General features: G+C 45.1%; 1 protein-coding gene and 1 pseudogene across 1 annotated transcript; both read left to right on the top strand.

Moving 5' to 3' along the window:
• Positions 1–37,984: 37,984 nt before the first annotated feature.
• On the top strand, positions 37,985–38,137 carry LOC144829815 (5.8S ribosomal RNA; annotated as a pseudogene).
• Positions 38,138–48,582: 10,445 nt separating this feature from the next.
• On the top strand, positions 48,583–52,589 carry ID4 (inhibitor of DNA binding 4). Its single transcript, XM_078687938.1, has 3 exons — positions 48,583–49,168; positions 50,336–50,394; positions 51,280–52,589. Exons 1-2 carry the CDS (start codon positions 48,776–48,778, stop codon positions 50,381–50,383), a joined length of 441 nt encoding a protein of 146 aa, XP_078544064.1. The 5' UTR covers positions 48,583–48,775; the 3' UTR covers positions 50,384–50,394; positions 51,280–52,589.
• The last annotated feature ends 19,500 nt before the right edge of the window (positions 52,590–72,089 follow it).

The following is a 72,089-nucleotide window of genomic DNA, read 5'->3' as shown; positions in this document are numbered from 1 at the left end:
CGTCGGTAGCACATTTCGGTCTAATCTGTGGACCGGTTCGTCTTGTGGTGTGTGGAACCATTGATTAATGATTGTCAGGTGTGCTGCCCAGTAATATAATCGAACACTAGGTAAGGCTATCCCCCAGTCATACCAGCTACTTATCAATTTAGATTGGGCTATGCGCGCTGGTTTCCCATCCCACAGCAAGGAGGTAATTTCTGCTTCAATGGCCTTGAAGTAGGAAGTCGGGACCGGGAAGGGGGTATTCTGGAGTGCATATAGGAACCTAGGAAGTGCAAGCCTTTTAAAAAGAGCTGCTCCTCCCGGGAGCGTCAACGGGAGGGCTCTCCAGTGGGTAACGTCGGATTTTAGTCGCTTTAGGGGTTTCAGCAGATTTTCTTCCAAAAACACATTAGCTTGCGGGGTAATATAGATTCCTAAGTATTTAAACCCTCTAGTCACTATTTGTAGGGGAGTGGGCACTAGGCCGTGTAGCAAATACACCAACGATTTTGTCCAATTTATGGTGTATCTGGACATTTGCCCATATGTCGTGAGGATGTCTAGCAGGGCCATTAAGGACTCTGTCGGGGACGTTAGATATATCAGCACGTCGTCCGCATAAAGGGAGATCCGATCCTCCCAGTCTGCGTCCCATGTTATTCCTCGGAGTAACGGCGTTGTGCGTATCCACGCTGCCATGGGTTCTAATATTAACACAAAAAGGAGCAGGGACAGCGGGCTTCCCTGCCGCGTTTCCCGTCCCAATGCGATTTCTCTTGATATATGCCCATTTGCTACTACGTGTGCCAGTGGCGCCGTGTATAATAATTTGACCCATCCGCAAAATTTGGGGCCAAAACCCAGCCTGCGAAGTACTGCGAAGAGGAACGGCCACTCCACCAAGTCAAACGCCATTGTGGCATCTAAGGAGAGGATGGCTGCATCCTCCCGCAGCACCGGAGCACGGGCCAGTACACCGTTGAGGCGTCGCAAGTTGAGGGAGGTGTTCCGTCCAGGCATAAAGCCCGATTGGTCGGGGTGGACCAATGTCACAAGGTGCGGCTGTAGTCGGAGCGCCAGACCCTTCGCTAATATCTTTGCTTCAGCGTTCATTAGGGATATCGGCCGATAGGATGAGGATTGGTCCGGGGGTTTACCTGGCTTATGGATTGCCACAATAGTGGCCAACCGTTGATCTTTAGGGAGTATGCCTTGCGCTAAACAATCAGTGTACATATTAAGTAAGTGGGGAGTGATCTTATTTGATACCCTTTTATAAAGCTCCACCGGTAAGCCATTATAGGTCCCATTGCCTTTCCCGTATGTAGTGCCGCTATCGCTTTCCTAACCTCATCTGGTGTCAAATCCACCTCAAGTGTATGCATGTCCTCTAGGGGGAGAGTAGTCAGTGGTATATCCTGTAAGAATCCCATGCATTCCCCTACCGTCGCTGTTACTTGCGGTGTGTATACCCTTTCATAATGGGTTGCCAGTTCCTCCACTATTAGATAGGGATCTGTTGTGTGTGTACCATCTCCTAGTGTTAGTTGTGCGATCCATTTGTCCGCCCTTTCCTTCCTTTCCAGCCACGCGAGCATTTTCCCCGTCTTATCCCCTAGCTCGTATATCCTGTGTAGCGTGTCTGTGTGCCGAGACTTCGCCATGTCCTCCGCATAAGCCCGGTATTCTTGAGCTGTTAGTGTCATGGTTCGTGCTGTGGTAGCGTTGGGAGTCATGGCATGTGCTGTTTCTGCCTGCTGTGCGCCTGCTTCAAGGGAGTCGAGGGCCTGCCTGCGTTCACGCTTATGTTGGGTAATGGTAGAGATGGCCTGTCCCCTAATTACGGATTTATATGCCTCCCAGAGAATGGACGGGGAGTCCACTGTCGATGTATTCTCGGCAAAATACTGTTCTGTAGTGGTCACTAATGTCTTGGCAATCTTGCGGTTCTTTAGGTAGCCAGGGTACAGTGGGTAGATTCTCTGTTTCCGGGGGAGCTGCGTAGTGTAGGTAAATCGTACCGGGGAGTGGTCTGAGATCCCCCGTGGTAAATGTTCAATTACCGTGACCTGCTATGGAGCCATCGCTAATGTCAATATGTAGTCTATCCTGGATAGACTGTTGTGAGCTCCCGAGTGAAAGGTGTATTGGTATTCGGTTGGGTGCTTAAGCCTCCACATATCCGTCAGTCCCATGGCATCTATGAATTCCCTATGGGTCTGATTGGATCTGGCGTCTCCTCGGGGTGGCTTACGGTCTAGTGTTGCGTCGACCACTGTGTTAAGATCTCCCCCTATGATTAGTTCTCCCTCGGGTAAGTCAAGTAACAGTTTCCCAAGGTCATGGAAGGCTGCCTGGTGAAGTGTCGGAGGAATATATGCACTGATCATATTGTATACGTGTCCCTCCCATTAGCAAGTTATCGCTGCGAACCATCCCTGGTCATCTGTCCCAGTTTTTTGAATTTCCAGCGGTGAGCTTTTATGTATGAGGATACTCACCCCACGGGATCCGGTGGTGAACTCAGCATGTGCAGCCATTTTAAACCCCCAGCGGTTTAGTGCTTTGCAGGCCATACCAGTCAGGTGCGTTTCTTGTACTAGTACTACTGTGGTGGCTTTCCTCTTCAGGTATTGCAGGACTAGGCCCCTTTTAATCTTGTGACCCAGCCCGTTTATGTTCCAGGAGATTATATGTAATGAGGGGGTGATCATTCGCTGTGCCTGGGAGTCAGTGTCCTGTGTGTCGCTTCCTACCATTGTGTGTGTGGTGTGGTGTGAGTCGTTCGAATGTGATTCCCTCCCGAATCAATATCAGGGGCGAAACATGCGTAGCCATGACCCTTACTGTTATGCGACATCGTGCGTGTTTGGACATCACTGGCCCGTTCAGTATAATCAACATCCTTAGGAGAGATTGTGAAACTTTAACATTTAAACATAACCAAATAAACAGTGTGATACTGTACCCCTGTACCCCCCACCCTGCCTCCCTGCCCGGTGGATCTGAAACCGTCCACCTCCCCAACTGAGCAGAGCGCTTACTCTCTCTCGTAACTTGCATAACTTGTGAGGGCGAGTCCCCGGCGACCATTATGATCCCTTCCCCCGAAGATTGTTACGACAGTGCTGCATTGGTTCGATAGCTCCTACCTGTTGGAGTCCTCAGTTCTCGCCGGCAGTGTCAGCCGTGTATTACAGTAGTCCCCATTTCCAACATTGCACCCCTCCCCCCTCGGCGGTCCCATAGCGTATGTCCCAGTCTAATAAACAGTACAAGTCTTCAAAAAAAGTCTGTCAGACCCTTCATTCCGCCCGTCTGCTTCTCGGATTAACCCCGACGCTCTGTCTGGCAAGTCAGTTATCCCTGTGTCGTTCCTCTCTCCCCGGATCGTTGTGCGGTGGACCTCTGTTCTTCGGACCACGAGCCGGTCGCCATCCCTCCAGCCAGTCTCTTGCTTCCCCGAAGATTCAAAAAACTACGTCTTTCCCTCAGATTCTACGCGCAGTCTGGCAGGAAAAATCATGGAGTATTTGATTTCTCTGATGCGGAGTTCCTTCTTCACCTCCGTGAAGCTTCGTCGCTGTTGTGCCACCGCCGCCGTGTAGTCAGGGTAGAATGCGACCTCTGAATTTTCAATTTTGATCGGTGGGGCAATGCGTGCCGCCTGCAAAATGGAGTTGCGGCCGCGGAAATAAAAAATACGCGCTAGGACCGGTCGTGGTGGATTCTCTGGGCGTGGCTTGCCGCCAGGTACACGGTGGGCACGTTCTACTGAGAAGTATTTGGAAAGTCCTCTTGGTTGGAGTTGATTTTGAATGAGGTCCTCCACGAAGAGGTCAAGTGATGGACCCCCGTCCGTCTCCGGTATTCCAACTAGGCGTACATTATTGCGCCGGGATCTACCTTCCTGCTTGTCCAGCTTGGTCTTCAACAGGATGTTATCTTCCTCCAGTTTGCGCACTTTGGTTTTCAATTCTGCCGTGTCAGCCGTTAGTCCTGCCGTCGTTTTTTCCACATCCCCCACATGGTCTGACATTTTGGCAAGGTCTGCGCGGATGAGGGAGACGTCCGTGGAGATCGTGCCCATGGAGGATTGCATAGTTTTTAATGCTGCCATGACATCATGGAGTGTGATCTCCTCCGAAGCGCCGGGGTTGTCCATTGAGCGGGCAGCAGGGTGTGTCCCGCTACCTTTGGTGGTGTCTGCGCCATCTTTATTGTACGCAAACTTATCAAGCTGTGGTATTTGCTGCCCTCTGGAACCCCTTCCACTCATTGTTTCCTTTATCTGTGGTAGCGACCTCAGGTCTGTGTGGGTCACCGGTACAATAGTGTGAGGGTGGGGGTCTCAAACCGGCTGTATTGCGATATTTTCCACCCCGGCCGAGGCCCAAGGTGAACTCTCAGTGTCCCAGCGTCCGGTGTGTGCCCCCTGTGTCGTCGTCCGGATATCGTAGACTGTAAAGTTTATGGGCACCACTCGCCTATGCACGTACCCGTTATATTGAAGGGTCCAGCACCGGCCGATTGCGTGGTGGCCCCTGCACTTCCGAGGGTCAGCTAGCTGTGTGGGTTAGTGGACTGATCACTGCCAGGCTTATAAAGGCATATATCAACAAGGAGAGAGGTAGGGAAATTCAAAGACACTCTCTTAGTCCCCGGTTAAATGTCAAACAACAAAAAAAGAGAGAGGTCTCGTCTGGTCAAGTACACGACTACCAGAAATGTGGAGCAAAAGGATAAGTGGATAGTATTGATCACAGTCACTCTAGTTGAGTGGGATCACAGTCACTCTATTTGAGTATGAAAGCCCTCACACACCGACCTAGTCAGTGTCATGCTTCATCATCGGGCCCCACCGAAGAGACCGAGTGTCTCTTCGGTGTGCTACGACGCCAGAAAGACTGCGGAGCTGGTTGTGTGGGGAGGAAGTGTTGTGAAGATTCTCAAATTAAAAGTGACTAACAGGGTATCAAAAAAACTTTAATGAGTGATCCCTAAGACACGTGTGAGTGGTATATGTGTCTGAATTTAAAAGCCAAGGTTATTAGGATTTTGTTTAAATTCAGCTAAATACCACAAATTTATTAAAATTAATCAGTCAACATGTTTCTGCCTTCAGTGTGGTATATATTCACCATGGCATTCTTCAGGACTATAACCCCGGCGGTATGGACACTCTAATAGTCCACCCTAACCTGGGGGCGTGAAAGTGAAAAGGAAAAGTGAAAAAAGTGCTTAAAAATTGGGAGAGCAATTTGCTCAATCCAAAAAACCCAAATTAGGGGTGTATCAGCACCTGTAAGAAAAGACATACAGACAAACAGATATAGACATACATACAATTAGTATATGCCAGCGTAGACTTATCATAGTGCTCCTAAGATGGTGGCAAACCTATGTGTGCACACAATAACAGATAACTTATGCACCATCCAAGTAGCCCTTAGGGATATAAGTACTTGCTAGGAGGTGAAGTGCTAGAGGTGGTTAAAAACTACTGTTTGTAGTGAAGGAGATAAAAACGCGATGTGAACTCTCCATGAGAAGGGATCAATTTGACCAAATGGTCGGTGACCCCCACAAGATGGTGAAATATGGAGAACATCTCACTTTAAAATTGGGCGCTACTTGCACCATGGGTCTCGGGAGGGGGGCTGGAGCGCGCTTGGCACATCCTAAGAAAAAACGGAATAAAAATGTCAGCATAACCCATACAACACACAGGCACTTAGCTTTTGTTAATCGTAGTAATCGTTCCGCTGTGGGTGCAGACTCACGCCCTCAGCGCTCACAGCCCGCTTGGCAACCTGTTAGAACCCTCTAGACCGGACCCCGACGATGGAGAGCGGGGCCGGTGAATGCGTTTAAGAGCGCTTTGTTTACGCGCTCGATTCCGGGTTGGGCGTGCCTCGTTGGGTTCGGGTTGGGCGTGTCACGCTGGAAACGAGGCTTGGGGCGCACACGCCCACTTGGGCGGAGCGCGTTTGTAATCAGACCGAGGCTTGGATTGAAAAGCCTATCCCTGCGCTAAGCCTGAGGGAGGTGTTTACACGCTAATGGTTGTTATGAGAACCATGGGTAATTGTTGTTTGTCGGAAAATAGAACGAGGGATTTGCTCGTTTTTCCTTTACTTTCAGGAAATTGGTACTGCTATGAACCAATGGGTAAAAAAATTTTTTTGCAGAGGGACAGAGCGAAAAAAACACATACTTTTAAAACACATACTTTCAAAAGGATTGGGATTTTATACATGGATTGATCTGTGGACAAGATGTTAAAGTGCACAGAGTTTTTTATGAAAAACATGTTGAATGTTGCATGTTTAAAACAGATCAGTTCTGTGTGATGTCTAACAGCCTACTGGAGTTATGGAGTTCATGTTAGGACTGTGTTCCAGGGGATATCGTCGTTGAGCCCATTGGTATTTGTCCCCAGACGGTACACCCAACGCTGTTCTTTTTCGAACAGTCTATTTTGTATATTCCTTGCACCATCAATGGTTTCAATGACAGTCCACTTCATGTCATTAGTGGTATGATTCTTTTCAAGGAAATGGCGGCTCAGCTTTGTTGTTACTTTCTTGCACCTTATATTACTCCGGTGCTCGCAGATCCGTTGTTTCACTTTTCTAGTGGTCATGCCCACGTACCGAAGATTGCAGGAACATGTGATCAGATAGACCACATTGCATGAGTTGCAATTAGTATGATCACGTTGCGTCCACACTTTCCCTTCTTCCAATGCCAAGGTTTTTGTAGGTTGTGTTAAATGGCAAACACTACAGTCCGAGCAGGGGTAATGCCCGGTGATTTTAGGGAGTCCCCACGACGTTGTCACTGATGGTGTCATATTCAGTGGATTCTCTTTTGGGCGTGTGTGGACCAGCGTATCTCTTAGACTGCGTCCCTTTTTAAAGGAAAAGAGGGGTTTTTCCCAATCCTTTTTAAAGGTTCTCACAATACTCCAGTGTTTGTTTATACTCTTTTTCATGATGTTGGAGAGGCTGCTGTATGTCGTGACACAGGTGAGTGGAATCTGATCTGAATTATTAGTTTTTTCTTCAAGAAGAGCTTCCCTTGGTTGATTTTTAGCTCTTTTGAATCCTTTGTTTAGGGTGGAGTTAGGATAGCCTCTATTTTTCAATTTTTCGGTCAGATTAGCTGATTGATTTTTGAAGTCTATGGTTGTGCTGCAATTTCTCCGCAGCCTCAGATATTGTCCGTAAGGGAGATTTTCTTTTAGCGGACGCGGGTGGAAGCTGTTAAATTGCAGGAGATTATTTTTTGCAGTAGGTTTGTTGTGGGTTTTTGTGGCCAGTGTCGTTCCACTGATTGAGATGACCACATCTAAGAACACGATTTCTTTTTTGCTTGTGGTGTTAGTAAATCTTAGATTAGGGTCTAAGGTATTGATCCATGAAAGGAAATCTTTCAAGTCATTATCACTACCATTCCAAATGAGTAGGATGTCGTCAATGTAGCGTTTCCACAAAAGCATTGACGAAAAAAAGGTGGCAGTTGGTGGTAGGATATGTTTAGCCTCAAAATCTGCCACATACAGCCCCGCCACGCTCGGCGCGAAGGTGCTGCCCATGGATGTCCCAGAGCATTGAAGGTACAATTTGTTTTTGAATGAAAAAAAGTTTTCTTTTAGTGCTATAGTGGCACAGTCGATGATGAATTTTTTTGGGGTTTGGAATTCCCAGTTGGTTGAGTCTAGGGCCTTTTTAAGGACCTCGATTGTGTCATCCTGCGGAATGCTAGTATAGAGGCTTTCCACGTCTAATGTTACAAGGGTGATAGAGTTTTCAGGAAAGTTGATTTCTGTCAAAAGTCGTAACAGGCTCTTGGTGTCCTTCAGGTAAGTCGGTGTCGACTGGACTAATGGTTTTAAAAAATGATCACAAAATTGTGATAGTGGTTCCAGAAGTGACCCAATTCCTGAGACGATTGGGCGTCCAGGTGGGGGGAGTTTGTTCTTATGCATTTTCGGCAAAGTGTAGAAGTAGGGTATTATCCTACTTGTATTATTCAAAAATGCAGCTTCATTCTTGGAAATCTGGTCTTGGTCCTCTGCTTGTTTTACCATGGAGCTAATTCTTTTTGTGAGGTCTGGGGTTGGGTCCAAAACCAGTGGCGTGTAATTTCTAACGTCACTGAGTAGATCTTTGCAGGTGGTCTCATATGCAGTAGTGTCTTGGATGACGATCCCTCCGCCCTTGTCCGCGGGTTTTATGGTTATGGAGGTGTCGTTTTTTATGTGTTGCAATGCCTCGAATTCAGCAGTACTGAAATTCCCGAATGTTCGCGGGTTTTGGCAATGTTCTAGGTCCTTAAATACCGCTTGCTCAAAGGCAGTTATGGCTGCTGGTATTGTGTGTGAGGGCGGGATGAAGGTGGAGTTAGGTCTTAAGCCTGTGTCACCTTTCCTGACTGATTCCAGTGGGTCTGTTTTTCCATCAAAAAAAGCTTTCAGTTTCAATTTGCGAAAAAACCCTGCTAATTCGCAGTGCATTTTGAATTTATCGGGTTTGGCTGTGGGGACAAAACCCAGCCCCTTCTCCAATACTTTGATCTCCACAGGAGTAAGTATTCTGGTGGATAGATTTGTCACTAGACTTAGACTCCGCTCGGACCCGGCTGCTGGTTGCTCCGGGGTGTGGTTCGCTACTGAGTCGTCTTCCTGCCAGGTTACTCTGGTGTTCCCTCTCCTCTTGCCTCGGCCTCTCCGGCCGCTCTCTAAAAAAGGCTGTCTATACTGTTGTTGGTAGTTGGCCGGAGGCAAGAAGCCTGGGTTCCAGCCCATAAAAGGGTAAGGTGGCTGTTGAAAAGCATAAGGGTGGGTGCCCATCCCCATTTGTGGGGGGTACCACTGTTGGTGGTTGCCTTGGTTTCCGTGTCCACTTCTGTTCGTTCTATTGCCACGGTTACCCCTTCTTTTAGTTTGTTTAAATGAGTTGTTACTAGAACCGCTGCTATTCGATGAGTCATCATCTGAGTAGTCTGGGTTGTTGGCATTACGTGCTGGTGGAGTGAATGAAGCCGCAGAGTAGGGATATACTTTCTCAAACTCAAATTTCTTTTGGTCCTTTTGAAGTTTTGTCACCTTTGATTGCATTAGGTTGTCTCTGTATTCGTTCATCTCCTTGTTAAGTTCATCTAGTCGTTTTTTGTAGCCGGTGATAGTGGCTTTGAAGTGAGTCTCTGTTTCCCTAATTTCTATCATAATGGATTCCGAGAGTCTTAAGGCTGTTTTGATTATTAGGACCATCCAATCGCGTGTGCAGTGCCATGCGATTGCAGCCCAATCTTTACGGAAGGCAGCATCATTCAAAAAGATGCGTGGGGCATTGGTCACCAGAAGGCCTTTCGGTGCTGTGTTGGTTGTTAAATAGCCCTTCATGATAGTACCATGAAGGACAGTACGTATGTGCTCTTTCTTTTTTTCTGACAGACTGTCCCATTCAGCCGTGTTGGCTATTGCCTGTGATATGTGAGGGTCTGCAAAAACTGCAGCATCTGACATCAACTCCTGCCAGTAACCTGGCAGGAAGACGACTCAGTAGCGAACCACACCCGGAGCAACCAGCAGCCGGGTCCGAGCGGAGTCTAAGTCTAGTGACAAATCTATCCACCAGAATACTTACTCCTGTGGAGATCAAAGTATTGGAGAAGGGGCTGGGTTTTGTTCCCCACAGCCAAACCCGATAAATTCAAAATGCACTGCGAATTAGCAGGGTTTTTTCGCAAATTGAAACTGAAAGCTTTTTTTGATGGAAAAACAGACCCACTGGAATCAGTCAGGAAAGGTGACACAGGCTTAAGACCTAACTACACCTTCAGCCCGCCCTCACACACAATACCAGCAGCCATAACTGCCTTTGAGCAAGCGGTATTTAAGGACCTAGAACATTGCCAAAACCCGCGAACATTCGGGAATTTCAGTACTGCTGAATTCGAGGCATTGCAACACATAAAAAACGACACCTCCATAACCATAAAACCCGCGGACAAGGGCGGAGGGATCGTCATCCAAGACACTACTGCATATGAGACCACCTGCAAAGATCTACTCAGTGACGTTAGAAATTACACGCCACTGGTTTTGGACCCAACCCCAGACCTCACAAAAAGAATTAGCTCCATGGTAAAACAAGCAGAGGACCAAGACCAGATTTCCAAGAATGAAGCTGCATTTTTGAATAATACAAGTAGGATAATACCCTACTTCTACACTTTGCCGAAAATGCATAAGAACAAACTCCCCCCACCTGGACGCCCAATCGTCTCAGGAATTGGGTCACTTCTGGAACCACTATCACAATTTTGTGATCATTTTTTAAAACCATTAGTCCAGTCGACACCGACTTACCTGAAGGACACCAAGAGCCTGTTACGACTTTTGACAGAAATCAACTTTCCTGAAAACTCTATCACCCTTGTAACATTAGACGTGGAAAGCCTCTATACTAGCATTCCGCAGGATGACACAATCGAGGTCCTTAAAAAGGCCCTAGACTCAACCAACTGGGAATTCCAAACCCCAAAAAAATTCATCATCGACTGTGCCACTATAGCACTAAAAGAAAACTTTTTTTCATTCAAAAACAAATTGTACCTTCAATGCTCTGGGACATCCATGGGCAGCACCTTCGCGCCGAGCGTGGCGGGGCTGTATGTGGCAGATTTTGAGGCTAAACATATCCTACCACCAACTGCCACCTTTTTTTCGTCAATGCTTTTGTGGAAACGCTACATTGACGACATCCTACTCATTTGGAATGGTAGTGATAATGACTTGAAAGATTTCCTTTCATGGATCAATACCTTAGACCCTAATCTAAGATTTACTAACACCACAAGCAAAAAAGAAATCGTGTTCTTAGATGTGGTCATCTCAATCAGTGGAACGACACTGGCCACAAAAACCCACAACAAACCTACTGCAAAAAATAATCTCCTGCAATTTAACAGCTTCCACCCGCGTCCGCTAAAAGAAAATCTCCCTTACGGACAATATCTGAGGCTGCGGAGAAATTGCAGCACAACCATAGACTTCAAAAATCAATCAGCTAATCTGACCGAAAAATTGAAAAATAGAGGCTATCCTAACTCCACCCTAAACAAAGGATTCAAAAGAGCTAAAAATCAACCAAGGGAAGCTCTTCTTGAAGAAAAAACTAATAATTCAGATCAGATTCCACTCACCTGTGTCACGACATACAGCAGCCTCTCCAACATCATGAAAAAGAGTATAAACAAACACTGGAGTATTGTGAGAACCTTTAAAAAGGATTGGGAAAAACCCCTCTTTTCCTTTAAAAAGGGACGCAGTCTAAGAGATACGCTGGTCCACACACGCCCAAAAGAGAATCCACTGAATATGACACCATCAGTGACAACGTCGTGGGGACTCCCTAAAATCACCGGGCATTACCCCTGCTCGGACTGTAGTGTTTGCCATTTAACACAACCTACAAAAACCTTGGCATTGGAAGAAGGGAAAGTGTGGACGCAACGTGATCATACTAATTGCAACTCATGCAATGTGGTCTATCTGATCACATGTTCCTGCAATCTTCGGTACGTGGGCATGACCACTAGAAAAGTGAAACAACGGATCTGCGAGCACCGGAGTAATATAAGGTGCAAGAAAGTAACAACAAAGCTGAGCCGCCATTTCCTTGAAAAGAATCATACCACTAATGACATGAAGTGGACTGTCATTGAAACCATTGATGGTGCAAGGAATATACAAAATAGACTGTTCGAAAAAGAACAGCGTTGGGTGTACCGTCTGGGGACAAATACCAATGGGCTCAACGACGATATCCCCTGGAACACAGTCCTAACATGAACTCCATAACTCCAGTAGGCTGTTAGACATCACACAGAACTGATCTGTTTTAAACATGCAACATTCAACATGTTTTTCATAAAAACTCTGTGCACTTTAACATCTTGTCCACAGATCAATCCATGTATAAAATCCCAATCCTTTTGAAAGTATGTGTTTTAAAAGTATGTGTTTTTTTCGCTCTGTCCCTCTGCAAAAAAAATGTTTTACCCATTGGTTCATAGCAGTACCAATTTCCTGAAAGTAAAGGAAAAACGAGCAAATCCCTCGTTCTATTTTCCGACAAACAACAATTACCCATGGTTCTCATAACAACCATTAGCGTGTAAACACCTCCCTCAGGCTTAGCGCAGGGATAGGCTTTTCAATCCAAGCCTCGGTCTGATTACAAACGCGCTCCGCCCAAGTGGGCGTGTGCGCCCCAAGCCTCGTTTCCAGCGTGACACGCCCAACCCGAACCCAACGAGGCACGCCCAACCCGGAATCGAGCGCGTAAACAAAGCGCTCTTAAACGCATTCACCGGCCCCGCTCTCCATCGTCGGGGTCCGGTCTAGAGGGTTCTAACAGGTTGCCAAGCGGGCTGTGAGCGCTGAGGGCGTGAGTCTGCACCCACAGCGGAACGATTACTACGATTAACAAAAGCTAAGTGCCTGTGTGTTGTATGGGTTATGCTGACATTTTTATTCCGTTTTTTCTTAGGATGTGCCAAGCGCGCTCCAACCCCCCTCCCGAGACCCATGGTGCAAGTAGCGCCCAATTTTAAAGTGAGATGTTCTCCATATTTCACCATCTTGTGGGGGTCACCGACCATTTGGTCAAATTGATCCCTTCTCATGGAGAGTTCACATCGCGTTTTTATCTCCTTCACTACAAACAGTAGTTTTTAACCACCTCTAGCACTTCACCTCCTAGCAAGTACTTATATCCCTAAGGGCTACTTGGATGGTGCATAAGTTATCTGTTATTGTGTGCACACATAGGTTTGCCACCATCTTAGGAGCACTATGATAAGTCTACGCTGGCATATACTAATTGTATGTATGTCTATATCTGTTTGTCTGTATGTCTTTTCTTACAGGTGCTGATACACCCCTAATTTGGGTTTTTTGGATTGAGCAAATTGCTCTCCCAATTTTTAAGCACTTTTTTCACTTTTCCTTTTCACTTTCACGCCCCCAGGTTAGGGTGGACTATTAGAGTGTCCATACCGCCGGGGTTATAGTCCTGAAGAATGCCATATATACCACACTGAAGGCAGAAACATGTTGACTGATTAATTTTAATAAATTTGTGGTATTTAGCTGAATTTAAACAAAATCCTAATAACCTTGGCTTTTAAATTCAGACACATATACCACTCACACGTGTCTTAGGGATCACTCATTAAAGTTTTTTTGATACCCTGTTAGTCACTTTTAATTTGAGAATCTTCACAACACTTCCTCCCCACACAACCAGCTCCGCAGTCTTTCTGGCGTCGTAGCACACCGAAGAGACACTCGGTCTCTTCGGTGGGGCCCGATGATGAAGCATGACACTGACTAGGTCGGTGTGTGAGGGCTTTCATACTCAAATAGAGTGACTGTGATCCCACTCAACTAGAGTGACTGTGATCAATACTATCCACTTATCCTTTTGCTCCACATTTCTGGTAGTCGTGTACTTGACCAGACGAGACCTCTCTCTTTTTTTGTTGTTTGAGGCTTATAAAGGCACCACATTGATGCAGGGCCCAGTGTCACTATGGGCCTCAGATTCCCCCACACCGTGCAGTCTCGCCTTTTCGTCCCGCTGCTGCTGCCGGCGTCGGGTGAGTCGTCCCGTGCTGTTAGTGGTCTCTGGCCGCCCAGGCCCTGCTCTACCAGCAACGCCACACCTGCCATCTTGTTTCCGGGCCTCGTTGCCACTCCAGGCCCCGGCGTCTGCAGGCGTTCTTAGGCCGCGATGTTCAGAGCGGCGCCGCAGCGCAGCTGACGGGAGTTCGCGGGTGCGGGTAGGCGCGTTGTGGAGCGGAGATGCTCCGGTTCCAATTTCCAGACAGCAGCGCTGTCGTAGATCAGGATTAGTGTGGCGGATGATTAGGGAGAGCTCGTTTGGCCGCGGAGCTCGGTTAGGTCGCGGCCATCTTTGTTGGTCGCTGGCCACGCCCCCCCGAATTACATCATTCTTGATGTGCATGACTGAAGCCTACATTAATTACCAGTGGTTGAGATTAACTCAAGCAGTCCACCCATCATTTGGGTTTGCCCAGATGTGGGCCCCACATGTGGGTCGCATGGCGTTCAAATCAAAGGGCCCCAACTAAGACTGTTTGGAGCTGTTAAGGCTACGTTAGGACCAGGAGCCAGAAGCTTTGTTTTTCTTCCACCGGGTCAACCACCCAACTAATCTTAGAGCAGTGGTAAAACTCAAGGTATTTTATACTACTTACTACTGTATTTCGCTATATTAGTAGGTTCATTACCTTTTTTTTCTTCCGGAGTTTTACATAGCACAAACTTGACCCGAAGATATCCGGTATGCGAGCACTTTACATGAGCACCAGTTGCATTACATAGGCACGGGGAGATTAAGTTATTTGCCCAGAACCACAGGATGTTGAGTGTCCTTGGCGAAACTCGAACCCGGCTCCCCAGATCGTTGATCGCCATAGCTGTTAGGCCACATATGATTTTGATATTTCCTGATTCTCTGCAGTTTATAAAATAGTCATATATGACCTAAAACATGCTTCTAAACCCTGCAACTTTAGACTAAAACCACAAAACTGAAAAAAGCAAATGTGACCTCCCTAAAAATCAAAACGCAAGCAGAATAATGTAAGCTATTTCAGAGTTTTTGTGCTTGTACTCTTCTTGTAACCCAGCCCAAGCCCTACTTGTATAATCAATGGTGCTTCACACAAATCGCTGTTTTCTTTCTACGTACGTATTTATTTCTTGATGTCTGTATGCATACTCTATGTTTGGCACTCCAGGCTACATTCTAGGTTCTATTCTGCTTATATATAATATCATTCAAACTGCTAAATGGGATCCGCTATGTCATGTTGACTAGTAAAGGCACAACTGCATGTTATTCATTAGCTTTGCAAGCCTCTGTAATTCTAAACATTTGCGCTCTCACCAATCTTATGCACCACTGCCCATCCTACATACCATTGTACGTAAATCCTCTGTTTCTCAAACACCCTTTTCTAAGTATTATCCCCAGTGAACACATGGTTGACTTCAGCCTGGTGTTTTCCGACTAACCATAGGTAGAGTGCTCTGAAACCCTGCTGGGTTAAGTCTGTGCCATATAAAACAAAAAAAGAGGTTTTAGAGTACATATAGCCATAGGTCGATTTTGTGTGGGCCGTATGTAATCGATTATTACCTCTCAGGTACTGATCACTTTAAATCCTAAATGTTCATCCCAGCTACCCCACTTAAACAAAATTGTGTGATCTTGGTGGAATCATCTCACCTCCCTCTGTCTCAGTTTGATCTGATAATGTAACATTGTATTGGTTTGTGCTTAATCCATTGGTCATTAGTTATTTTTGGTTGTTGGGATTATTCCTCTCGAGGAAATGATTTCATGAATTTTCATCAGTTTCTTTATAGCAGATGTGGGTGGATCTGTGAGATGCTGAATGTGCTGCTCCAGTTTAACTGGGATCCGCCAAATCATTGATTAGTGAATTTCAGGGTAGAGTTCATGTGGAAAGCCCGAGAATATTTGAGATGGATTCTGAAAAAAATCTAACAAATTGCTGTGCCCTACGCTTTTACCTGATCCTGGCTATGCTGTCATCCCCAGACTTCAGTATATGCAGACTCATCCTTTGCTACAAATGTGACCTCGGTGCTGCAACTGTTTACATAGTGAAGAAACGTGTTTGTAAGCAGGAACACACTGCTCTTGTACTTTATGAACCCTCACATTCCTCCCCCTGTAGCGCAGGATGTCTCTCTACACAAACTACCCCTAAGCGATAGTCCTCCTACTTGAGAGGAAGGAATCAGAAACCCAGGCCAACACGCTACAATTTAAGTGCGCACTCAAGGGTGCAAACTATTGTGCAATTCTGTAAAGTGAAGTAGCTTGTAAAAGAATAAACTCTAAATTGCAATTGCAAAGTTTACAAAGTGTTGGCTAAGTGGCAGAGCATTACCTCCTGGACCACCAAAAATACAACAATTAAGATTCAATATATATTTTATTCGAAGTTGGATATGTGAATTACTCCGATATCTTAGATCTTGTTGGTGTGCACATACAACATCTAGGATCTACATGCCAGATCACTTTTTGAGATAGAATACATAGACGGAAATGGTGGATCAATTATGCACACATATTATGGATTACATCAAATTCACTCGTGCAATTTTACACTGACCGTTTGACATCTGGAAGCCCACTTTCTGTAAAATGTTTTTGCAAAGGTTACTTGGAGCAAATGGCAGTACAACATTACACCTACTCCAGGGCAAAGTGCTTGGACATGGTGAGGAGCAGTGGCCACAGGCCAAATAACCATATAAGAAAAGGCTTTTGGGGGGTCTTATTTACGAACACATAATACAGCACGCAAGATTCAAGTTACAGAATATTTTAGAACAGCTATTTTTAACATTTTCTGTTTTGTAAGTATAGGACGACGATTATTGGTATAGATCTGGTAGCCTGAACCTGAATAATTTACTGAACCCCAATATTTTGATCACTCCAAATTGCCTCTGGAAATATGACTCCAGCACCCTTGATCTAGCTATAAGAGACGCCACATTCCTCGACATCAGTCCCAACAAATGAACAGAATTAAACAAAAATAGTGACTGGAACCATTTATTACAAAAAGAAATTAGAATAGGCAATACAAAGTAAAATCAGTACAAGGCATGGGTACATACTACAAAGTCACAAACCATTTAAAGTACCTATAATTGTCAGGTTCATCTAGAACATTACATAATTTCTAATAAGGGAAGTAGTCATTCATTAATTAGACTGAGTTGTGAGAAAATGAAAGTCTTGCCCAAACGGACAGAGTTCCATGTGAAAAAATAAAGACACCACCACCCACATAAAACCAGTGATTTCCATATGCATAAACAATAAGGGGAAACTGCAGATTCAGCGTAGAATGATTATGGGCAGCACATAGTAGACAAATCATAAAATGGATTGTCACAACAAAATTTATAACACTACCCACTTCTAAAAATAATCAAAAATCTTCCATGACCTTCTGCAGCTACATAATCCGGAGTTCAAAAACACAATACGAAACATCCTATAACAAAGACCAATGCAGTATTGTGCTAGCAAGCCTGTATCGAAATTTCCAGAAGACGTGTCCTTCAAAATGTTACATCAGGAACACTATGGAAGTTTTAACTCACACTAAATGCTCAATAAAGAAACAATCAGTTATGTCACATTGCACTGTGCTCTGTGGAAAACTGTAGGGAGAGAAGACTCGCAGGGGGGCATTGATTGGGAGGGGGAATGAGCAGGAGCAGGATGAACAATAACACCAGAAACTGGATCCATTTTAATAACATGGTGTCTAAAAGACAATGAAGCATTACTAAAGTACATTATTAATCACACTTATAAACATTTCTATTATTTCTTTTACAGTGCAAGATAATTATTAATAAGTTATGGCTATATTAATCACAAAGTTATTAATTCACCCACATTGTTATTAAAAATTGGAGAGTCTTAGTATCGCCCGGACTGTTCAACACCACCGTCACTTTTCACTCTAAAGGATAAGCCCACCTTTTCTACTCCACAGCCTAATACCACACCTAGGACGTGGCGTTTAACTCTCTGTTTCTAGGCACGATCCTTGGTGGCCTCTACGACCTTAACACCAGTTGAAATACCTGCATACCCCCTCTAAGTACATGGTTTCGAGCCCATACTCTCCCTTTCTTCGATAGTCTGTCCTTTTTAGGGCTCGCCTGCTGATGCGCATGCGCATAGCTGGCGAAGCTCTATAGTGGCTTATCCAGAGTTTAACCACTGGCGATTCCATTCAGTGCATGTGCTTTTTAGGTCATTGCAGAAGCGCAAGCCCTAAAAAGCATGTGCACAATGCTACCAGCCGCCTGCCTGCCTGCCTCGCAATACCACATCAAAGGCAGCCCTCCCAGCGCATTTCTCACCCCCTAATTATTCACGGCCGGCTGGCCGTACTTTCAGTTTCACGCCGTCACCTTTTATGCTCTCTGATGCCGTTTCTCGCGTTTCTCCTCCCCCCAGTGTACTTTTTTAAAAACTTGTTTTATTTCACCCTAGTCAGTCGTTGCTTGCAGTCATTGATGTAACAGAGTGCCTACATATTGGCTTTAGCTTCTGATTGTCGCTATATTCATTTTGTTTTGCTTGCACCTCTTCTCTCTCTGTTGTTCATGTTTTTTAATTGATCTCGCGTTTCTCCTCCCCCAGTGTACTTTTTTTAAACTTGTTTCATTTGTCCCTCCCCACCCCTCTTCCAAGATCGCTGTTTATTTTTTAATAATTAAATAACACAGTCCACGCAGAGGCTCAAACCTTGTACTCCAGCTCCAACATCAAAAGCTTCAGCAGCTGCGCAGCCTGTCAAAAGATAAGCGCACCTTTAAATCGTGGCTTTGTGGTACAATCAGTTCTGCCCATGCTTCTTGTTGTTCACCTACTCTTTACGGGACATGCGCTTTTTCAAAACTGCACATATTATGTAACGCATTTTTGCTGATTTAATCTTACTCTTTCTATGCCTATATTTTATTAATCCAGCATGCGGTATGTACAAGCTCAGAGCAGCCTCAGAATGGAGGTGAGATTTGACATTTCTTTTCATACAGCTTGGGGCTGCCAGACACTGGCTCGGATTTCGCCACTCTCATCCTGATATTTCAAACTGGACGAGCAATGCGCTTGCTGGTTTCGAACAAAGCTTAGCACAAGATGGTGCGTCGAATTCACCCTCCCCCATACAGAGAGCGTTGGAGCTGCAATGGATGGAGATATCAGCAGTTTCTCTGCGTCCCTTTGTCCGATAAAAAGTTGTTTGCCAACTTACTACGTGGCCTTTTTGTTTCAATTCCTCACTGACTTCTAGATGGTTTGATAAATCGTCGTGACAATGCCCTTTTTCGCTTGCACGTGCCTCTGCTGTTACAGGATCCTATGTAAACGCGAGCCGTGTCTCTTGGGGTTCTAGAAGTTTTGTGTGCTTTGTTAGTGATACTTGGTTTCCACGTCCATTACTGACATTCCATTCCGTCTATTTGAGCATTCCATACTAATAGCGCCAAAACTTAGACCCTGTTTACACAAGTTCAAGGCCATGCACGTCGGCATGGCTCGCTGTATTAATCGGGAAGTAGACATTCCAAAAATCTGACAACTGCACATGGTTTATTTTTCTTTGTTATGTGAATTATTTGAAGCCAGTAAGAGCGCAGTACAGTCAGTTGTCTCTTTTACTTGTTCTCCTGTTTCCACCTCGACTCTTTCCATTTTTCCTTCGTCTTTATTCATTTGACAGGCTTCCTATGTTTCCCTCCCTCATATTAAACAATCCACACCTTCCATGCTCTTTTTTGCAAACCCTCCTTCTTCCCTTCTGACCATTAGATGTCCCAGTCTCCATCCCTTCCAGTCTGCCCTTCTGTGCGTCTGTCCATTTGTTGTGCACACTACCTTCAGTGTGAGAGCCTACTACCTTCAGTGTGAGAGCCTAATGACAACTTTACAAAATATCTTGATGTCCAGCTTTTGAAGGGACCTGAGAGACATTGGTCTGTTTTTACGGAGTACAAACATCAGAGACAACTGTAGTCATGGACAGAAGGAATTCTTAGCGAATGTACATGTACTAGACGAACACGGACACATTTACATTCACTATACAGTTTCAACGTACACGTTGCTTTATTGCTTTTAATGTAAATCGCAGCGAGCTGGAGGTTGCAATCAGGCAGCCGCTTTTTGAACGCCTTGGCACCCTCCTTTCTGCCGTCAGGGTCCCAGATCAGTGACACCCGATGCGCCTTGATTCTCAAAGGTATTTCTTCACAGCACTGCCCATCCCCCTGCGTCTGCAGCGTAAACTGACTTCAGCAATTCGGGCACACTGGCCTCTTGACATGCTAATGGCCCTTTTGTTCTGCGCAAGTGTGTATTTGCATGGGGGTATCTGCCCATCCCGAAGCCTCTCGAACAGCAGACCAAGGGAAGGGCTTCGTGTACATGATGGAGCGCAAAAAACGGCTTGCATGCTTTAACTACCTTGCAAACGGAATGTGAAGAATATTTCCTCCTTTAGTCAGAAAATTCTGCATTTCATAGTGATATGTTTTCACGCGTATTTTACATGAATTATTCTAAGAATTTCTTTACAGACTCATCGAAAATTGGTAATTCATTCAAGGGGGCACTCATATTTGAAAATAATACCTCACATATCAAATCTTTTTTTTAAAGATTCACGGCTTCCGTGTCAATGTACCTCCTACATTATCACTCAGCACCACCACAGCATCACTCAGCGCTACCCCAGCATCACTCAGCACCACTCACCATCACCACATCATCAGTCAGCATCACCCCAGCATCACTCAGCACCACCACATCACCACTCAGCATCACCACATCATCACTCAGCGCTACCCCAGCACCACCACATTATCACTCAGCACCACCACATTATCACTCAGCGCCACCCCAGCATCACTCAGCGCAACCACAGCATCACTCAGCGCAGCCACAGCATCACTCAACGCAACCACACCATCACTCAGCGCAACAACAGCATCACTCAGCGCAACAACAGCACCACTCAGCACCACCACAGCATCACTGGTTCAAATATGTTCTTTCAATGTTTCAAGCTGTTTTCAAGCTTTCACGCTTTATTACAAATCACAAAAAGATGTTAATATTTCACTTCTGTTCTTGGATTTTCGTCACAATAAAAAACACTGAACATAATCTTCACAAAAGTTATTTACAAAAATGTAAGCTATTGTCATTACAAATTAAATAAATTATTTAAGTATTAATTATTTAAAAAAATTAAAAGCATTGTGATTTGTAATATCAATACATCTAAGTCACGTAAATACAAAACATGTTGCATTACAAATGCTATAGGTGTCACATTTGCGAAAGTTATAACTATTGCCATTATAAATGACAAAGCTATTTAACTATTTGAAAAAATAACACATAAAAAAAACATTTATAAGACCAATAGCTCAAACTCTCCTAATGCGAGCCCTATTGCTTTTCCAATGCTTGTTTATCCTGCTTTTCCCACTTCTCCAGCCTCTACCCCTCCAGACCCTTACATTCCCTTTTCCACGCCCCTCCACTTTCCCAGGCACCATCCCTATATTGCTCTCTGATCCCCAACCCTTCCTTATTCCAACTCCCCCCTCAGTACATTAGGTGGTATTGATACCCTTATTCCAACCTGCCTCATCACTATACAACTTCGTATATTAGGTGGTATCAATACCATCATTCCAACCTACCTTATCACTATATACCTACAATCTCCCATTATGAACTGTTCATACCTAAAACATGCATAATATAAAGATATTATCTCTTACTGTGAAGGAATTGAACCACCCCACTAAATTCCAGATAATTCTAGACTACCTCCATAAGATTATGGGTGACCTAAACCTCCTACAAGAAACAAAAGCAGCTACGAAAGAAACCATCTTTTTACGTAAACATTGGGTGAATGATTTATCTTGTGCTCCGGCCATAAAAAAGAAATACTGACTCTTTACCCTTACCTCTACTTCCTCGGATCTCCAGATCACATCCAGTGAAGCAGATCGAGAAAGAAGATGACTAATTACAAATCTCCAAAAGGATGACTACACATTTATTTTGGTAAATATCTACGCTCCTGAGGGGAGCGGAGCTTGCCTGGCTTAAAGATGGCCTCAGCTTAGCGTAGCTCCGAGAGCCCACTAGCACATCCTTAATCATCCTGCTTCCCTAAGCGATAATTACCCTCCTTTGCCCCCGGTCTGGAAGTGCAGATTGCCCGTGGTGACAATTGCAGCCGAAAACCTGAGCAAAAGCAGTGGTGGGAGAGCGGAGAACGAAGGCACATATCCTGGCCTGAAGGGCGGCTTATGCACGAGAGAATTGCGAGGCGTGATCGTACTCTGGAGCGGCCCTGAAGGAGAATCTACCATGGGCTGCGGCTGGCCCCATTGAGTATCGACCACCCATGAAGATCTGCATGGAGGCTTCCCCCTGAGACAAAGCTGCTGGTGTCCCTGAAGTCCGGCGAGAAACCAGGACGCTGCGTTGGGAATATGCCGAGCCGGAGACTCTGAGACAAAATGACATTGCAAGGTAGGGGGGATGCCCGGGAGGGCGGGGGCGAGCGGTGGACCTTTTCCAGTGACCTGGGGGACCGCATGCCGCACTGCGACACTTCACACCACAGCACCCGACGCCTCCCAATGCCATCGCTCCTGACTCCATCAGAGAGGAGCTCGACCTGCAACGCGAGTGACTTCAAGGGCCCCAACGCCCTCCATTTCTCACAGGTACTGTTTGTGGGTCTTACTGACATCGAAGCTGGCCCGCGACCAGCCAGAACTGTTGGATTCGTTGTTCACGACACCGTGATAGCCCCGGACGGAGCTATTGGCATCGAAGGAACTTTATTTGAACCTTATTTTTGAAGCTGCAGGATCTAAATATAGTATTGTGGATTTTTGTCGTATTTGGTCTTGTCTTAACGTATATAAAAATAATAGCTATTTTTCTAAACTGGTGTTGTGTCCTTTTGTAGTGCGTACACTATATTACTGTTAGTTATGTGAAAATGCTTTACACACTGCCTCTAGGATAAGCCTCGCTGCTTGTGCCATGCTACCAAGGGGGTACCAACAGGACTATGCCCATATTCAAAATATATAGGAACAGGACAGTTCTTTACACTTCATGTCACGGATGAGGGCTAGAATCACTAATAAGCCCAAAATAAATTCTCAAAATGGCTATGCAGATTGGTTGAAGATGTGGTGACTGCGTTGGAAGAGGGGTAGTCTTATACGACGAGTATAGCACAAACCCTATATTTTAACAAGAAAAGTAGGGGGGTCGTCTTATACGCCCAGTTGTCTTATACGCCGGAAAATACGGTAGGGAGAAGAGTTCTTTAGTGGGTTTAACCACCGAGTCAATTTTCGGGGCTGAGAACTCTTTGCACGAACTTCCAAAGAGCTTGTGTTACCGTTTCAGCGCTAGTTGCAATGAGAGTGACTGATCGGACTGTAATCTATCTGCCAATCTCGTTTGAGGCATTTGCAGTGTTACTTAGCTGCTGCTAACTGTTCCTTACACCATGGTGCAGAAGAGAACATTCTAGGATTGTGACTGGAGGACAAGGGAGCTATACCATCAAGAGCCACGGTTAGCCAAGAGTAAAGAATGTGAGCCGCTAGGTCTAAGTTAATGTTCTCATTCATTTTTGGATAGGAAGCAGCCAAGGCAGTTGTAAAGCTCTCAAAATTGGCTTTGGCCCATTTCTGGAGAGGAAGGTCTGACCATTGTAAGCACCGAGAGATGGTTTAGTCAAAGGAAAAAAGAAGATGATCAAATAGTGACCCGACCAGGGCAGACTGATGGGGGGATCCAATAAGAGAGATGTAACATTGAAGAAAATGGGATCTAGCGTATGCCCTTTTGTGTGCATGGGTTTTGGATACTAGTTGGAGCAGGTGCAGGGTTTTGAGATCTCTAATTAAAGTAGTCGCTGCCGGGCAATCGTTAGCTTCGAAATGAAGATTAAGATCACCTAGCACCTAACAGTGCAGGATACTAGCCTCCTATTTTAGACAAAATTACAGTCGTCCCAGGATAACCTCTATTACTAATGCATACAGCACACCCTCCACAAAGGAAGAGGATATACTTGCCCCTTTTGAATCCTTTTACCACAACCTTTACACTAAATCCAATCACACTCCATACGAAACTTGCCTACAAGACCTTAATGCGATCCCCATCTCAAAAATAGACAACAAAACTAAATCCCAGTTTGAAAAACCTAATAACCAAAGAAAGATCACAGGTACAATCAAACTACTCAAAGCTGGGAAAGCACCATGGCCGGACGGCTTCCCGGCTACTTCGACCCAACCTGGGGTTCCTCCCTAATCACAACCCTGGAAGACCTCTTCTCTCACTTCTCATCAACGTTCACAGGAACTGCGGCGAAAGCCACAATAATAGTCAACCCCAAAGAAAGTAAAGACCCCTCTATTCCGAAGAACTAACCCTCAAACTCACTAATAAACATTTACTGCAAAATATACGCCAAAATCCTTGCCCTTAGAATATAACCCATTCTCCGTACAATATTACACCCGTCATAGTATGGATTTATTAAGTGTAGTTTCAGCAATGATAATATCAGACTCTTCAGTCATATCGTCGAGAAAACTCAACTACTCAACCAACCAGCCTGCGTGATTGCTCTAGATGCAGAAAAGGCCTTCGATAAGTTCTTGTTGTCTTTCTACCAAGCTAGCCGTACCGCATTCAATCTCGGTCACAATCTATCTAAAATGATTCTAGCACTATACAAGGATCCTAAAACCTGAATTAACTTCACCCAAAACCTGTCAAACGGCTTCAGCCTGGAACAAGGCACTACACAGGATGCCCCCTCTTGTTTTTCTACTCACATTGGAACCACACCTCATAAAAATAAGCACGATTTTTCTATATCCCCTGCATCCCATTTCAAACTGGTCGACAAAAAGTGGCAGCATATGCAGATGGCATCCTCAGATTCACATCTCAAGCTGATTCCTCCATTCCCAACATTATGTTCACTATCATGGACTATGCATTAGTCTCAGGTAACACACTTAATACTAACAAAACGGACGTTCTACCATTGAACGTCCTCTGCAACAGCTCTATTATCAGAGGCCACGGCCTCAAATGGGCTCTAAACAAAATAAAATACGTAGGCATTGGGTTCAATCAAAACCTCAGAGAATCCTTTGGCCATAATGAGAAAGTCACCCTTTTCAACATAAAAGATCTACTAGATAAATGGTTGACCAGATTCATCAGCTGGTGGGGTAGTACTGAAGCCATCAAAATGATGATTTCACATCTTATCAACTTTCTAATCAGCATGTCACCGATTCAGTTGTTAGACAACTTCTTTACAAAGATAGATCTTATATTCAACGACTTTCTGTGGCACACCAAAAGACCGAGAATAGCTATAAAAAACTTTACCTTACAAGGAAACTCAAAGGCCTAAACCTCCCAGACTATTGTAGATTCTAAATGGCATACCTAGCAAGACAGGGGCTTTTCTAGTTTCCCTACCCATAAGCACTCTCCCCATTTGGCTTAACATTGAGCGCAATCTAGCCCGACCACTCTCTCATTTCCCTTATAACCACTAAGAAAATAAGAATTAAACTCTTCACTTACAATCTTTCCCATACAGAACAGGCCCTATGGAAAATCGACAATAAACTCCCAAACAAAATACGCTATTCCACACTTGCATCACTATTGCATAACAATAACCTCAAAACACAGGGCAAAACTGTCTTCTTGGGAAAATGGGCACCCAGGGTCATTATTTTAGTAGGAGACCTGGGCTACCCCTCGGATCCCATTCCCTTATCACTCCTGAAATTCAAATTTCAACTTGACAAAATTGACTTCTAGCAATTTCTAAAGCTATTATTGCCAGACTTAAACCCCCAAGAACACCTGACCTTCCATCCATGCTGGAGAACATAGCCAAGGGAGGTCACAGAGCTTCCAGGTTTTACTCCTTACTGACTCCCACAAATTCCTCCCTCACTAAACCGCTAAAAGCTAAATGGGAATCTATTCTGAACAATATGAATATCATACAGAACTCAGTCTTAAACTGAACATCTTTTTGGTCCAACCTAAAAACCAAAAAAATCACACCCCCAGAAGCCCAATGCAGAATATGAACCACATACATAGCCCACTGTACCCCTGCCAAACTATATAAGATAGGCCTCTCAGGCTCAGATACCTGTTGGAGCGGCAGTAATGCAACGAGAGGCTTACCCCATATGCTACTTGAATGCACCTACACTAAAAACTTCTGGGCTGAACTTCAGCCTATCATCTTGAAGATCCTTAAGACAAATTGGATCTCTGACCTTGCCTCTATAGCACTTGGTATTCTCCCCCTGACATATCACTTTGCATAGACTGTGAAGGTTGTATATTTTGGGACATATTGTAACTGTAACCCGAGGTGTTGGGTAAAGGACCTAGTCAATGGTTAGGGATAGGGCAATCAGTAGGATCTGGAATGCCGCCAGGAAAGAAAAATTTCCTTCTTGAGTCCCCTCTCTCACCAGGGTTTCCCCACAGTGACATGCTTCATCATAGCTCTCTACGAACTGGGGGGTGCTGCGACTTGCGACATTTACGTAGGAGCACTTAAGTGGAAGACTGATTGGATGCCCTATCCCTAACCATTGACTAGGTCCTTTACCCAACACCTCGGGTTACAGTTACAATACAATAAAGGAGGGCGGATCTAGCTCATAGAGACCCCTACCTCCCCATTAATGTTGTTTTTATTATGGGACATACCAATCTCAATTGGATTAAAAGCTATTCTGGCCGAACGGAAATACTCTCTACCCACACTAAGCAGGAATGGGTCCAACTCACCAGGGGGGCTAACAGCTCCTTAAACACCTTCCTAAAAACTCCCTTAAAAAAAGAAATGGGTGAGACCATCTCCAGTACAACATCTCCTCATAGATATCACACTTCCCTCCCCTCCCCATCCCCCAATCACCTTCCCACTCCATTCCCCCACTCCCTCCAATCTATCTTCCAGCCTCCATCCTACACTTCCTCTCCTTCTTTCTGTAACCCATTGTGCCTATGTATCTCTTCTATCCTTTGTCACCTCTGTTTCTCCATTCACTACCTCCATACCATAATACTATTTTGAGGCATTTTCAAAACACAATACTTTTAATAAAACCTCATAACTCCCCAATTACCTATAGTACTCATGTACTATGAAACTACTGCATGCACTTCAGTATTTGTCTATGCTTCCTCGATACCACATCTCTTTTTACAAAGTGTACCATACCCTTTCTCATTTATTATACCCCACTATGAGATGATTTGATTGTTTCCTTCGTGTGCTGTTTACTTCATAAGTTGTCAATAACAATTGTTTGAAATAAAGAAAAGACTACTAGAGTCTGAGAGTAAGATGAAAAGAATGCAGCTGCCTAATGGCAATGGAAACATCAAAGTCTTTCATTTTTTCCTACTTACGTTTGTTTTTTTCCTGTCTCAGGATAAAAGGAAGCCTATTACAAGCTCTTCAAGAGCTAATACTGAAAAGGAACTACCTCCTCTCAAGACAAGTCTAAGCTTTGGTATGTTAGGGAGGTGTGCATTTGTTGATCTGTGGGTAAAGTAATGACTAACTCTCCAGTTCAGATACTTAGGGTCAGTCTCACGGAAAGCTCTGAAAACTGTAATCAGGGCTTTAAAAAGAATAGGGCCATGCACAGAAAGCCAGTGCAGTTGCCTCAAGTGGTCAGAGACAGAGCTCTGGCATGGGAGCTCGAATACCATTCTTGCAGCTGCATTCTGAACCACCTGCAGCCTGTTATTTAAGTCTTAGGTAAACCTAAATTGAGACTGTTGCCGTAGCCCATCCTTGATGTTATGGGTGCATGTACCACAATTTTGCAGGCCTATAATGGTAGAAAGTTGAAGAGCTTCTTCAATTACTTTATAAGGAGGGAAATATTCCTGTCACAGAAACTTGTGGGCAAATTGACAAGTCTTTGGGAAATCAGACATGGATTGCGTGATCGAAGATGAAAGATGGCTTAATCATTTCAAACAAATCTATGAAAGTGAAGTTTCATTCCCGTCAGATAGTGTCCCTTCGTGGAATATTATGACCATGGATTTTAACATCTGTGAGGTTGAAAAGGCCATTAAAGACACAAGTAAACATAAGGCACCGGGACCTGATGGGGTACCTGCTGATCTCTACATGCAGTATCCCCAATTCTGGTCCAAAATATTGACCAATGTTTTTAATGCGATACCTTCGGCAGGCTTTCCCTCTTCTTGGTCCACCTCTATAATTGTTCCGATTTTTAAGAAGGGGAACAGGGGGGACCCGGCTTGCTACAGGCCAATCTCCTTGCTTGACTCTGCTGTTAAAATCTTAGGCAGAGTCATTCTACAAAGACTCGGGGATTGGCTGGAAGGGAGTGGGGTCCTCTCTGACCTTCAGTATGGTTTTAGGGCTCACAGGGGGACCATGAACCAATGCTTAAACCTCCACCTCATAATTAGTAAATACACCGTGGTGAAGGAGGGGCATTTATATCTAGGGTTTATGGACTTATCCTCCGCTTTTGATTTGGTTAATCGCTCTAAACTTTGGCTTATTTTGCGGGATTTGGGTTTGGACACTACTTTGGTGAATTTTTTACATGACCTCCACCAGAATTTGTTTGCCTCCGTTAGGGTTACAAGGGAAGGTAGATGTACTGAAAAATTTAGATCAGGGAGAGGGGTCAGACAGGGTTGCATCCTGGCCCCTCTCCTATTCACACTCTACATTAACTCCCTGGGTAAATCACTCAATCTAGCCACCATGGACGTCCCGCGTATGGGAGGATCCCCTATCCCGGTCCTCCTGTACGCGGATGACGCCGTCCTAATAGCCCGTACAGGCATTGGTCTGCAAAAATTGTTAGACCATTTCGGATCATTCATGGAATCTTTAGATTTAAAGATCAATACACTAAAATCCCATGTCATGGTCACGGGCACACGTAGGAAAAGCCTGAAGATTAAAACTTTTAGTTGCAACGGATTACAAATCTCTAGGGTACCTTTTTTTTGTTATCTAGGCGTCACTTTTGACGAAAAAGGATCCTGGGGACCTCAACTAAAATTGAAGGCCAACGTAGTTGCAAGATCTACTACAGGTCTCATGAGCTTTTCTAAAAAATTAGGTTCTAGGCCCATGGAGGCCATGATCCGTATCTACAAATCAAAGTGCCTGGCTATTGCATCCTATGGGGCTGACATCTGGGGCTATGTTCCCTCTCAAGGCATTCAAATTGTAGAAAATAATTTTATTCGAACTTTGTTGTCACTCCCAAAGTCATCGCCTACATATTCCATCCATAGTGAAGTCGGCCTGGGCCACATTACTGACCTTCTAAAAATGGCCCCCCTGCTATGCTGGGTGAAAACCTGGACAAACGAGGAGATCACGTTGAACCATCTCATACTCAAAGACTGCTTGGCCCTGGACAAGGCGGGCAGTATTCCCTGGCTAGCGTATGTTAGAGCGGCATGCGTGAAGCTAGGGCGCCCGGATATGTACTCTTCTCCACAGGGTCTCAAGAAAGAAGATGTAGGGTGGGTTAAGTTGCATCTCCGGAATTTGCTGGAGTTAGATAGGGAACAGGTTGAACTCAACAAACCCATGGTGAGAACCATATATCGAATTTCTACCTCCTCTGCCATGGAACCTTATCTAACATTTGTGACAAAACCATACCATCGTTTTCTTTTATTGAGATTTAGGTTCAATCTTATCCATCTAGTGCTGGGTTCCAACATAAAGTGGGGGACCCTTGAAATTACCCCACCTTGCACTTGTGATAGCTTCTCAAATCAGGACACAGTCCACTTTGTGATGTTTTGCGAACACTATCTGGAGCCCCGGAAAAAGTTTTTATATCCCATTTTGAAGGAACTTAATTTTGTCCAAGTAAGGCCTGCACTTTTACACCTGCAAATGTTGAACACTGTGCAGGTCACATATGGTGTAGCCAGTTTCTTGGTGGCGGCTGCCCGATTGAATAAGGCAAGACTTACCCAGACAAATATACATCCTGGTTGACATTTTATCAACTTTATTCTGGGACACCGGATAAGGATCATTGGGACATGGAGGCGCTTGTCTTTTTCTGGTCCTTTTCTTATAGTGAACCTGTTTTGTATTCATATTTTTTAATAACAAAAAAACTTCTTTTAAAAAAAACCTCTTTTAATGAATCATTTTAGGAACTGCAACATGTGTATAGTTTGTTTAATTGCTAATTTTAATCTATTTGTATAGTTCTTATTTTTAAAAAATGAATTGTGTATTGCTTTTATGATTTTAATTAACCGAATAAAGATATTTGACTGACTGACTGACTGACTGACAAGTCTTTGTCAAATCTCACACCCAAGATCCTTGCTGCCAAGGCTGGTGGAGGAGGTTCAGCAAGTCCCTCAGGCCACCAATCCAACACCTTGAGCATATTGTCTTTTCCAATGAGTAAACTTTCCAGTCTATTGGTGTTATATTTCGAATTGTTGAATTCCATCCAATCTATGACTTGGTGTAAAAATACTTTGGAATTTTGCTCTGAATCCACAGAATTTTTATCCAGAGATAGAATCAATTGCATATCATCAGCATAAGAGATAACTGTGATCCCAGAAGGTTCTATGAGGGAGGCTAACAGGGTAATGCATATATTAAATAAAGCCAGGCTCAAAGATGACCCTTGAGGGATCCCGTACTTGAGCAGCTTGTCTCCTGAACTAAAAGAGGAAGCAGTTACTACTTGTTTTCTGTTGACCTTTATCTAGGACAATTCTGATGGAATTCGAGAAGAGCTGCCTCTGTACAATGATGCGCTCAAAACATGTTGAGAGATATTAAGAAGCCTAAACTGTTTCAAATACTCTAACAGCTGTGAATTAATGAGTGTCCCAATATTATAAAGAGGACAGGAAAGAGTAGAACAGGTCTAAAATTTGAAAAAATCTTCAGGTAAGCCCGGGTTTAACCTTTGCCTGTCTCCAAAATGTGTCTCCAAGCTTTCAACTTCCCACCACTTCCAGACCAGTAGAATGCCTCCTTCCAAAAAGACGTCTTGCAAGTGGCAATCAAGAGTAGAAATGGTGGTTCAAACTAATGAAGATAAAACTTCTCCGCTAAATATCAGCTGATTAAAGAGCAATTTAAAAAGTCAATTTTAAGTCAAAAACACAAACATTTAAAGCGACCCCACAACTAAATGTCCCCAAAAAGGATTGAGTGCAAAGAAATAGTCATAAAGTATTTTTCCTAGAAGCTGCACGTCCACTCTGCAGGTCTCCTAAAATGTGTCTCCCTGCCCTGCATTCACCGTAATTCCCGGATCACTAAAGCGCCTCCTCCCAAAATGGCGTAATGAAAGTGGCAATCAAGAGGAGAAATGGTGGTTCAAACTAATAAAGATAAAAGCTCTCTGCCAAAAATAAGCACACCAGTGAGCAATTTAAAAAGGCATTTTTAAGGAGAAAAAAAATACAACAAACATTTAAAATGACCGCATAACTAAATGCCCCCAAAAGTGATTGATTGTAAAGAAATAGTCAGACAATACTTTTGCTAGGAGCTGCATATCCACCCCGCAGGTCTCCTTATACATGTCTCTCTGCCCTACACTCCCCGTAACTCCCGGACCACTAAAGCGTATCCTCCAAAAATGGTTTCTTGAAAGTGGCAATCAAGAGTAGAAATGGTGGTTTAAACCAATAAAGATCAAAGATCTTTCCGCAAAAATCAGCACACCAGCGACAACATTTTAAAAAGCCATTTTAAAGTAAAAAACAAACAAAAGAGTGGGTGAACAAACTTCTCTAGGGTGTTCAAAGCCTGGTGCACATGTGCTGCAGACCATAAGCAACCCTGCGAAAACCTCCCTATGTCTGCAAGCGGGTAAGCCCTATATGGAAACTGAGCCTTGGCATCTGCTGCCAGGCCATGTGCCAAATTGTAGATGGCGGAAGAAGCTGGAATGTTTTGCAGAAGCGTGGTCACTGCAATGCTCACCCTTCCAATACTGGGGAACTCGCTTTCCCAATCTGTGCAAACCAGAAATTACAGTGCAGAATTGCATTTGTCCTAGTCATGTAATCTGGCCTGGCGAGGCAGCCTTCATCTCTGCCTATGCATTGCATGTTATGTTAAAGCGGACACGTTGCAACTGAATATACAATGAGTGAAATATGCAAATTTTAAGAAACAAATGAGTGAGTGAAACAAATGAGTGTTTTATTGAAGCAGTTCCAAGTGTGGAATTATATAAAGCATGTCTCTTGGTGGCGAGTGGTGAACACTGGGAAACCTGAGAGGGCTGGCATTGTCACCTATTAATAATGCAGTCTTAAGAGTCTAATAAAGCGTGTGTGTGCCGACTGTATGGGGATGTAAGCTCGAGAATGAAGGAATTTCTTGCATCTAATTATGCCATTGAATGTTATGCCGAGCACCAATAGACTAAATCAAGTTACAGGCATGAATTTTACATGGGACGGATAAATATTACATGCCATTGTGGAATTTTAAATAAACTTCCGACATTAATGATTCATCTTTGGGTGTTCAAAGGCCTTGCTCTGTTGCAAATGCTTGTAATTCTTCCATTCCCAGATCTCTCGGGTGCAAAAGAGAGAATAGCGGAAAACAGTGTGCTTTGGGGAAAAAACGTATAGAAAAACTGATACTAGTAAGGATAACTCATGTCTACTCCTATGCAGCACACTTTACACAGTGACTTGTCCTGAGTCACTAGCTCAGTGCAGCAAGAACATTTTGATGGGGGCTAGCTAACGGAGCTAGCTAACACGGTACCAGAAATAAAGAATGAACATTGATAGTCATTTGGCAATCAATTTTTGCACATTGCTGTAGTTTTTGTCCCCCTGTCTCAAGAATAAAACACAATTCCTGCTATTTTTGGGACAGTGGGTACATAGCACGGGCTTCTTTGTCTACTCTAGCCACCTGTGGAAAGTATTTTATTCACCATGTAATATCTGTGATCGGGCAAAAGATTTCTGCCTTGACTAGGCTCTAAAAGTGATAAAGAGTGGTTTGGGGTTAGGTGATATGGCCATTCTAAAGAGCATGCAAGCCTGATGCTTGTGTATGAAGAGTTGTCTAGCAGAATCTTGAAAACCGGCTTGCCTTAAGTTCATTTATTTATTTTTTATTTATTTAGTGTTTTCTATAGCGCGAACATTACCCAGTCGTGGGTGTCAGAGCGATTTACAACTCAACAGCAATCAGTTTCGTTCACAGTTTACAAATTAACAAATAATATACATATTAAGTCTTACTAGGCGACCACTCGGTTTAGTACAAGTCATGCCATACTTGCATATAAAATGTAATATGATTCCTAAAGAAAAACGTGGAGTCAGAACTTGATACACAGTTACAAGACTAGATTAAAATCCATGTGGCTAGAATAGAGATACCTTTGTTAGCCATCGTTCCTGAATCATGCCTATGGACTTGGGTATCCAAACAGGTCTGACTGAGGTCCATAGGTGAGACTCGATGAAAGCTATTCCTGGAGTCATTACTCTATTATCAGTAAAATCATCCTGTTTATCTTCAGCTATTAGTACATCTGAAAATAGTTGCTTCAGGAATGACTAAAGGTCTTAAGGGAGCCGTGAGAGGACCATAGTTAGTTAAGGGAGGAATTTACTCATGAGAACGGACTCAGCCTTTGTTTTTGAATCGCGAGACGGAGGTGATTTCTCTGATATGCGGTGGATGCGCATTTCAAATTCTTGGCGCAGCTCCCGAGTATGCTATATTGTATGTTCTCTTCTTAGGGAAAATTGCTGGTTTTAGTAGGAAATAAGATGCCCCCCTCGAAGATCTAGTTAGGTGTGTCTTGGAGTAGATGCACAAAGAAGTCACAAAAGATGCATTTTGAGATTTTATTTCGGTCTCAGTAGACATGGTCAACTTGAGTACATGCCAAGGTCAGTCTCCATGGACTACAAAGAGAATCTTGCCTAAAAGTTAATAAAGAGGTTTGCACCTGGGCACAGTCTGTTTCAATCAAGTGCCACGGAGGGTGTCTCTCTTCTGTTGTAGAGGGAGCATTAAGTGCTTTGGTGCCAAGGCTGCGTGCAACAGATAGCATTTGAAATATGCTTTCGTAGCTTAGCATGCTCTGCTGATTTAGAAAATTCACTTTGTTCAGTCTATAAAAACATGTGCCATCATTCTGACACATTTTCTCCTCTATTATATGCATCATGAATTGATGAGCCAAAAAAATTAACATAAAATCTTTTATTTTACAGAAATAACGAGGTTGCGCAGCATTCCGTCGCGGTCTCTTTGTATGCCCTGCAACATCCTCTCCCTTTTGTCATGAAGCAATATAAACTGTCTTCATCATGTTGAATAACACTAAGAGTTGTTGTCCTTTCCATGATTATATTTATTGAATACATTCTATGCTATGCTGCTGCTGGGTTTGGAAGAGAGCCAGTCAACTGCATCAAGTGTGTCTTGCCGTACACCCTCAAATGACCACCTTCTGGCTACAGTGCTACAGCACCATTAAAATATATACTTGATTTGACAACACTTAGTGTCAATAAATGTCAACTCTGCAATAGTGGAAGTCAGGATATGAATCTTGTCTTTTATGGCTCGTCATTTGTTGAACCTCAAAAGCAGTTTCTAACACCCTTTTATTGATGAGTTTTTGCACTTCCTAATATCTGCTCCTAATGAATATGTGTGTTTTCATCTGTTTACTTTTTTTAAAAAATTAAAGATATTTTAACATAAATACTATAATTTTTGTATTTTTACTTTGTGCAGTTTTATGGTTAGATTGCTGATCCCTGCTGGTGACTAAATCAATCTTGAATAAACTTGACAACACTTGGTTTGCTTATTCAATAGGAAAACAGCATGTCGTCTACCACTGGTGTGAAATCTTAGGCCAGTCTTACTGGGCGGTCCACTGCTCTGATGTGCAGAGCTGCCAACTTATTCACTGTGACTTATTAAATCAAACGCTCTTCCTCATGAAGAGATGTGAATAGCAAAGGGCTTTTAACCCCTTCCTTGCAGGGGTCGGAGCGATTCCATCCTCCCCCATGGTGGGAGTGTGCGGAGGAACGAACCGTTTCGTTATCTACACACACCCAGGAAATCCCTCTGTTGTCCACAGTAGAGGGATTTCCTTTTTTATTTATTAGCCTTGGGAGCAGGGGATGAGCTTCCCCTGACTCCCGAGGCATTTTTTCAAATTTAAATAATGACGATCATGCCCATGACCTGCTGACGTCATACATTGCAAGGGAAAGGGAAATAAGCCAATTGGCTCGTTGGAAAAAAGGGTCAGTTTTCGGTGGAAAAATGTGATACGTCCATGTTTTGGGCCATTTACTGTCATGGGCACTATGTTTACACACACAAGGAAGGTACCATTTATCTTGGGAGACTTGGGGGAATGCCAAGTGGAAGAAAGCTTGTGGCTCCCTGGAAATTCCAGAACTTTCCATCACAGAAATATTAGGAAATGTGTTTTTTTGTCAAAGTGTGAGCTTTGTAAGGGATTCTGGGTAATAAAACAAGGTGAAAGCCACACAAGTCAGCCCACCCTGGATAGCCCACAAGTGTCTAGTTTTAAAAAATGTACAGGTTGGCTAGGTTTCCCTAGGTGCCAGCTGAGCTAGGGCCCAAAATCTAAGGGAACACAGAATAGTAGAACATATATTATTACCAATAGTCTTTCAATGCATTTGCACCTTCCAAATTTCTGACTGTGTGTAATAAAGAAGTCATTTTGAGAAATGTCCTCTAATTCACATGCTAGTATGGGTACCCACAAATTCAGAGATATGCAAATAACCTCTGTTCTCTAATTGTGTGATCATTGTCAACACACCAGAAAGCTCGAGTAGGCCCTAAATATAGTTCAACCAGACAAAATCTGACTCCCCATAGTGAGTGGGTGATTAGATTTTTCGAGGCCTGGTTCCAGCACTGCGAAGGGCCCAGGACAGAGGCTGGGGGTCCATTGAGTCCGAGGACTCTTCCCTTGCTTGGTTGTGTTTAAAAGCTCTGACCAGGCCCCCTCAGTGGGCTCTGGGGTGGGAGCCCTCGTCCTGGGATTCGTCCTCCAGTCCGCCACATGGCCATGTCCCCTGGACTGGGTCCAGCAGAGGCTTCCCCTCCATGGCTCAGTTCAGAAGTTCCAACCGGGCCTGCTGGAACATTATGCGGGCGGCCCCACCCTGGGCTCAGTCCTCTATCCGTCCGCACTGCGAAAGGACCAGGATGGGCGGTCCATCTGGCCTGGGGAGGCTTACCCTGCTTGGCCTGGTTCAAAAGCTATGACCGGGCCCCCGGATGTGCCCCAGGGTGGTAGCCCCCGTCCTGGGCTGTGTCCTACGGACCGCCGTGTGGCAAAGCACCTGGGACTGGATTCCACGGGTCTGAAGAGGCCTCTCCTGCGTGGCAGGGTTCAAAAGCTCTGGCCGGGCCCCAGGCCCTGTCGGGCTCTGTGGTGGACGTTACTGCCCTGCGCTCTGTCCTACAGCCTGCCGCACAGCGAATGGCCCGGAACTTGGGGTCCAACAGGCCCGGGAAGGCTTCCCCTGCTTGGCTTGGTTTAGAAGCTCTGATCAAGCCCCCGGTGGGCCCTGCAGTGGGAGCCTCCATCCTGGCCTCCATCTTTGGGCCGCTGCTGGCAAAGCACCCGAAACGGGGGCCCAGGGAGGCCTCCTGTGTGTGGCCTGCTGCAGGAGCTCCGACCGGGCTCGGGCGGGCACTCACAACTTGGGCTCCCCCAGCCAGCCTTGTGCCTGAGACCCAGCTGGGGTTCCTAGCACCCGGGCATCCCCATCAAGGAAAAACAGAAGCTCTTTCTGTAAGGTACAGCACGACCAGACGGCAATCATTCGGACTGAGCCATCTGGGCCTTCTTGCGCTATGCTTTCCAATGGGGCAATCAGATGGCTGGGCAGTCCTGGAATTCCAGATGATGGTTCATTTGCTATCCTGAGTCCAGTCAGGGCTCCAGGAGGTCAGGTACGTTCGCACCTTTGGTCCCCTCTGTCACTCTGTGCGCACGAATTACAAGAAAGGGGGATAGCCTTTCTCTGGATTATCAGGGACAGGGTACTCCAGACCCCCTTGCAGTCCAGCAGTTCTAAGCTGGGTGCCTTCAGGGCCTGGACTGGCCACTGGGGCCCGCATAGGCCCAGATCCATGCCTGCCTCCCAGCCCTACCTGATAGGCGTTTCCTCCAAGTCTGCTTTTTTTTAGAGCAGACCGGGACTTGGAGCCTACCTCCCAGCGCAGAGCAGCCTATGATTAAGAGGGACAGCCTGGGGAGGTGAAATTCTTGCACCAGCGCAGGACGAATCACAGTGAAAGCATTTGCAAAGAGTATTTTCATTAATCAAGAATGAAAGTCGGAGGCTCAAAGACGATCAGATACCACTGAAGTTCGGACCATAAACAATGACAGCTAGGGATCTGATGGCGTAATTCCCATGACTGGTGAGCAGCTTCCGGGAAAGCAAAGTCTTTGGATTTCGGTGGGAGTATGGTTGCAAAGCTGAAACTTACAGGAATTGATGGAAGAGTGTCCCAGGAGTGGAATCTGCTGCTTAATTTGACTCAATGCGGGATACCTAACCCGGCCCGGACCCAGGAAGGATTGACAGACTGATAGCTCTGTCTCAATTCTGTGGGTGGTGGTGTATGGCCATTCTTAGTTGGTGGAGCGATTTGTCTGGTTAATTCCGATAATGAATGAGACTCCTCCATGCTAACTAGTTACACGACCTCCAGCGGTCAGCGTTTAACGTCTTGGAGGGACAAGTGGCGTTCAACCACACAAGAACGAGCAATAAACGGTCTGTATTTTCCTATGTTAGGGGCTGCAAGCCCGTTACACTAGCAGATTAGCGTGTGTCTACCCTTCACCGACAGGTATGGGTAACCCACTGTACACCGTTATTTTATAGGGATTGGGGATTGCAATTATTTCCCATGTACGAAGAATTCTTAGTGCGGGTATGGGGGCTCCCGGGCCGAGCGATTGGAAATGCTCTTTGAATCATGGAAACTCACTCCCAGAGGGGAAGCCTTGATGAGATGCCGGTCTGTCTTGCCATGTGGGCAGACACGTGGACAGTGCCGCCTTTCTCGCGCCTCTACTGTGCCTACAGGTGGGTGAACATTGTGAAAAGTCACTGGTGACTCTTGGCAGTGGATCACTGACATGTGTGTCGATGAAGAATGCAGCTAGCTGCGAGAATTAGTGTGAATTGCAGGTCACAATGATTATCAACACTTTAAACGCACCTTGAGGCCCTGGGTTCCTCCTAGGGCTTTGCCTGTTTGAGGGTTGCTCAATCGTCAATCACCCAAGCCCAGGGGCACGGCTGGGTCCGTCGCAGGGTAGCTCCGCTCTGTTCGTCCTCCCACAAGGTCAGACCCCAATTGTCTGTTGCAAGATTCCCCCCCCAGTCCTGTCATGCTGATAGGTGGCCGGCGTGGCTAGCCTTCCCTCTGACTTTGGCAGGTTGCAGGCTGGTGACCAATTAGCCCCGGGCACATTCCAGGGCACCTGGCTGCATGCCGCACATGGCTGTCTCTGGTGTTCTTAGCTGCCCACCTCTGTGGCCAGGCTCTGGGGTGGGGACTCCCGCCGGGCCCGCAGGTGCTCATCTGCCCCGCAAGCCTCGGCCTCCGAGCTGGGAAAAGGGGTGCTCTACTGCTACCTTGGCCCCTGCAGCCCAGGGCCTGGTATCCCCGGCTCCCCCACGCTTCGCATTCCAACTACAACCTCAGCTCAGACAGGGCTGCCCGCTGAATTTAAGCATATTACTGAGTGGAGGAAAAGAAACTAACCAGGATTCTCTAAGTAATGGCGAGTAAAGAGGGAAGAGCGCAGCGCTGAATCCCCACCCGGAGGTGGGTGCTGGAAATGTGGCATGCAGGAAACTGACGCCCCCACGTCGTTCAGGGGGCTCAAGTCCTTTTGATCAAGGCTATCTCTGTGAATTAGACTGAGAGGACCGAAGTCGGTCCTCTCAGAGTCAGGTTGCTTAAGAGTGCAGCCCAAAGCGGGTGCTAAACTCCATCTATGCCTAAATACGGGCTCAAGACAGATAGCCAAGAAGTACCATAAGGTAAAGTTTGAAAGAACATTGAAAAGAGAGCTTAAGAGGGCGAGAACCCGTCAAGAGGTAAATGGGTGGGGTCCGTGCAGCCTGCCCAGAGAATTTAAGACGGTGGGAAGGTCGATCGCCCAGGAGGGTGGACCACCTCTGCGGGACTGCCGCCCGGGCGCTTCCAGCCCTTGAGCATTTCCTCCACAACTGTGCACCGCGACTGGCTCTGGGTCAGCTGGGAATGCTTCAGGGTGGCAGGTGGCTCTCCAGTGGGGGCTGTTACAGCACCCCAGGCAGCAGCTTAACTGTGTTCGGGGGCCTGAGGCAGATTCAAATGCCTTCTCACACTCCCCTGGGAACTGCTCCCGGGCCCTCTATGGGTGCGCCAGGCCGGGGAAGGGGCCTCCAGCTCCTGGTGCAACTGCCAACTGGGGCAAACTGTGCTGTGTGCCCCGACCGCATAGCAATGCCAGATGGGGAGACCCATGCCGGGCGCCAGAGGTCTGTGACAATGTTGGTCACCCACTAGACCAGTCTTGAAACAAGGACCAAGGAATCTAACACATGCGCAAGTTGGAGGGCCGAGCGAAACCCTGTGGCGCAATGAATGTGATGGGTGGTGCGTGACAGCTGAGGCAGGATCCGACAACGAAGCCAGTAGCGGCTACACCGCTGGCCCATTTCGCCCACTCTGTTGGGGAGGTGGAGCATGAGCGAGCATGAAAAGAAGCAAAAAATGATGAAGTATGCCTGGGCAGGGCGAAGTCAGAGGAAACTCTGGTGGAGGTCTTGACATGCAAAGTGGTCATCTGTGCTGGGTATATGGGCGAAAGACTAATTGTAGGAAAGTAGGATCTGCTTCTTATGGTTACCCCCACTTTTTGCTAGATGTAATGTTGTTTTTGCCTAGTCTGACTGGGATCCTGCCCTGCTAATCAGGACCCCAGTCCATCTGCTTTCTCCCTAACCTGTTATGCTATGTACTTACACCCCAGATTGGATACTGGGGTACCCTTGTCAGTACCTAGTATATGGTGCCCATGTACCCAGGGCATAGGTACCCCAGACGTCTCCAATGGGCTGCAGCATGTATTGTGCCACCCAAGAGAGACCATTCAAAATGGATCTACAGTCCTGCTGTTGCAGCCGGTGTAAGTTGGTGCATGCACCACTTATGTAAGATATAGGCTTACTATTTCTAAGGGTCACTGGACATAAAAAATATAAGTCACCCCTCTAGCAGGCCTTTGCAATCCTGAGGGGAAAGGCTTGATTCTAAGTGAGAGGGTGCCCCTACATGAGCAGGACACCCCTGCAGCCTACGGAATCCATTCTCCCAGGTTGTCAGTGAAGCAGCCATATACTACTATATAGAGGCATTACATGACCGTGCGATAACCATCTCGAAAACGGCTGCACCGAACCTTATCGTGTTTGGTGTCAAACATGTTGGAATCATACCTCCCACACTGTTGTGGTTGGTATGATTCCACCCACTGGGAGAGCCCTCCATTAGGCTCTCGTTCATCCCGGTACCAGCCTTCTAGCCGTGGACAGCACAAAATGGTTTCTGCCCTCCTGCTGCTGAGCCAAGCTCAAGCAGGAGAAGGCAGGACAATAGGCATCCTGTCAAAGGGAGGTGTGACCACCTCCCAGGCAGGATTTAGGGCCAGATGTAGGTAATTCTAATTTACCGATTCATAAATACCGAATTTTACCGATTCGGTATTTATGAATCGGTAAATTAGAAGGTGGGAGATGTAGGTAAATTTTAATTTTCAATTACCGAATCGGTAACATTCGGTATTTACCGATTCGGTAAATACCGAATCTGTACTGCCCATTGATTCCTATGGGCCTTGAAGCCCATAGGAATCAATAGGCAATACCGTAAATACCGAATCCTGAAAGGGTGCAGGGGGTGTCACTTTGACACCCTCTAGCACCCCGAATACAGGCACGTGTAACATGTGGCACACATGCATGCCCTAAGGGCATGTCTGTGTGTCACATGGCACAGGTGTGCATGCACAGATGTGCATGCACACCTGAATTCGGTATTTTACCACCCAATTGGATTGGGTGGTAAAATACCGACTCTTAAGGGCCTGTGGCACTCTTAGGAGTGTCACCTACATATGGATTTACCGAATCGGTAAAATTACCGATTCGGTATTTTACAGAATCGGTAAATGTACCGATTCTGTAAAATGATGGCCCCTACATGTCAAACACCAAATACTGGTCGGTAACGGCCGAATTTGGCCGTCACCGACCAGTATTTGCTCTCCTACATGTGGCCCTTAGTGTATTAGGGCTGGGTGGGTATGCTTGTGAGCACCTGGAAGTCTGCATGAGGGGCACATTTGATGTACCTATGCATAGTCCAGTTCAAGCCAGTCATCGGAGCTGTTGGCCCCCACTCTGGAGCCAAACTGGACATGGGAATAACCTCCCCACTGTCCAGACCCTAGAGGGTCCCCTGAATTCCCCACCCCATTCCATAGGGTACTTAAGGGCTTACCTGGGTATAGGTCCCTAGATTTGTTGTGGACAAGATTCAGATCTGAAACCACTGCACTTCGACCGTCTGGGCACCCTGGACTTCGCTGGACTTTGTTTGGGCCTGACTTCATCTACCTCTCAGTCTGCTGCCTCTTCTGTGCCTGTGCACCATACAGGATCCGTGTAGGGCCTGTGTAGCATCCACGACACCTGAAGATTGTCTCCCTTGGAGTGAAGGAGTCATTCCCCTGCATTTGCAGGCACTGCAACAGGATCACTGAAATAATATCGAGGGACAGAATATCGACCAACAAAAATATCGTTGACAAAATATCGAGAGACAAAATATCGAGTTTCTATCTACAAACAGGTAAGTACAAAAATATCGAGTTAAAAATATCGTTTACAAAAATATTGTTGTAAAAAATATCGACTTTAATAAAAACAATGTTTAATTACATTAATATAAAAAATTAATTACTAAAATATACTTAACAATACTTAAAATAACTTTTAATAATTACATAATTAATGAAAGTAAAAAAATAATTTTTTTTAATCATATTTCTTAAAACATATATATATATAGTAACAAAATTTAATTAAATAATAGCCAATATTATTAACGTACAAATACAATAGAGTAAAAATTACTATTCCCACTCCAGTGGGTGCAACAGTAGGGAAAGCGTTGGATAGCGTAGGGGTTAAAATTACTATTCCCACTCCAAGGAGTGCAACAGTGGATATATGACGTTACAACGCAAGTTTTACAACGCACTACCATTACAACGTAAGTATTGGTAAGTATATAATAATTTTTATAATTTAAATTATTTAAAATTAATTTAATATAATTTAATTTAATTTAATTTCATTAAATTAAATTAATGTAAATTTAATTTTACTTTATTTTTACACTGTACCTCTGTACCCCAAAAACCCAAAACTGACCCTGAACCCTAAAAAAAACCCTTTACCCAAAACCCCAAAACTGACCCTGAACCCTAAAAATACCCCTTTACCCAAAAACTAAAAACTGACCCTGAACCCTAAAAATACCCCTTTACCCAAAAACCCAAAACTGACCCTGAACCCTAAAAATACCCCTTAACACAAAAACTAAAAACTGACCCTGAACCCTAAAAATACCCCTTTACCCAAAAACTAAAAACTGACCCTGAACCCTAAAAATACCCCTTTACCCAAAAACTAAAAACTGACCCTGAACCCTAAAAATACCCCTTTACCCAAAAACTAAAAACTGACCCTGAACCCTAAAAATACCCCTTTACCCAAAAACTAAAAATTGACCCTGAACCCTAAAAATACCCCTTTACCCAAAAACTAAAAACTGACCCTGAACCCAAAAAATACCCCTTTACCCAAAAATTAAAAACTGACCCTGAACCCTAAAAATACCCCTTTACCCAAAAACCAAAAACTGACCCTGAACCCTAAAAATACCCCTTTAATTTAACATAATTAGCAATTAATCAATTAAATTAAATTAATTACCAATTACATTTTAAATAATTAACAAATATTATTTAATTACCAATTAATTAAATATTACTACCAATTAATACATTTACATATTTAATTAATTATAATTAAATTACTTCCCACCCTATTCCCCTATAAACCCACAACCCGCTACAGGAAATAAATTATTTTAATTTACATAATTAGCAATTAATCAATTAAATTAAATTAATTACCAATTAAATTTTAAATAATTAACAAATATTATTTAATTACCAATTAATTAATTATTACTACCAATCAATAAATTTACATATTTAATTAATTATAATTAAATTACTTCCCACCCTATTCCCCTATAAACCCACAACCCGCTACAGAATAAAATTACACAATAATTACAAAAAAATCATTAATTAAAAATAATTATAACATAAAATGACACTTTTCACACATATTATAACATAAAAACACTATAAATAATTAAATATTATTTAAAAAACGATATTTTTTACTATCTAGATTATATACTTGGATATTTTCACTTTCTATATTATTTACAGTCGATATTACTTCACTTACCTTAAAAACGATATTTTGACTGTCGATATTCTGTCCTGTCGATATTTTGTCCAAACGATATTTAAAACTCGATATTCTGTCCAAACGATATTTTGGAGTCGATATTATGTCTGTGCACCACTGCAACACTGCTGACTGGTCTGCTGATCCCAAGCTCCTACGGACTCCGAATGGTTCAACACAGGAGGTGGGTTTCCACATCCACTGAGGCCCGAGCTGCCCTATGACTCAGTTTGAGGTCAGAATCCCTGTGGGGACTGCAATACCTGAACCCCTGTGCACTGCGTACTTTTGCAAGTACAATGCTTGTTGGCAATTCTGCAGCAAGTGCATTGGGCTCCAAGAAGCCCCAACCTCTGCAAAGATCTTCAACCACATCGCACCGTGGGCTCCGTGGCCTGTCGTTTTGTAAAGCTGCCCGAGGTCCTCCGCGACTTCTGTGTCTGCGCCCTGTGGGTCCTGCAGAGGATCAGCTATGACTTCTTTGGGCTCCCCAGATTGCTCTGAGCTTGCCCTGACTCCCCCGGTTGTGGTGAGTCTCCTGGACCTTGCTGGTCCTCTTCCTGCAACTTCCTGTCTTCCTGCATGGGTTGCTTTTGCCAAGGCTTGTTGGTGCTCCCGCCAGACACTGACCACTAAGTACTCGACATCCTGTGTGGGACAGCTAGTATCCGGCTCCAGGTTGTCCTCAGCATCGCCTGGTCCCCACAGCTGCGAGTCAAGGTCATCGATATCTATCCTGAAGCACCCGACATTGGTGCGCATTCGTCTACCGACCCCCTGGTCACTGTCAAGTGACCCAGACTCTGTCCCCTCTGCTTTCAGGTACTCTTCATCGAAAATCCAAGTTTGAATTCCCATGGACACTTTCTTCTCTTCCAGCAGCTGCACTTTCCTGAAGTCCTTCATTTGGTCTGACGGCGGTTTCTGACGCCACTTCACACCTATGCACCCGGCTTCCCTGGGATAGGTAACTTGGGTACCAAGGTGGGGTGGCTCTCCAACCTTCTGTCTTCCACGGGGTGTCTTCACGGTCCACTGGGAAGGGTCCTTAAACATCGAACCGCGACTTGCACTTAGACTTGTATGGAGCACGCAGCCTTGTACTCAAACTGCACATGCTCTCCGTGAGGTCCCTATCTACTCACCTTGGGTGGTTTGTTGGGGTCCCAGCAATTCTATGTCCTCTCGACATTGTCCTGACTTGAGTTGTGGTTCTTATACCACTTTTTTAGTATATGGTTCGGTCCCCCCTGGGGCCCGCTGTGTATTAGTGCTATTTACTGTGATTTCTTTGCTATAATATTGTGTGCTATGTGTATATCTCCAAGTGGAAGATACTGAAACATACTAGAGAGGATTATATAATAAATACATATTATTCACCTTGTATGGTTCTCTTTCATTTAATCTATACTATAAGATTAAATTCTGGTAAAACAAGCTGCTTTACACTCCTTCAAGACTAAGCCTGAAGGCTGCTCTCCACAGCTACCACTTGGATAGCTTTCTAAGGTTGTCTGAGACCTCTTAAATCACCATAAGGGTTGTCTGGACTGGTGCAAAGTTCCCACTTACAAGTAGACATCATATACCAGGACAGCTTCTCACACAAATCAAACAGTCTAGTAGCTGGTTCGCTCTGAAGTTTCCCTCAGGATAGCTGGCGCTTAGAACCGTACGTTTTATCTGGTAAAGCAAATGATTGGTGGTCTTGGGGTTGAAGCGATCCCAACCTAGTCTCAAACTTTAAATGGGTAAGAAGCCCGGCTCGCTGGCGTGGAGCAGAGGATGGAATGCAAATGTCTAGTGGGCCACTTTTGGTATGCGTAACTGGTGCTGTGGGATGAACCGAACGCCGGGTTATGGTGCCCAACGCCCATCAGACCCCAGAAAATGTGTTAGTTGATATAGACAAGAGGACATGGCCATAGAAGTCAGAATCCACTAAGGAGTGAGAAACAAATCACCTGCCAAAACAACTAGCCATGAAAATGGATGGCGCTGGTGCATTGGGCCCATGCCCGGCTGTCGCAGGTGCTGAGAGCTGCGGGGGCTAAGCTGCGATGTAGGAGAGCCGCCGTGGTGTGCACAGAAGCCCGGGATAAGGGCCCAAGTGGAGCAGCCGCAGGTGCAGATCTTGGTGGTAGCAAAAAATATTCAAACAAGAATTTTGAAAGCTGAGTTCCGGGGCCCACCATATGTTCAAGTGCCCGGGACAGGGTCCCACGGGCAAATGGGGTCCCCCCTGCATGGTCGGGTTCAGAAGCTCCGGCTGGGCCCTGGGGCTGGGCGCTCCCGCCCTGGGCTCCTTTCTCCACATGCCTTCAAAAATCATAAAAATGTTACTAGACTTGCAGGTTGAGTAACTTGAATAAACTTCATATCTTTTGCCTATTTTAGAAATACATAGGTTTCCTTGATACCTATTTTTCACATTTTAAATTTTACCAAATGATTTATTATATACACGGTACAAAAAGAAAAACCATTTCAAGGTGCATTCCTCAGGTTCTTGGAGAACGTACAAGCCCTATATATTCCTGCAAGCAAAAGAGTCCAGCGGACGTATTGGTAAATCGCTTTTGAAAATCTGCCATAGTTAGAAGTTTCAGATGAAAACAAAGACACAAATAGCAGAGTTTTTTTTTTTTACCCCATTTCAATAGTGGTTTATTTCATCTGGTACTTTTTATAGGAAAACTTGAAGGATGTTCACATATGACCCCTTGCTGAATTCAGAATTGTGTCTACTTTTCAGGAAAGTATAGCGTTCTGGGATCCACTATGGGTTTCACACCCAATTGTACCACTAACTGGAACGAGGTTGAAAGCACAAAAATTAGGAAAAATTCACTATTTCCCAGTAAAATGTAAAAACAGTGTTGAAAAATGTGGGCTTCTGATTCAAGTCTGCCAGTTCCTGAAAGTTGGGAAGATGATGATTTTATCACCACAAACCCTAGGTTGATGCCATTAGCAGAATAAAATGACACTTTCTTCTGCAGCGCTTCTTTCCCAACAACCCCACAATTTAGCTGTATTTTGGCTATTTTCTCTGTCCCCTCCAGGGGAATCTACAAACCCTGGGTATCTTTATAATCACCAGGATGTAGGAGAAAAAGGACGCAAATGTGTTATGGATACCTTATGTGGACAAAAGGTTATGGGGGCCTAAGCGCGAACTACCCCTAAATCACCAAAAAAGGCTTATCACAGGGGGAAAAGGCCTAGCAACGAAGGGGTTAAAAGCCATCTGTAAGCACCTGTTCTGATGACAGCAGGCGCTGCTTTGTATATAATGCTGGAATTTGCTTGAGTACACTGGTTGCATTGGGTATTTGCAAAGCCACTGCAATTGTGTAATTCTGCAGCTCTGGCATTTTCACACAAGTATGGATTTGTCACATGTGCTGCACAATTGCCTTTTGTTGTATAATTTGCTAATTTCAACATAAATTTGTTTTATAGCTCAAACAGATCAAAAGTTGCTATAAAAACACGTGGTGCCACACTCTGGCAGATTCTTTGCAAGGACTAACTGGTCACTCTCAGTTGCTGATTGTCATATTCCGGTGTTACATTGGTAAAATGTGGCACTTACCCAGTCAGCATTAATCCGTTAAAATTTCGAAATAATACTGACACAGATGTGCCAAGTCATTTGTCTTTTCTTGCTGCATAACTTAGTGTTAAATCGGGTTGCCTGGTCTTAAAACCATTCCAAACTTCCCCTGATCTTTCCAACCTAAAATATTGTACCTTCTTTGCTACATATATTTTGGTAGACATATTCCTGTCTTTGAATTTGATATTGTCCAAATGTTAAATCGGGTCCTTCAAGAATCACTGAAGTCATCAAGGAAGTCTTCTTTATTATGTTTCCTTCACAGCATCAATCTAACACAACAGCCTGAATCATGAACAAAGCGTAACTGCCATACATCGAATCCCAGAAACAGAATCCCCCCAAACATTCTAATACCAAAGAGAATAAGGAAGACTAGATAGAACATAAACCATAGAATATAACACTTAGTCAACCCTGATGTGCAAATCGCTACCCCTTGACAAATAAATCCAGTGTCCTGGGTATGAGTTACAATGCAAGCTGTTGCAGTGATGAGGCTGACGCTTAGGGTACATGTAAAATACCTCTAATGTATGCCTGTGTTAAGGTACACACAAAAGTGGGAAGAAGCATTCCAAGATGTTTGACGCAACCCTTCTAGAAGCGATGACTGTCCAACATCCAGAAATGTCCTGCTGTTTCAGACACTCACAACAGGATGGGCTCATTTCAGACAGCTAAGCAGGCACATAGAAGACGCTAAATCTAACACCCTTACAGCATACCTCTTCAGCTGGCGATACACTTGGGAGCGTGCCTCGTCCATATCTGAAATCCCAAGTTTTCCACGGGGAATCAGGTCAAATATTGATTATTTTCACATGAAAGGGAAAGGGTCTGTCGTGCGTGCGACACGACAGGGTCCTGCAGTGGAACACTAGATTGTGGTTTCTTTATACTCACATTTTAATAATCTTAATTTAAAATGCAAAGCGTTAAATGATTTTCAACCTACAAATCCATTTACCTAAAGCTACATTTAAATTACATTTTGAGACTGGAGAGTCTGTCACCTCTTCAAAGAATACAAAAGACCACAGAGCAGTTAGGTGAGAGGTCACTGCATGCACCTAAAACGTTATCATAAAAACGCAGGCGGATACCCGACCACGACAGCTACCCCCCAAGCAGAGAAGCGTTCGCTCGGGCTCCAGTCTCTCCAGTGCTGGGTAGCTGAGGGTGGCCCGCCCCCTGCAGGCACCGGCTCGCGCCCCACGCACCTCACGGGTAAGCTTGGCTCCCGTCTGTCCCGTTTGCTGCTCGGCTCCCCGCGCGCCAGACCCCCCACGGCGCCCAGGGAATGGACCTGTCTCCCGATTGGCTGTCACCTCCGTTCCAAGGCTCGTAGGCGCCCGACGCTCCGATTGGCTCCGCTCCCTCACAGACCCTCCCCTTCTGCCATTATTCCCCTCACCGTACTAGCTTTCAGAAGGCTTCTCGGTGTTCCATTTGCCCCGCCCACCTCGTGCTTATAAAAGAAGCGGCGGTTGAGTGCTACTGACAGTGCAGCTGGTGCGTGGAATGTTTAATCGTTGGAGCTGCTCTGAGGAAGGCAGTTACGAGCGCGGCGCGTGCGTCTGTTGTTGTCTATAAAGCTGCGGGGAGACTAAGACGCGCATCTCTCATCCTGACCGGATCTCCGGCCGCCCCTCCGTTCCCTCCCCGTCCAATGAAAGCCGTCGCCCCCCTGCCGCCGCCGCCCCAGAGCCGGAGGTCCCCCACGGCTGCCCTCTTGGGCTGTGGAGAGCTGGCCGTGCGCCACCTGTACTCCCCGGAGCCGAGTCCGGCGCTGGGCAGGATGCAACCGCCGCCGGATTGCGGAGCGGGGCCCGGCGAGGAGCCGCCCGCTCTGTGCCTGCTGCAGCACGACATGGAGGGCTGCTACAGCCGCCTGCGGAGGCTGGTGCCTTCCATCCCTCAGCACCGCCGTGTCAGCCGGGTGGAGATCCTCCAGCACGTCATTGACTACATCCTGGACCTGCAGCTGGCCCTGGACACGCACCCTGCGCTGCGGCCGCCGGCCCCCACCAGGACCCCCCTGGCAGACCTCAACACAGACCCGGTGAGACCTGGGGTGCGTGGAAGTGACCAGCCAGGGTGCCATCATCCTGAATGGTGATCTGATGAGATATGGTGTGTGAGAGGACACTGGGGGATGTGGGGTCCATCCCATGGGGTCTGTCTGCCATCATCCTGAATGGTGATCTGATGAGATATGGTGTGTGAGATGACACTGAGGGGTGTGTGGGGTCCATCCCAGGGGTCTGTCTGCCTTGTATGACTGTCCTGTGTTCGTACATGTGGACTGGTGCCCTATAAGGTTATGTCAGTAGCTGCTAACACTCGTGGGCACGATTGATGCATGTGCATTCCGTCCTCTACAGGATGGGGTGGTGCCTGCTGACGGGCTGTCAGTGTCTCCCTGTGCATAATGTTCTCGTGTGCCCAATGGGCCGGTGCCCTTGCGCACGATGGGCTGGTATTGTATTGTGCCCGTGCACATGACAGGCTGGTCCATGCCTGCATGTTCCGGGAGGGGCCTGCACAGGTCTTTGCATTGTCTGCCGCTTATTCCCTGCACAGTGAGGACTGCTTCGCCCATCCTGCAAATGCACGGATTGGTACCCCTCCCCCGTCTTTGCTGGAATTCTGTATCCGTCCTTTGTATGAAACCTGTCATACTGTCTCAGCTGCGCAGCGACTGGCCGCCCCTCTTACACTCGTCAAAATATCCACCCCCCTCAACCCCCCAGTCACGGGTTACAATAGGTGAATGTGCCTCGTTGCCAGATGTCAAATTATAAGCGCCCCCAGTCAGCCCTGCACCCTTCCACCTGTCATATTAAGCGTCACACCGCCAGACAACCCACGTCTCCCACTGCAGGGAGGCTCGATTTCTCAGAAAACTCAGGTTCTTTTATTCCATAACGTGAAGTATCATTCCACCCATACCCAATAGCCCTGGAAAGTACATCCCCTTACCTTACAGTGTTTTTTTATTCAGAGTAAACAGTTGGATGTTTTGCATTGACCGAATGGATGCGCTCTCGCGTGATTTACCAAACTTGGTGTGTCCCGATCCGCAGCTGTAAGAAGGCCTATCCGGTCGGTGGGTGGGGACCGAGGGCAACCTGTCCTTTTAGAGGAGAATCTCGTGCGATCAGGGTGTGTTGTCATATACACCTGAGGTAAAGTGTACTGACCGTCTTCTTTTTTGTGTTTTTTTTAGGCGGCTTCTGTGGTCAACAAACAGGGAGACAGCATCCTGTGCCGCTGAGTTGCTGCAAGGTGAGTCTATCTCCACCCCTCACCTCTGGGTACAGGCGGGCTCCATCCACCTCGCCACTCCATTCCAGTCTATGTGCACTAGAGACCATATTACTGCCTGTCCGGGTGGTACCTAGCAGGGTTACGTGAGGCTAACGTATGTATCAGCGTACCATGATCGTAAAACAGGCCTATGTGACAAACCATCAGTTTTATCTGCATTATTAATTGGTTATGAGGTGCGGGAGAAAAAAATCACTTATGTTTTCTGGAAATTTTAAATATGCGAACCAGGGTGTGCAGTTTATCCCTTTTCCAAACAAGGATACATGTGTTCAGTTTAACCGATGCTGTATTGGGAAGCCCGACCAACGCCCGCACTTTAATTTAACTGTCAATCTCAAAAACGTAGATTTATAAACCCTTAGTATGTATATTTAATATGTAGGCTCTTCTGTAGCCCAGCCGAGCACGCACCCTGCCGATGAGGGGTCCCTGGGAAGAGATTAGGTTGAATGTGGCAGTGAGAGGTTTAATATGTTATTTATTAACCCGCTGGTTCATTACCCTCCATTTCAATGAGTGGCCCCCGTGCACGCGTTGAACGCATCCTGGTTTCCATAGAGAGGTCAGCGGGTGTGCCCGTACCTTTATACTGTTAGCAGAGACCCCTGTGCAGTGATACCACCCCCGAGGCAGTGTGGGTTTTTTCAGGCTGGGCACTGCGCCCGCTGCCGCAGGGGAGCTTCGTCCTGGGAAGCCCCGCTCCTCTCCTTGCAGCCCGGCCTTCTTTTTTCTGTTTTTGGGCTGTTGATCAAGCGTGTCCCGTGTTTTTGTTGGTGGCGCCAGTCAGTCTGGAAGCAGTGAGGTTCACACACCCCCTTCTATTCATTCCTCTTCCCACAGGTGTGCGGCCCAGGCTGAGCCAGGAGGAGAGGCAGAGGCTCCGCCGACCCGGAAGAAGACAAAGCAACCCCTATTGGCGGAGCCCAACCAACGACACCCACCGAGACCATCCACCAACCCCAAGCCACCCGCACCAGCCACCCGCAGAGGCGTCTTCACATTCATCGTGTGTGTGTATGTTCATTGTGCACTGGGTGCAAATCTACGTGTCTGGACTGGAGCGAAAGGCACACTTTCTACGTGTAATTACAACTTAAGCTTTACTAACCCACCGGTTCATTGTAGATACCTTAAACGAGACATCTATTGTTTTAAAATAGATGATTTTCTTGAAGCTAGGGAGTGGGGAGTGCATTTTGTCCCACGCCCCTCTTGCACGAATGTTACATATTGTATAGGCGAACGATGGCATTTCATAATGTGTATATAGAGATGTTCTATACGTGGAAGTGAGAGAAGTTATATGCTTTAATAGACTACTGTAATTATGGAATATTTTTAATTAAAATATTATTTTTATGTAAATACATTTTTTAACGAGTGGGGATGTCACTCGTAAAAACAATGATGTTGACCTCGTTTGGAAGCTGCTCTTATGATATAGAATGTGTTTCATTTCCCCCCACCCCGCCTCCCAAGTGTCCAAGTGCACTATAAATGTACCTCTTCTAGGTAGCGCCCCGCATGATTGCATGACATGAAATGTCCCAGGTTGCGACTACATGGAGTCCGTGTGCGCAGTCAAGACTTTTGGTACGTCATACACCCCCTGACCTTCGTTGTGACCCCCCCCCCCCCCTCCCATGGAGTCGGTAGATGGTATAAATGTACCCCTTTTATGTTCAGTATGCTAGAAGGAGCAGAACTCGGTTTAACATTGTTCCAGCATCGTTCTTAGCCCCCAAAAATCCATGCGACACTTCTTTCTCCTTGCTGTGCGTGAACATGACCTTCGCTGTGTGGCATGCTGCATTTTGTGTGAGGAAGAGGCAGTCTTCTGCTTGCAACCAAAGGGCAATAGCTAACTATAACTGTAGAGTCGCTGTTTTTTTAATTTCCTTCAAAGAAACCGAAAGGGCAGTTTATATATTACAGCTGAAAACCTCATGGAGCGGTGTTAATCTTAAAAGACCGTTTTAATCTGATTTAGATAGACCAAAATTTCTAATGACCTAATCAAGATTGTTTTGTTTTTTTCTGTGTACAGCCTTGTTTTATTTCCATTACAGCTGTTTACAGTTGAAAGACTTTAATATGTGAGGTGTAATTTTTACATATGAGCATTAAACTAGATTCTACCTGTCTTGGAACACGGTTGTGGGTTTCTTTTTTTTATTGCTGCCCATACATTGTGCACGTTCAATGTATATGGAACTCTGGGGTGCTGATGTTGTACTTGGTCACTACATATTGATTATGCACTTAAAATTGAGCCTGCTGCAGCTTGATTTAAGGTGGTATCATAATAGCACATTAAAAACAAAGGCAATTTCCTCGATGTATAGCTTCCACTGACTGATTTTCTAGCGCAGGATTTTACCATATCCACAGTACTGGTAATTCCGCCGGAGGTTGGTGTAAAATTACACTCATGGTAAATATATTACCGCAGTTTTGTGGCCGTTTATACATTGCACAGCCTTCCTAAATGGCTCCATCATTGTTTGTTACAAGATACTTATCAAATCTCTAATGTACTAGCCATTTTTATGTGCTTTTATGAATGTGAATGTCTAAGGATATTTGAGGTAGCTTTGCATTGTAAAACATTTGCAAAGAAAAATGGCAATGGCTCCTACGTGGAACCTTTTCTGCAATTCCTGTAGAGCAGGCTGCTGTGCTTGGATCAACCTCACCCAAAATTCTGAGTAACTCCGCATGGAGTGTTTCAGCTCCAACTGGAGGGTCAATGGTACGAATAGATCGCTGAGACCCTTTTTTTGTTCATTCATTTCTTGAAGTTGGTTTGAGGACTTCCAGGACGCAAGGTCTGTGCACAGTGCAATGATGGCAGCATAACCGCACTGAGTCTTATTTCAATACGGTCGTCTAGTACGAAGCAGTCTAGAAGTTTTGGGGGCAATTGAAATTGGTGACCCCTGGTTTAGCCCCAGACGCATGAAAATGTAGCGAAGACAATGCTGTGAACAAAGTGTGCACTATCCAGGTGTGGTCAGGGTCATCAGCGGTGTACTACTGTATTTTTAGCTTTGCATGGTAGTGTAAGTTGCAGGATGGGGGTCTGTGGTTGTATGTGGCATGCTCTTGCTGTGTATGAGTTTTGCCACACCATTTTGGATTCTGTCCAGTTAGCTCTGTGATGCAAATTTGCAGCAATGTCCCTATGTAGAAACATTTCACCTGATTAGGGTTTTATTTTAAGGTACACATACAATTTATATTTGAAATCCAGGCCACTCACTTGTTTTCTCTGGGATGTTTTTCCAAAAGCTAACCCATAATCTGCCAGACACTGTACTTTAGATTAATTATAGCTGTTATTTTGTGTTTATTGTTAGTCGCTGGTGTTCTTGGTGACTTTGTTCACCCAGGCCCTTCACATGTCATATTTTGTTGACAATCCCAGGAATCTACTTTATTCAGATGCAGGAAATGCATTTTTTTCCCTACTGGAGCTGAGCATTAGTGACAAATGTTGTGGTTTAATCAATTTCCGGCCATTCTGCCATGTCGTTACTTATTAACGTCTCCTATTGAGCTACCACCAGCGAGGTTACCTACTGGAATTCAGCCGAACTTTGATGCTTCCCTCAACAGACTTCTTTGAATCATTTTCTCAATACTTTTTGTGCTTGTGCTGTGTTCAAATCCAAGGCCGCACTTCGGAACTTAAGTCGTTTGTCTGATTCCACACGTATTTTATTGACGTTTGGTTGTAGCATTTCTTTTCAAGGTAGTGCCCGTTTCCATTCTTTGAACAATATTTCAAATGAGCTGTAAGCCTTTTGCACAACACTTCCAGCCTTAGCACACAGGTCAATGATACGTGCTGATTTGCACAAGATCACCCACGCTTGGTGAAGTGGGGATGCTGGGATTAGCAGTCATGTTTCTCTGTTCCACCTCAGTGCCGAGAGATCCCGCAGTGGGTAAGGCGCGCAGAATAAGCGTAATCAGACATACATATCAGCTGAACCATTTTTTTATGTGAACATTCCAAAGCCATGTTCTTCAGTGAGGAAGGGATCAAAAGTGCATCGGAATGCAGGGATGGGAAACGGATGGGCGCTTGTGGGTAACAACTGCCGGTGGCTAAAGCATTGTTGCCACATAATGGACACGTTAGATCTGGTCACGGGGGTCGGGAAGACCGACTGTTCGTATACGAACAAAGAGATGAGTTGAAAGCGCAGTTCCAAAAAATAAGGCCTGTTTCTTTTTGTTCTCAACAGTGATGCAGCACAAACCAGTCCAGTTTGAAACTGAAACCCACTGCTGTTTATTGCCAAGTTCTCAGTATCTGCAGACAGTCTGGAACTTGTCTTCAGAGCCCTGCTAGTGGTGCAGGCCCCTAACAAGTACAGTGTGCTCCACATAGTTCTGCTCTGAAGCATAAATAGCTTTCAGTGCTGGTGTTTTGTGTTTGTTGGAGGGAAGGGTATGATTTCTGGCTGAACCATTGTTCTTCAGCTCTCAGCAGTCTTCTGGGATACGTCCTCGAGCTATTAACGTCAAAATGCACGATGTTCCAGTTCTTTTGTAATAGGCTGTCTGCACACTGCACCTTTTTGAAATCCTCCCTGGGAGGGGAACAGCACAACTGCCTTTGAACCCACCGTCTGTTATTACCGAGAGTGGGGGTAACTGGTCTTAAACAAATCACGTGACCCTGTCGACGTATGACCTGTCACTACGTGGGGGCATAGTCCCTGCTTTGCTCTTTTCCAGGAACCAATCTGTTTCACAACCGAAGCTGATAAATATAAGAGCCCTGGTATTAGAGGCATCATATTGAGACACAGCAATGGCCGTCCAACAAAAAGAGAAACAATCCTAACTTTGTTGTGTTGGGACTCGCTTCTTTCCCTGACTCCTGGGTTGGATTTAGTCTGTAAACGAATTATTTTTTAAGTAGAGTAGAAGGGGACTTTTGAATGTTGAAGAAAAATATGAATTGCTGATGACACATACAGCCCGGTCTATTTTGGAGTTGACTACTTCACATCAGAAGAGTTTGCAGTTTAGAGGAAAATCGACTTCCACAAAACAGGCACTCACTGTGAGTAATTGCCATAAGCCAACTGTGCAAACATGTGCGAGTCAAGTCAGGCACAAGATTGCCAACGGTGACCCTGCATATTGAATAATTGATCAAATGACCTTTTACGAGGACTTAAGCTGATTGTTTGTGGGTGTGTCATTTACTGCTTATTGAGATCAAGAGTTATCATTGAGATTAAAGTAGTTCTTTCAAAATAGTACATATAACATGGGCTCTGGGGGGTGGAGCCAGTAGCTGTCCATCCAACTTTCTGATTTTGAGGACAGTCGTAGATTGTGCGGGAGATGGGTCCTATTTTTTATTATTTCTTTCTGTACCTGCAAGAGGTAGTGTCTAATCCCGCCTCTTTATTCGGCTGGAGTTTATAGCACATTGGAGGGCACATTTATGGCACTGTAATGCATGGCCAATGAGTACTTGATTACATGCGACCTAAACATGTGCATCTAGTAATATCCCATTGAGGTCTTCTGTGCAGTACACAGCTGATTGGTTTTAAGAAACTGATCTTGCAGACCTCAGGTGTGGCTTGTAGTTGCATCAACATGCTAAATTTAGAAGTGGTGATAGAATTCCCTTGTTTGAGTCCAGCAGACTCCACATACTAACATCCAACAGGTTTCATAGAGCAGAACACCAAAAGATGCGTTCAACGCAACTGACCCATGCCATCTGTACTCAACACTTCATGCGCACTAATGCAGACATGTATCTTCATCTGCTGGGCAGTGGGAATGGCTATTGATGTAGAAGATGCATTAGCAATTGGCAAGAAACAGCCCCAGCTGCAACCGCAGCAACAGCAGAAATCATACACCGGCCGCTCCATAAATAGTACATTTCCACCTAACTGAAAATAACCTACGGACAATAATCATTCACCATCCACTCCATAAAAAGGCATTGCCACCTGAGAATTGACCGAAGCACAAATATCATTTACCTGCTGCTCAATAAATAGGACATTGCCACCTAACTGAGAATAACCAAAGCACAAGAATCAGTCACCTGTAGCTCCATAAATAGGACATTGCAACCTAACTGAGATGACCAAAACACAATAATCATTCCCCGGCCACTCTATAAAAAGGCATTGCCACCTGAGAATAACCAAAGCACAAATCTTATTCCCCTGCTGCTCCATAAATATGGCATTGCCACCTAACTGAGAAGGACCAAAGCCCAATAATCATTCACCTGCAGATCCATAAATTGGACATTGCCACCTAACTGAGAATGACCAAAGCACAAGAATCAGTAACATGCAGCTCCCAAAATCGGACATTGCCACCTAACTGAGAATGACTGAAGGACCATAATCATTCACCAGCCACTCCATAAAAAGGCATTGCCACCTGAGAATGACTGAAGCACAAATATAATTCACCTGCTGCTCCATAAATAGGACATTGCCACCTGAGAAGGACCGAAGCCCAATAATCATTCATCTGCTGCTCCATAAATAGGACATTGCCACCTGAGAATGACCAACACACAATAATCCTTCACCTGCTGGTCCATAGATTGGACAGTGCCACCTAACTGAGAATGAAAGAAGCACAATAGTCTCAATTCACTGAGATTTTGCTATGATTTACCGTTGTATTTATGGAATACTCCTGCACTCTAGAAGAAAGTCAGGAGTATTGCAAGCAAGTGTAAGCCTCACCAACTCGGCAAAATCTTTGCAAAGACTGTACTGCCCACTCTGGCATTTCCTCAGTGGGCTGCAGGGCAAGGGGCTATTTTCAGAGCATGTAGGACTAAAATGGCTCAACCATTGCTTGGTGGCCTCAGTGTGCTGGTTTGAGTGTTTTCCTAGGCGGATGTTGATTTCCAGAGTGGTCCTGATGTTTGTGGATTGCGATCAGCATCCATAGCACGCCATCACAAGCAGATTCAGTTCACGATCTACTATGGTAACCTCTGTAAAACTACTTGTAGCATTTTAACTTACCTCATCTGCTGCTGACGTGTTGTATTAATCGTTATATAGTGCCCCTTTCTGTCTGGTGGGAGACTCAAACAAACTTCTGTGATTCTGAGCAAATCACCCACACCTAAAAAAAAAAAAAAATTCGAATGTGTCCGACTCTACTGCACCTGGTGCTCATGTAAAGCGCCCTGATACCTTCGGATCGAGTTCGCGCTATACAAAACTGCAAATAATAATAATATATAGACCTTGCCTAGCGAGAACTCTACTGCTACTGCAGCAAGTTGAAGATGACACCACACCCCTCCCCCTCGGGCCTGTAGCACTCCAGCCCAGAGCAGGGAATCGATGTTGTGCTGCTGGAGCGGGCAGGGCGGTGCTTTATGTGGAGTCATGCTGGCTGCGGTTGGTATTTTCAGCAGTCGCCACAGCTCTTTTATATTGACCGCTCAGAGTGCCTCGGAGCTCTGCCCACCTCATGCTCATGGGGAATCTGGCGTTCAGCCGAAGGAATGCCTCAACGGGCCCGAGACGCCTCCTTCACGGAAGCATTTTCACGACCTGCATTTGCATGACAATGATAAAGGTTAGCAGTCCAGCTCCCTGGCTGGCTTTAACTGTGAACATCCCTGTTTGGGAAAGCGGCGTGACGCAAAATGACGTGTCCCTCTGCAGAACCGGATGAGGGTCCTCGAGTCTCCCATATTTCAGCGGTATTTATTGGCCATGGGCTGGTCGCTGGACCCCAGAAGTAGTGGGGCCCCTCTGCGCTATGCCTATAGTTGGAAGTTTACTGTTCCTTGTCGCAGCGCTACACGGGTAGTAAGCACTATAAATTACAAGAAGAGATGCCCCCCTCCTTGCAGGAATGCAACACGGGACGGTGGGGCTGTGGAGGACGATAAGTGACCTTCTGTCAACATTTTCATGCGTTGTGTCTATTCGAGACATTTCCCTGTTGTAGAAATCACAGCCGTTAATTTACAGGACTGTTTCCTGGTATCTCTGACTGCAACGCGGGGCCCTCGTGCCGCCCTGTATTATATTAATCTAAATCTGTGGCCACTTTTTACCCCCTGTACTGCCCACCCCTCATTTTCTGCTGGGTTGAGTTGTTCCCTTGGGGTATGTTTGTAATTGCAGCCCCACACAGTTCACATTCACTTGAGAACCGCAGCTACATTACGGTAAACTGCTCAGTTCTCTCCAAAATGGATTTCTCAAAAACACCTTACTATGTGTACGTGTATATCGACGTTGCCTTTGATTGTTTCACGCTGATTTAGTTGCCCACTCCTGTAATCTGAATTCTTTGGAGAGGCAAAAGGTGTCATACAGGGAATAGAGGGCCTATATTTTTATTTTATTTTTACAACAGACCAAATTGTTATCGATAACAAGTCTAATAAGATCAAAGACTGTTTAACATAGTTCAAGTCAATTCTTGATTTAATTTTTCGACTGATTTTACCATCAGTAATTACTTGGATGTGTAAATGGTATTGTCACATTAAATGAACTGGTCTCCCACTCTGAAAAAGGGGTTGGTAAGCAAAACATCCATGACAATTTTCCAGAAGGCCTGCAATTGTGGCTTTTTGGCTTAGTTTGTTGATGATGCATGTGTCCTTCCACTCAAACACCCACAAGTTCTGGTTCTGCTTTTATACTCCTGCAGTGTGGTTTCCGCACGAGGTTTCTACAGAAGGTGATACTAATGTCACTGACCCAATATGTGGTCTAATCACTAGCTATAAATCTCAACAACCGGATACCATTCTTAACCACGGATACCATTCTTAACCACGGATACCATTCTTAACCACTGATACCAAAGCCACCGGCTGAAAACCAACCAGTATCCGTAAGGCACCGCCGACTCCCATCAGTTTCACCACACCCTACCACCTGTGTAGCATCTTCCCACCAGTTTGTAGCAGGCCCCTTGGCTTGAGAAGAAACATAACAGCTCAAAGTCAACCCAATAAGCTAACACCACCCTACATTTTTGTTAAAAATCCCAATAGTTCCTGCCTACATGGGATCAGGGGCGCAGGTTGGTCAGTAAGATTGGGCCGGGGGTGAACTTGAGATTTCCCAACAATCACACTAGAGAATCTTGTGAAAATACTTTATATGGGAAGCAAGGCTTGAGGGGGACCTAAGGGTTAGTGCGTTAGGAGTACTTAAAACACAATATGTTTAAAACCATTTTTTTTTAGACCTTCAAAACACACAGAAAAGTGAGTGTGTGTGTTTGTCTGTGCAAAGCCAAGGTGAAATCCGAAGGACACAACACCATACCTGACTTAAAGCACTTCTATCCAACTATTTATTAAAGAATACATTTTTTAGTGGGGTGTAACACCCCAAATACACCCCCTCCCCTCGAAACTAAACCCCTTTATGGGATCCAGCATGCTCGGTTTTCTAGGGGGTGACATCAATTCCTCTCGAAACAAGTCACCACGTCAGCTTTGCTGAAACTGCTCTTTTCTGGAGGCTCCAACCTGTGAGGCACAAACGCACCATTTAAACCTACCTACATTGTTGCACTTGCCCGGATGTAATGCAATATCAAAGCAAACAGTGATGTGTGTGAATGCCGGGTAATGTTTTCATAGAGCACTGTGCATATTGAAACAAACTGTATTTGTTCTCCCTGCAACAGGTGCGAGAGAACACCTGTGAAACTTGAAGTGAGCAACTTATTTGAACCAAGCCCCTCGGGGAAGGGCGGGGGAATCCTGCTGAACAAGGATGTCGTCTCGTGTTTTCTGCCGCGTATTTGTGGCAACAAGCACAAGGCCAAGCAAACACACCACTTCTCCCACCAGTTTTCGGCCTGCCAGGTTCAGGTGCTTGTTATTTTGCCGATAGAGCAGGGCGGACGGGGTGTCAACGCCGTGCCTTGGCCGCATTATTTGCACAGGTGCACTGGGTGTTGCCGTACCTGGGGACTGAGAACCAGCGCGCTGCAGTTGGCTCTGCTGACTAACACGCGCAGCAAGCGTCGTGCCAGGCCTCGAGATATTTATTGTCACAATACTCAGACGGATAGAGGAAATTATAAAGTTTCCCAAGACCACCCGCTCTCCCGCTGGGCAGACTGACGTGTTTTGGTTTTTATGAAAATGGACAGTTGTTGCAAAAAGAAACATGGCGCAGGAAGCTGGCTCAGACCAGCAACCACTCGCGGTAGTCACAGACGCTGAGGGCAAACAAGCACACGTCCTGACACTGACAGGAGCTTGACAGATAGAGGTGAACCTGAAAGACAGGGCCCTCTTTGCTGCACAGTGTCATACACAAGGCTCGAAGCAATATCTGTATTTATTTAGAGAGAAGCAGCAATATTTTGCACAGCAACAACAGCATGGTGCATATGTCATAACACTCATTCAAACAGCACACTTCAAAATTAAAGGCCACATGTAGCAGAAAAGCATTTTGTGATGACCAAATGGCGATTTTTAGAGAATCAAGGCCCATAGGTACATATGGTTTTGCATTAACTAATTTGCAATTGCCTAATTGGTAACCGCAAATTAGGAAATGCAAAGCCAAGGGTGCCCGGGGGCCTAAGGCCCCCCTGAAACACCCTCCTCCCCCAAAAATGTGCACATGTAAAGCGCACACATGCCCTAGGGAGGATGTGCGCTACATGGCACTTTGAAAAATGCATTTTTCATAATTTGCACATGGTTACCATCGACTTGAAGTCGATGGTAATAGCATTTTCCTAAATGCACAGTTTGCATTTAGACAATACTTGGCACATGTGCTAAGCGAATCGCAAATTGAGATTCCGTTTTTCTAGTCGCAATTTTAGGTAATGACTATTTCTGTGATTACCTAAAATTGTGACTACAAAGGCTGAATGTTTCAGTTATCTGCCTCTGAGGCTAGCCGCCCGGCTTCAGCAATGGTTCTGATCAACGTGGAGGGTGAGATTTGTAATGAGAGGTGAGGGGGCAAGAATAAAGGGCAAAGAGAGCCTAGTCTTTGTCTTCCACTATTTGGCTACATGTGTTTTAGCAACTTTTGAGCTAGAAACATTTTTAAATTAAAATTTGCAGTTCGTACAGCAAATGATGGATTGTGTGACATATGCGGCAAATCCGTAATTATGCGGAAAATGCCACAGTGTAAAATCACATAATTCCAGTGGCCCTGCATATAGGCCTCTCAAACTAGGCGTTTCCCCTCCAAACATGCCTGGCCCTTCATTCTGTACACCACCTCCTTACAAGATAACAGCAATGAAAGTGGCGCCCTATCTAAATGGCAATGGCAAATAGGAATTATTACCTGAAAAAAGTAAATCAAAAGCAATTCACATCACAACATTCTTAGGGAAAACCAATTCTGATTTACATTTTGTCAGATCAGCACATATGACTTGTTTTGATTATGATGTGCAATGTTTTTGGGTACAAAATAAGATCCTCCAAGCACAACTAGTAATTTAACCAGTTTAAGCATGATTGATACTTACTTAATTAATCACTGTTTTTCACATATAATTTGTAATCACCAGCCCAAAGCTTCAACATGCGAAACAAAAATAAAACTGGTGAATCAAAGTACCTTCTTGCAATTTAGTTATCTGTTCTGAGACCCTGATGTCTAGAGTTCTTTAGAACAACACCGAGTATCCTTACTCTAGAGAGGAGGAACAGGTTTGTCTGTTCATGCTCTACCTCAACATAAGTGCTAATAAAACGAAATTATCCCATGGTCACTTGCTCTAATAAACCTTGACGGCAGTTGAACTCAGGTTCACACGGTGCATATTGAAACAAGCCCTTTGCGTGGCACCTGGGGCGTAGTGTTCCTTTAACGAACAACATCTGCTATTTTTTAGGTACAAGTAAATAATGGAATGAGCACTTTATTTGCAGGGTTTATGGGTCCTCTGGCATCCAATTAAGGCTGGTTGGATGTGGTTGAGGAGGTAAAACACTTGGCACGCCACTAACTTACAAATAGGGCTCCTGGGCTCGCGTCATCAAGAAAACGCCAAGCCTATTATTTGATCCTGCCCTGGATATTTTTATGGATGCTTCACGTGGAACCTGTCCAGCTGAAACGGAATGGCGAGAAAGGAGGTGGCGGTGCAAACTAATAGAAGCACATCATCCTTGTGGTGATCCCCCACAGGGTTCTGCTTGCTGGACTTTGGAGCAAAGTCCTATATTATTGGGACAATGCACCAATCCTTGTTTTTCCTGATTTACTCAGAAGCCTTCACGTGCAGTAGTGATCGCCAGAACTTCCCACTCTAACCACCTATCGTAGGCAGAATTGCATTTCTTTTTTTAATAGGTCATACATTTATAGAAATGCTTCAAAAAATTAACTAGTCATAGTTTGGCATTGCACTTCATCCGGACAAAATAGCTCACTAGGTTGATACATTCACTGCCTGAATTTTTGTGCAATCTTCAGGTCAGAGATTGAAATAAAGTTCATTCAGAGTGCCATCCTCCTTAAGTTAATGAAGTAGGTACTTTGATTTCCGAAGCATCCAAGGGGTCTGTGTGATTCCTGTACTCACCCTGTGTTCCATCGTGGGCGGACTAAACGTCTGGATATTTCCTGGTCAAGCACGACCATATAGCCCCAGTTGGAACTTTAGACTTCCAAGCACTTCATTTTGATTTCATCTTTGAAAATTCATATCTTGACGTGTGTGTGTTGGATTTATGTCACTAAGGACTAGTTTTACTCAGATATATATTGGCTAGTTTTTTAAACTGGTTTGAAGTACTTTTGTGGTGTTTTCACTGTGTTACTTTCTGTGTGTGTGTGTGCACAAATACTTTACACAGTGCCTCTTTAGTTTCGACTGACGGCTCTGAGCCAAGCAACCAGAGGGTGAGCACAGGTAAACTTAGTGTGTAGTACACTTACCCCGACTAGGATTGGGGTTCCCTACTTGGACAGGGTGCATAATACATAACTCTGCCAACTAGAGACCCACATTTCTAACGCGTATGTAGACCACAAGGAACGTTTTATGGCTACAGAATAAATTATAAATTCATAGTAAAGCCACATTTAAAGTAAACGATACAGGCGAGTGAAGGGCAAGAGTGAGAAACTGAAAGGGCTGTTTCTCCTAAATGTTTAAGCTTCATTGTCCATAGGGGATTGGTTTCAAAGCATTTTTGAATAATGCAATGAATAAGGATTTAGTAAGGAGGTAGAGTAACTCTCTTACCACTCCTAGACTAGGAGGGCTCATTTTTTATACTTGTGCTACATCCTCCTTCCATGGCACAAAACTCCACCTTGGGCATATAGGGCGTAATTACGATGTCAGGCGGACTGCCACTGACAGGCTTTGTGGTGGTCCATCTGCCTGACCGTCAGCGCTTCGGTCTAACCGCCGCATTATGATGCAGGCGGTCGGACCCTTGTGGGGCGAGGGATAAACCGCTGCCGCTGACAGGATCTACTCATCCCAACGGGGTGGCGGTCGGAATCGCAATCCCTAATGACTGTGGTGCCAAGGCAGGCACCACCGTTGGGATTACGATGTCCCTTTCCGACAGTCTTTTCATGGCGGTCGGACCGCCATGAAAAGGCTATCAGAAACGGACTTTGGGGGCCCGAAACAGGGCCCCTGTCCTTTTTAAGTGGCACTGGGGACACATATAGTGACCCCACACACATCCATGCACAGTGTGCCATGCAAACATGCATGGCTCACAGTGCATGGATGTGCACAAAGGGCTCTTTTACACTGCGGCTCGTGCTGCAGCCATTTACCAGCGCAGCAGCACAATCCGCTGCGTTTAAAGAGTACTTTTTTCCGACTGCTATCCCTGCGTTCACATCATAATTGGGCAGTCGGACCGCGGCCTTCTTATCGGTCGGTCTCCTGAACAACATGATAGCGGGTGGTGGTCCGACCACCTGTTATCGTAATCAGGTCCATAGTGTGTTCTCTTGTGGCAGGAAGGTGAAAGCTGTTGGGTCATGCTGGTATTGTTGGATTTATTTGCGACATTCTTTACCATGAACAGCTGAGCCTTGCTAAACATGCAAACTCTTATGTCACGCGACCATTCACATAGTAAATTATCTATAAGTAATATACGGAACAATCTGATGTCCACCAAACTGACAAAACACAATGACACAAAAAACTGCTCCAGTCGATGAACATCCCTGAACCGTATGTGAGGTTTCCCCGATACCAGAAGCAAAATCAGACCATACAAATGGTAGGTATATTCTATATTGATCATTTGCCACGAAATGGTGAGGTCACCACAAAATAGTCAGCTGGGTTTCCATCAATGTCAACACCTTTTATTATATATGAGATCTCTGGCAGGTCACACTGCGCTCGAAAATGAATACACCCAATGCAAGACTGAAATTAGTGACTGGATAAACAGATGACAAAATGCAGCCCAGAGGGAAGTGCAGTACTCATTTCTAGTCATAGAGATTAAAATGTGGACAAAATGAGTGGTGGTTCTATGAATGCCTCTTGGTCTCTTCTCATGCATGCCAAAGTTCTGGCCAAGGCAAGCTAAGCTCCTTTGTGTCCATGTAGGCACAGATGGTGCTCAGGGCACATGACTATGCCATTTCCTTCAGGTAGTATGCAAGAGATTTGACTACACTCCAGGCTATCTCCCTTGAATAATGACACTATTGCCTCCCTGAAGGAGTTGGCAAATTGGACTCCCAGTCATCTCAACTCCCAGCTGTGAGGACCATTGGACTATGATGTACAGAATGTGCTCAGATGACCATCATCTAAAAGCAACACCGCTGACTTTGATTACATCACTTCTTTTCATGTCATTCTTAAAATATTTATTCATTTGCAGACTTCAATTTTTATATACACACCATTACTGGGAGTTGACATAGAGATACTATTGACCATACTGTCGGTGAGGCCATCCTTGACATCCGTGGTAGATACTGAGCATTTAATTGTGAAATATGCCACTGACAAACTGTTCTGTGTAAAGAAATAAAATTCTCTGAACATAGTCAAAAACTTGGCCATAGGCAACCTGTATAAGCAGTAGCAGCTGATGTTATGGAAATGTGGTGGAGCAGGGGCAGCACAGGAAGGGCAGCGCGGGGGCATCGCAGGGTGGGGCAGCGCAAGGGGACTAGAATAAAAAAAAACCTTACCTGCTGGTCTTCTGCTCACCGTGCTGCTCCCCGGGCTTCTTCTCTGTCGCAGGCAGAACCCCTCAGCTTCCCCTGCGGTCAATCCCAACCCTGTTCTCACCATAAGAGCAGCGTAGGGATTGGATGGAGTGCACTGGTTTAGCGCTCCATCGGGACATGGGAGACTGTGCCTGCTGACCTCTCCATACAGCAATACAGCTGGGCTGGAGAGATATCAGTGCACATGACGGTTTGGTCGGCCCGCTACCCCTTCTCGCCCTGCTGCAGCGATTTGGCCCCGCCCCCAAGACAGCCGCGGGACAAAAAATAAAATGATCTACACTTAGATCATTTTATTTTTCGTTTGCCTCAGCGGACAATGGGGCGATGCTCCTCCGCCATAGCGGAGGAGCCTCCTCTGTGTATAAGGTTCAGCTCATACCGTTGACTATAAGTTACAGATCATTTTTCCTCCAAGATTTGGCAGTTTTTCACAAAATCTTACTGTTAAATTGGTCAGACCTTTGTGCTATCTGTTTTGGCACATCTTGTCTTCTGGCCCATCACCTAATGCACAGAATTTTCCTTGAGCTCTTGATTCTGTATTCCTGTCTCTGGTCCTTGGAGCTAAGTACACTTCTGGTGAACACTTGTGCTTTACAATTGGGAAAAAAACAACAAGTGATGGACTGAATGTGGATCAATGTCACACACTCCCCCAGTCAAAAGATCTGGGCCCAAATCCATCGTTTTTTTGCACTCCACACCACCCTGGGTCAGATAATGGCTTTATGCAAATCAGCTCTGACCCTGTTGCCCCATGGGAACAGTCCAGTCCGAACTACAACAGCCACCACTTACAATTGGGGTGCATGCTTACATACTGTAGCTCTTCTAGTGTCCTTGATACCAGTGTTTCAGCCACAAGGCCCGCTATGATCTGGTCTTCCATATTGCACTACACGAGCCTCCTCACTCACTCACTAAAATCCTTATAACCCCATATGCTCCAGGTGGGGAAATCTTATATCTAATATTTAAAGCTGATAGGGCATGGAAAGAATGTGTTTGGTACGTCATCGTCATTTATGTTTTTTGAAGTGCTTCAACCCCACATTGGCCATCGAGGTGAATGCACAGAAACTTATTGCAGTCAGTTGATAGTTTGTAAAAACAAATTAAGTACCAAGGCCCTCCTTGGAAGGCCAGTGCACTCTGCACCACCAGCGGATGTACTAAAATAACACATAACCATCGCAGTCCTACTAGTGTGACAAATCAGACTATTTCAGGCCACACAAAGCTATAATAATGACATTAGAGGCTGGTATTATTCCTTTTCAATATATATTGACTTAATAAACACGTTCTTGCACTTATCTCAAGATTTAAAAGACAGCACCACCATGTTAATGGACTGTCACTAGAGCCAGTTCTGGCAAATAAGTGCTGGTGCCAAGCACCGGAAACCACCTGTACAAATTAAGCAACGATTGCAGGAGACATAGAGCTAAAAAGTGATGTTTTTATTTACTTTCTGAAGGTTAGAAAGTTATGTGTCTTCTGGCTTTCGATTGATAAGGAGTTCCATAAGAAGCCCTCCAACACTTCAAGCAGTGCGCCTTTTGCCCTCGTTCTGTTGACTCACTTGAGTTCAAATAGTTGTCTTCCTCCAGATCAGATGTAACAAATAGGATTATTTCTTGAAAGGTGCCAAAGACAGGACTGGTGGATTAAAGTCAGACAGATCATAGCTGAATTAAAATGTAATACAAATTATTCTTCAGTTCTTACCAGCTGCACCTGACTATTTTATGGTGCCCCTCAGGTCCTAAAATTTTGGTACCAATATCTTGGGATTGAATGATCATGGTTGAAAAATTCCATTTCAGGAAGTCTGAGTGGATCTTAGGCTAGCCAACTGACAGGTCCTGGTAGCCCAAATCATAAAAGATCTATAACTTTTAAGCTACTAGTCCTGGTTAAGAAGGGCTAATGCTGAATATCTCAGGGGACCAGGTCTAACTCCTTGGGTTAGGGTGAGGGACTTTCTGGAACTTGGAATTTTTATCGCTGGTTCTCACCATGATAGCATCATCGGGTCAAATGTTCTTCTGCCTGGAGGAGTCATTCTTGCTGCTAGTAGGGTTCGGATTCATGGGCATTTTCCCAGTCCCTACTTTAATGAAAGAGGGTGTTGTTCGGAAGAGCAAGCCTACCTAGGCTCCTGCCTGCATTTGAGGCTACCATGACTATGTGCCACCAAGCAGATACCACACCAGATATGCTAATCTGATGAGGTCCTTGTGTAACTCAAATATTTGGGTTCTGTCCTATCCAAAGGGGCACATAGGGGAGCACTGGAGTATTTCTTAATGGCCTTTTAAATTAGGGGCCCATTGAATACCACCTAAAAACATAATTGTAGCAGAACTTGGAGAAAAGGAGGGGACCGTTGGACAGAGCAGAGGTGGACTTGAAAGAGTGACTGAAAGTCTGACTTTAATTTCCAACAAAATCATTATTATAACTAGTCATCACTTTCAAATAGTAAACTCTCCTTTCTGAATGTAATTATATTATTTGCTAAATTGTGTTTTGTGTTCCTGTCTGGTATCCTGGCATGCAACACCTTCAAAACACAAGAAGTGGTCATATCTTTTGCATTGTATTCACCATAATTCCCAATCTAGAGTCTTGTGGTAGATGTTTGCTTTAGATGGCCCTTCACTTATCTTACTTCCTGCTCTTCACGGCAGTGCCAGGGTACTGGCTCACAGGTGTCAGATAAGCAATGTCCTATTTTGGGAGGCTTTTGCTTAGACTATTTTTTGTTTAATATATGGATTTTTTTTTTATACTAGCACATCACAGAGGCATAATGATCTATGCACAATATATTGCTTAAAATCAGATACATTAAGTATCTAGGGGCAGGCTTACAGTATTTATCAGTCCAGCACATAGGGGCACATTACAATGGCGGTCAGACAAGGGTCCGCCTACCATCGCTGCTTACAGGTTGCCAGACGACAATGTGTTAGTGGTCCAACCCACCCTATTATGATACGACCGCCGTGCAGGCGGTCATAAAATGCCTTTTTCTACTGCTGCCTGGAAAAGGGCCGCAGCACAAGCCATAGTAGAAATAGGAACTTTTGAAACACCCATGCACCATGTGCCACGCACCATGTGGTGCCTGAAACACAGTGCATAGATATGTGGGGGGGCACCACATGCGTCCCCCTGTTCACTTAGCAGTGGTCTGGGGGTCATGGGTCCTGCTTGCGGTCCTCAAAGTCTGTTGCTGTCTGCCTTTTCATGGCGGTGGGACTGCCATGAAAAGGGGGAAACATCCTTTACAACGAAACTTTTACAACGCAGTGCTTTTACAACGCAGGTTTTACAACGGAAACCATTACAACACATTGCGCTAGGGGCGCTCTAGGATAGGGAATAGATTTAATTTACTATCCAACACCTTCCCCAGTGTCCACGGGGACTGTAGTTGGAATAGTAAATTAAACTATTCACTATCCAGCACCCCAAAGCGCTCTGCGTTGTAAAGGTTGCGTTGTAAAAACTGCGTTGTAACAGCATGCGTGGTAAAAGCATGCGTTGTAACGTCATACATCCATGAAAAGGTATATCGAAATTATTATATAATATAAAATAAAAAATACATTGAGATCCTGATGGTGGTGCCTGAGCAGGCACCACCTCCATTCAGGATCTAGATTCTGACATCCGCCCGACGGGATCAGTAAATCCTATCGGAGGCAGCGGTCCGGCCCCCAAGATTCAAAGGTCTGACCTCCTGCATCATAATGCGGCAGTCGGCCCGAAGGTCTGTCTGTCGGTGGGACTGTCACTGACGGCCTGTCAGTGGTGGTCGCACCGGCATTGCGATGATGCCTAAAACTTGTGAGGACCACTTATGCACCCTCCCTAGCTAGCATGTGCAGCTAAGCTATGCAGGTAGTGCGGGTTATAATTGCAGTGATAAGTAACAGCATTCATTAAGCAATGTTAAATAGACACACATTTTGCTTCATGCTAATTATTCATAATTTGGCCCATGATTTTTTTTTGCAATGATTTTCTTTGACACAGGCAGCAGGCATAGTTACATCAAAAGTACTAGTTGTTCATGAACACTCACTATTTAACATTTGTGCGTTTCACAGATGCTTTAAGGGAAAGATTTTGGCTGAAAATGTTCATAGTTCTTGGTGGGGGTAACCTTTTTGTTTCACATTCGCACTACACGCGGTTTATGCTTTTTGTTCAATCTTTTGGCACTCTGTTCACCATTCCCCAAATATTACTTCCAGACAATAATGGCTCATTCAAGCAACTGCTAAAATACATGTCTCTTCCACGACGATGTTAACTCAAGCCCCTCTTGTCTACCTAAAGGCTCTCCCCGCATTCTGGGTGCCCTGGGGAAGCCTACTTTTGTTTGCAGTTTTATATAGCGCGAATTCGACCTAAAGTATTGAAGCGCTTTACATGGGCACCAGATACGTTACACAAGGACGCATTCACTTTAGGCAAGGGAAGGGCCGTTGCCAGATTCGAAACCAGTTTCCCAAGTCCAACCTCGGAAGATCTGCCCCTTACGCCACATCCTCTTTTTGGTGGGCCCACTGGCACAGGCCAGTCACCTAGCGTTTCTTCTGTTTCATACCCTGCTGAGAGGATACTGAAATCAAATCTACTGTGAATTGATAAATAGGCTTACCATCAACCTACCAGAGGAACCTCAGTATACCTATGTTGCTTTCCGTTCCAAATTAATTTAAAGGGGGATTATATAAGCTAGAAATGAGGCTGTCCTTAACAGTTCCACATATAAAATACATCCACACCAAGAACAGTGTAAGGATTATCAAGCTAGGCAAAATAGAATTTTGCCTCCTGGAGCGCTCACCATACAGCAAAAAAGGCATTTTTTCAGACCTTGTGGAATCCTTTTTTGCCACTCGTAGGTGGTGCCCCAAGACTTATCAGTTAGCTGTCACTCTTCAGCGTCTGCAGTAGCACTGAGGCCAAGAAGGGTGAAAGGTCTTTTATTACCCAACAGTGGACCATTTTCCTGCTTGTGTTTAGTGCCCCTTGCAACTTTGCCCTAAGCATGCTGGGACTGATTAGTTGTACTACTATACCCAGGCTTCCTTTAGGGCCGTAGCTATCTGTGGTGCAGCCCATGCAGTAGCACCGGGGACCAGAAGGGCGAGAGAGCCATGCACACTCTGCCCCAAGTGCGGTTATTTAGAGGCCTACCACTCAGATTTTTTTTAACACAGAGCCTGCCTGAGGCCTAGCTCTGTGTTCACCCTTCAGATGGGCATGTGTGGTGCACTGGGATAGAGGGAAAAGGAGAATAGAAAAGAGAGAGAAAAGGGGTGAAAGAAACTGAGATGGAGAATAAAAGAAAAGAGATGCGGAGGGGAAAAAGTTACCATGTAGAAGGGAAGGATGTAAGAAAAAGAAAGGAGGTAACGAAAAAGAAAAAGGTCAAAGGAAAAGGAAATGGGCCAGTAATAAGTATACCAGGGAGAGAAGAGTGGAAGGAAATTAGAAGTGAGAGAGAGAAGATGAGAAGAGACAGGCAAATAAAGAAAGGGAAGAAAGAATGGGCGGAAGGAGACGGGATGGGGAGCTCAAATGCATAGGGAGGAGTGAAGGAAAAAAGGTCGATTTTTGGAGAGACATATTCAGTGGCGCAGCTATTATTCATAGAGTAGCTGTAGTGACAGGAGGTCCAGGGGCGTGAAGGGCTTACTGCACCCCCAATTAGTTCTGAGGTTGAACACCAACCCAGGGTAGGGCTGGGGCCTATTTTCCTTCATTGCATCAGGGCCTGCTACACCCAGGCTACACCACTGCGTGCGTCGCCTTTGCTTGCACAGTAAGGCGGTCAGAGCGGCTCAGAGTGGCAGTTCTTTTCATGCTGAAATATGCAAAAGCAGATATGAGACGCAATCCCAAGAGATTACTCCGCCGCACCTACAGCCGCGTGGAAGATACCGATTGGCAGGGATCCAAACCACCCCGCGGTGGGGCGCGCGCACCGAAAGTATGCCTGCTCTCGATGAACACACTCTTTCTTTCCTTCCACAGTACAGGAGCGTTTCAACTTACAAATCAAATCACTCCTTTCAACAAAGGAAAGGTTTTAAAATGTGTAACATAAATTCGAAGTCTGTCCTTGCGGGGGTGGGGTGTGATGCATATTATTTTGTGAGGATAAGCCTGGTAAATTGCCCCCTTAATCCTGTGGTGTTCTAGTGTCATTTTAAGGATTTTGGGGGCCCCGGGTAAGGCATTCTTTAGGGGCCCCTGTCTAGAAAAGCTTTACATTTTATTAACCATGGTCTGCTAATTCAAGGCCATTGATACCAAACAATTTATAATAATACATTAAAAGTTGAGATGGAGAATAGGGCAGATTTAAGAGATAGCAATAAAGTTCACTTC

This window comes from Lissotriton helveticus, chromosome 4_1 (assembly GCF_964261635.1).
Source record: "Lissotriton helveticus chromosome 4_1, aLisHel1.1, whole genome shotgun sequence".
NCBI classification, from domain to species: domain Eukaryota; kingdom Metazoa; phylum Chordata; class Amphibia; order Caudata; family Salamandridae; genus Lissotriton; species Lissotriton helveticus.
This window is presented reverse-complemented; position numbering and strand designations above follow the sequence as displayed.

Bases quoted from the DNA above. Each gene is read 5' to 3' on its own strand.
- ID4 (XM_078687938.1), top strand. From the start codon at position 48,776: ATGAAAGCCGTCGCCCCCCTGCCGCCGCCGCCCCAGAGCCGGAGGTCC. The intron at 49,169-50,335 runs GTGAGACCTGGG...TGTTTTTTTTAG, and splicing joins CAGACCTCAACACAGACCCG to GCGGCTTCTGTGGTCAACAA.